The sequence below is a fragment of the Mirounga angustirostris genome, unplaced genomic scaffold, assembly GCF_029215605.1.
Source record: "Mirounga angustirostris isolate CCGP_5_RB_7025 unplaced genomic scaffold, mMirAng1.0.hap1 SCAF_1, whole genome shotgun sequence".
Taxonomy (NCBI): Eukaryota; Metazoa; Chordata; class Mammalia; order Carnivora; family Phocidae; genus Mirounga; species Mirounga angustirostris.
Window position 1 is genome coordinate 204,776,647 of NW_026991709.1, and position 55,568 is coordinate 204,832,214.

A 55,568-nucleotide genomic window follows, 5' to 3' on the forward strand; every position below is an offset into this window, starting at 1 on the left:
TGCTCATTTATCCACTTGGAAGAATATATCCCAATGATTCCCTTGTAAAACTAAGAAAAGATAAATGAACATGGCTTTTCATAACAGCACTATTTAAAATATCAAAAGACTGGAAATAGCCCATAAGCCCATCAGTAGGGACTGGTTGATAAGCTAAGGCACAGCCACATGATGGAGTCCTATGCAGCTGTAAAAAGGAATGAGGAATATCTCTCTATGCTGTCATAGGAAACAGTGTTAAGTGGAAAACAGGGAAGTGGAGATATATATATATATATACTAGTGACAGATATACATATACTAGTATTTTTAAAATGGAACAATAGGGGCGCCTAGGTGGCTCAGTCGGTTAAGCGTCTGCCTTCGGCTCAGGTCATGATCCCAGGGTCCTGGGATCGAGTCCCGCATTGGGCTCCCTGCTCAGTGGGAGTCTGCCTCTCCCTCTCTATCTGCCTCTCCCCCAGCTCATGATCTATCTTGCACTTCTACCTCTCTCTCTCCCTCTCTCTCTCAAAAATAAATAAATAAAATCTTTAAAAAAATGGAACAATAGACCATGAAAAATTATAAATGATTACCTGAGATGGAGGGAAAGAACATGATGAAAGGTAAATGAATAGAAGCTAGATGTTTCTTTATATACCTTGTTTCGCAGATTTGACTTTAGAACCATGCAAATATCTTACATAATTCTAAGGTAATATTAGACTTAAACAAATAATTCCCTCACTTCACACCCATTAGGATGGCTATTATAAAAAAAGAAAATAACAAATGTTGGCAAGAATGTAGAGAAACTGGAACCCTTGTGAACCACTGGTGGGAATGTAAAATGGTGCAGCCACTGTGGAAAACAGTCTGGCAATTTCTTAAAAAATTAAACATACAATTACCACATGATCCAGCAATTCCACTTCTGGATATATATCCAAAAGAAATGAAAGTGGGAACTCCACTCAAACAGATATTTGTACACTCATGTTCACAACAGCACTACTCACAGTAGCCCAAAGTAGAAACAACCCAAATGTCCATCAACGAATGAATGGATAAACAAAATGTGGTCTATCTATACAATGGAATATTGTTCAGCCTTAACAAGGAAAAAACAGGGGCACCTGTGTGGTTCAGTCGGTTAAGCGTCCAACTCTTGATTTTGGCTCAGGTCATGATCTCAGGGTTGTGAGATTGAGCCCAGAGTCAGACTCTGCCCTAGGTGTGGAGCCTGCTTGGGATTCTCTCTCTCCCTCTGCCCCTTCCCCCCATTCATGCTCTCTCTCTAAAAAAAAAAAAAAAAGAAGAAAGTAAAACATCTGACCCAGGCTACAACATGAATAAACCTTGAGGACGTTATGCTAAATGAAAGCAGCCAGTCACAATAGGACGAATACTGTATGATCCCACTTATATAAGATCCCTAGGATAGTCAGATTCATAGAGACAAACTAGAATGCTGGTTGTCAGGGGCCGGGAGAGGGGATGGGGAGGTCGTGTTTAGTGGTTAGGGACAGTTTCTGTTTGGGAAGATGAGAAAGTTCTGGAGATGGATATGGTGATGGTTGTATAACAATGTGAATGCACTTAATGCTTCTGAACCGTACACATAAAATGGTTAAATGATGTTTATATTACGTATATTTTACCACAATAAAAAAAAAGTAATGTGGCATTACCTCATTTGAAAGACCCAGCTACTCTAAATTGAATTTGTTATAATACAATATTTCAGAGATATTTTTAAAGATTTTTTTTTAATTTATTTATTTGACAGAAAGAGACAGAGAGAGAGGGAACACAAGCAGGGGGAGTGGAAGAGGGAGAAGTAGTTCCCCTGTCTGAGCAGGAACCCGATGCAGAGCTCGATCTCAGGACCCTGGGATCATGACCTGAGCCGAAGGCAGCCACTTAACAACTGAGCCACCCAGGCGCCCCTTTCGGAGATATTTTTAAACAGGGGGTGGAATAGTGAGGTGAATTTTTCAATAATTATAACAGATTAATAACAATTACAATATTAATCCTTTTTTTTAGATATTTTCTAATTACATAATGTTTCTTGTTGCACATTAATGCATAATCTTATCATGAGGTGTTGTTTTTCTTGTTGTTATTGTTGTGAGTTAAAACTTTCTGCCCTCAAAAAAAAACTCCCTAAAAATCAGAAGTTTCAGGTTAGTGGTACAAATGTGCAGAAAGAAAATATTTCAAGTGACCCTATAGCACAGTAATTTGATAGCATACCCACAGTGGGATATGCCCAAAGGAGGAAAAGAACCAGAAAGAGGAAGGCTTAAACCAGTTTTCCATAATCATATTGTTTCAGGCACTGTTGGCATGTTACTCTAAGATTGATGTGCATGATTGTGGAATGAAGCAAACTGAGAATATGGATTTTCGGTGTGGGGAAAAAGAAAATACAGGCATAAGATTGATCAGTTTAAGTAAAAGTCATGTAATTCTGAATAGGAATTTGGAAGTATCAGCATAAATTCATAATGTATTTTATTTAAAAAATTGTAGGGAGGGGCGCCTGGGTGGCTCAGTTGGTTAAGCGACTGCCTTCGGCTCAGGTCATGATCCTGGAGTTCCGGGATCGAGTCCTACATCAGGCTCTCTGCTCAGCAGGGAGTCTGCTTCTTCCTCTGACCCTCCTCCCTCTCATGCTCTCTCTCTCATTGTCTCTCTCGCAAATAAATAAAATCTTAAAAAAAAAAAAGTTTAAAAAAAAAATTGTAGGGAGAAGGGCACCTAGGTGACTCAGTCAGTTAAGCATCCAACTCTTGATTTCGGCTCAGGTCATGATCTCAGGAGCAGTGAGATCGAGCCCCACGTCTGGTCTCCCGCAGGGCGAAGGGCGTAGGGCGTGAAGCCTACTTGGGATTCTCTCTTCCCTCTGTCCCTCTCTCCCTCTCACTCTGCCCCTCCCCCACTCACACCCACACCCTCTCTAACTTTCTCAAAAAATTAATAAATCAATAAATACTTAAAAAATTAAAAAGAAAAAAATGGTAGGGGGTTTCCTATTTCTGTCCAGTGAAAAGTCCTAGAAACAACTAACCCAGCAGTTATGAGCACCCTTATCACCTTGATTGCTATCTCTAAGTACCACTTTCCAAACAAAGGAAGAAAGGCTCCCTGGGGAAATGGTTGATTCCCAGGCTTGTGGCGGGAAATGTACAAGATATTCCTGGAACATCTTGTTACGTCATAAAGCAAGAAACAGTCCTGTCAAAAGAACTCAGGAGTCGAAGTGAAGAGGCTCCCACTGGCCAAAGGAGGATAGTAATTTGATTATCAGTAATGATTTTTAAAAAATGCAATGTATTCACACATTTCAATAGTTTAAGTCCATGAATTTGTAAAAATATGGGGGGAGAGGGAAATCTCATTATCTACCTTTGGAGGATGTCAAGGAGCCCAACAATTACTTTGAAAACCAGGGAAGGAAAGATACCAAGCATTGATCTTGTCTTTCCATGTGAAGTCTACCACTGGGTAAACAAATGGCAGATGAGAGGATATTTCTCTCTCCAGACATATTCCAGCTAATAAATGAAGAAGGAATAAATCATCCCAATATCACTCTGTTGTAGCTGCTAATGGATTAACAGGTTTAGGCATTGATCACCAACGGCAGAGAACATCACAGAAGAGAGACCGTGGGTGGCAATTATGGAAGAAATAAGATGGCTAATGAGTTGGCACATGTCAATTGGATGATGGATACATATGGGGATTCATTATACAATTCTCTCCACTTTTGAATATGTTTGAAATGTTCTGTTTAGAAAATAATGGTTAAAGCCCTTTGCCCTGTGTCATTCTCTCGAAGCAGGATGACGACAGATAGGAGCTGTAGGTGCTTGGTAAATATTCCCGAGGGTGTACCAGCATCTGGCCCCATTTACCCGACACTCATTCTTGGCCTCAAGCATACTGCCGAGGGCTGAACTCACAATTTCGCCATTATATCTCATGTCCTCAGTTGCAAAACTCCCTCCTCTCCAGTTCCAGGGCCAGGTGTTGAGAGATTAAATCTCACCTCTATTCTAAGATGCAGCTGAATTCAACTTCTGCCCACCAGGGACGGTGGAATCGCCCCAGCCGGAGGCTGTGGGGTTGTTGGCTCACACCTGCAACTTCCCTTTCCCTTTGGCAAATTGGGTGCAACCAGTTCTGGGGCTGGCCTGCCTGGCTTCAGTGGCCTGGCTGTGGTTCCAGTCTGGCTGAAGGCCCAGCCCTAAGGCCCAGGCCCAGCTGGCTGCTGTGGGGGGCAAGACCAGCGGGGAAGCCTTGGCTTGGAAATAATACATGCCTGTTAGTCCAGACTCATGCAGGAAGAGGGACTCTGGCCATCACAGATTATCCTGTGGGCTGGACCTCTGTTGGGGAGGCTGGGGCCAGTGGGTGGGTGGGCAGAAACAACTCCACTCATTGCATGCTTTCCACGTGCAAGGACGGTCCTCAGCACGTAGGACCACCTCATTTAGCTCCCAAAATAACCCTAGGAGGTTGGTACTATTCTCCCATTTTAGAGATAGACAAAATGAGAGCTAAAGATTAAACCACTTGCTCCAGCTAGTAAGCAGCAGAGCAAGAATTTGAACTTGGGTTAACTGGCTCAGCAGGGGTCAGCAAACTTTATTAAAAGTCTACATATATCTGAGGGAAATGAAATCACTATCCCAAAGAGTACCTGCACCCTCGTATTCGCTGCAGCATGATTCACAATTGCCAAGACATGGAAACAACGTAAGAGTCCCTCAGTGAATGAACAGATTTTTTATTTATTTTTTTTTTAAGATTTTTTATTTACTTTTTTGACAGAGAGAGACACAGCGAGAGAGAGAACACAAGCAAGGGGAGTGTGAGAGGGAGAAGCAGGCTTCCTGCAGAGCAGGAAGCCCGATGCAGGGCTCGATCCCAGGACCCTGGGATCATGACCTGAGCCGAAGGCAGATGCTTAACGACTGAGCCACCCAGGCGCCCCAGCTTTACACAATGTTACATGTCAATTATATCTCAATAAAGCAGGGGGGAGGGGGAGGCCGTGTGGCAAATATTTCAGTTTTGCAGGCCAGATGGTCTCTGCTGCTAATATTCAACTCTGCCATTACAGCCTGAAGACAGTCATAGACAATATGTAAATGAATGGGGGAGGATGTGTTCCAGTAATTTGTTTATTTGTTGTTGTTGTTTTTTTAAGATGTTATTTATTTATTTGAGAGAGAGAATGAGAAAGAGAGAGCACGAGAGGGGGGAAGGTCGGAGGGAGCAGACTCCCCGCTGAGCAGGGAGCCTGATGCGGGACTCGATCCCAGGACTCCAGGATCATGACCTGAGCCGAAGGCAGTCGCTTAACCAACTGAGCCACCCAGGCGCCCAAATTAAACACTTTTAAATGGTTCATTCTATATTAGGTGAATTTCACCTTGAAAAAACCCCAAAAGCAAAAAAATACATCGTCTACAAAACAGACGGCCAGCCCATAGACTGTCGTTTGCGGACTTCTGCTCTACATCCCTTAACAAAACCCAGAGCTGAATAAAAAAACGCAGACATATAAAATCTTAGCTTAAAGCCCCGCACACTGCAGTTTTTATTATTAATAATACTTATTATCAGGGTCTTCATGACTATTCTTCTGCCACCAAAGTGAACATTATTAACTCTGACATGGGCCCCAAGCCCAGTTTTGCCCCAGGTTCCTCTTCCTCTGGCCTCGGGCCATGATCCCACCTTCACTTCAGATCTCAGTGCCCAAGGCTCTGTCTGTCTGTGTCAATGCTGCCTTCATTAGAGCTGTCCCCAGGCCCCGGACAATGACTATTTCCCTGAGACTAGTGGTCTATCTGTAGCCAGGAGGGGCCTTGACCTACCCTGGCAGGTGGTCCTCATGAGGTGTAAGGGAAGCAGGGGTGGAGAGTGGTGATTCATAATGGGAATCCCAGCCTTTCTGCTAACTCCCAGGCCCAGCCCAGACCAGGCGCTTTGCTGTGTGGGTGCATGTGTATGCATGTGTGTGTGTGTGTGTGTGCTTGTGTTTCAGAGCCCAATGTGTTTCAGAGCCCAATCCCCAACTGACCCACATCCTCAATCAGGCCTTTTGTGCACTCAGCAATCCCTCCCTGCCATCCACCTGGTCCCTGGCTTGCGCCAGATAACTTCTGGGCACCCTAAGAGGACTTGGCATCTCCTAGTTTGGGGGAGATAGAACCAGACAGAGAAACTCCTAGCCCTGTATGGATGGGTCTGAGTCAAAGGGAGGCACCCCAGGCTAGAGAGCCAGGATGGAAAAAGGGGGGGAAGCAGGGGTAATCAAGGAGGCTTCCTGGAGGAAGTGTCCTAACCCAGGACACAAATCCCAGACAGACTCTAAGGGAAACGCTAGCCGGCCATGACATGCCCCTAGCTTGAACTCTACTTAGCCTCTGCCACCAGTTCCTAGCTTTGAAAGGGAATCAAGGCTGTCTGGATGGCTGGCCCAGGAATTCTTGGGTGTGAATTCTGCAAACGCTTCACCGCTTCCCCGTGTGAATTACTCTGACCCTGGCCCAGCCACGGGATAGTGGAAACATGTTTTGCCCTTGGAGCACTCCCCAGGTCCCAGCTATGTGACCTTGAGCAAGCTACTTAACCTCCCTGAGCTCACCTTCCTGCTGAGTAAAATGAGCATAAATGGATGATGACATAAACCCGGAAGGGTCCCCTGGGGCTGCAATCAGTGGGAGCCGCAGAGGGACACATCCAGGTCCATAATGCCAAGGCAAGGTCATTCCCAGACCAGGTGGATAGTAGGTGGGGATCTCCTCAGCCACCCCTCCACATTCTGGGGGCACTAGGGGCAAGCAAGCCAGGCATAAAGACAGGATCACAATTCCTGATTTTGACTTTCACCTCTGGTTCCAGTGTGCCTCAGCACAGGGCTGTTCCTGATCCTGTCTTTCTCTTAACAGTCAATATTTTGTTTATCATGGATTTTTTTGCATTCACTTTGGTCTTTTAAAATATCACATTAAAATATGACTCGGGCGCCTGGGTGGCTCAGATGGTTAAGCGTCTGCCTTCGGCTCAGGTCGTGATCCCACGGTCCTGGGATCGAGTCCCGCATCGGGCTCCCTGCTCCTTGGGAGCCTGCTTCTCTCTCTCTCTCTCTCTGTCTCTCATGAATAAATAAATAAAATCTTTAAAAAAAAAATTTAAAATATGACTCGATGACAGATTTTCAGCGCCACCTTAAATTTTGCACCCTAGGCGAATGCCTCCCTCTCCTCACTCGGTCCTCACACCAGATGGACACACCGTACAGGCAGAGCCCTCCTCCCTTCCCCCCCACCCCATCCCCAAATCCTTGGAAACTGGGACTCAGAGGAGATTTTCTTGGAATCCCCTGGGGATTGGTCTCCATTCCCTCCCTCCCCGAGCACCTTACTCCCTGAGCCCCCACTGTGTGAGGCTGGGTCCCCAAAGAGAGGACACTCTGTATCTGCGAAAGCCCCCCCCTGGGGAATCCCAGACCTGGCTCAGCCTGGGCATTCCCGAGCCCGCCCAGGGCCCGCCCCATGCTGAGTCCCCAGCCCGGTGGGTCTCCTGGAAACTCCCCAAGCTGGTTTCGGGGTGGGAGGCCCACAGTGAAGCAATTCACACCACAGCTCCAACAACTTGGAGCCCATCCCACCTGACTCCGGAATAAAGGGGAGGCAGGTTCATTTCTGCAGGACTCAGCCACCTGCACTGCACCGGAAAAGAGGACCCCTCGCTGTCAACCCAGGTGAGCCCAGAAGCCAGCTCCTGGGACAAAGCCAGGGTCTTGAAGGCTCCAGGCCAATCCCTGCTCTCAGCTACCTCTGGTTGCTTGGGACCAGGACCTGGAACTGGGTCAGAGGTGACAGCTCCTGATCCCAGGGGCTCGGAGCAGGCCTCAGCAAACACTCCCCAGCCCCTGCACCCATCCTCTGCCTGAACCTGAGGTGCTGACAGAAAAGAAGGCAGGAGGCAGCACCAACCCCAGGTCTCTCCTTCTCTCCCCTCCCCCAGCACAGCCAGTCTTACCAGTTTGGCGGGCACCTGAGAGTCCTCTCTCCTGGCCAGCTGCAGAACAACTACAGGAAGGGGATAAGGCTTGCTGGACTGGCCTCAGTCTACTTCTCTTGGGAATGGGCAGAGTTTGTTGGAGTCTAAACTACTTGACCTCCAGGCGCCTCCTGGGATGGGCCTGGCTTGCTAACCCTTGACCTCAGCTTGGGAGGGACAGAATAGGATGGGGGAGCCCCTGAGATCCAGATGACCTTGACCCAGGGCACTCTGTCCCCATGCTTCCGCTACCTCCCGCCCACAGCTCCGCAAGGTGCAGCCGTGTCATTCACCGCTGGACTTTGACAGTAACCAAAGGCACCGCTCAGTTCTCCATGCCTATCCCCTTCCAGTTCTGCCAAAGTCTCCACTGAGGTCAGCTGGATATGTCCCTCAGAAGCTGGAACCCCACAATGGTGGCCCAGGCTGTCCTCTGGATCCTGCTCGGATTGCTGCTGCGGCTGGAGCCAGGGACAGGTGGGTCAGGAGGCAGAGATCCGGGGCCAGGACCCAGTTCTGTAAGAATGTGCTGCTGACCCCTCTGTGTCTAGCCCTATACAGGGTGAGGCTGGAGACCCCAGGAGGCCCCAGTCTCAAGGAACCTCTAGTCTCCAGATGCTCCCCATAGGGTCAGGACAATAGCTGGGGAAAGGACTTGGGGCCAGAAAAGCAAAAATCAGGAAAGTTTCCTGGAGGAGGGGACATAGATTTAGGACAGGAAGAAAGAAAAAAAAAAAAATTGACTTGATGCAGAAACAGGAAAGGGCATTTTAGGCCAAGAGAGGAACAAAGCTATAGAGGAATCATAGTGTGGATCGTCTGGAGACGAACCTGGATTCTAGACAGCGTAAGGATTAAAACTTCTTGGGTTCAAATCCTGCCTCTTCCACTTTCTAGCTGTGTGACCCTAGGCAGATGATTCAACCTCTCTGTTCTCATTAGGGTCATTGTGAAGATTAAATGGGTTAAGTTATGTAAGTCACCTAGAATGGTGCCTGGCACATAGTAAATGTTTAATAAATGTTAGCTATCATTCAACATCCCACCCAGCTCTGAGCCCAGCATTTCTGAGTTCCAGGTTCAGCCACTGACATTTCCTTCACTGGGCACAGGCCCACTCTCTCCTCCCTGGCCATCCTTAGGGACACCTATCCCTCTAAAATCCCCCAAACTCCAATCCATCAAGAAAAGCTGTCCATTTTCCCCTCAAAACACCTGGGAACTCTTCTGATTTTTGTCCATCCCACTGCCACCACCCTGGCTTCGGCCACCTTCATCGCTTACCCCCACACTGTCTCTCCTTCCCTACTCTAGCCTCCCCCAAATCTGTTCTCCACATGGTAGCCAAAGGAGCAATTGTAGAATACCAGCCAGGCCATGTCTCTCTCCTGCTCATGAACCTGCCATGGCTCCCCAGTGCTCACTGATCATCTAAGCTCCTTAACCTGTTATCTGTGCCTCAGTCTCCTCATCTATACAAGGACAGTGGTGGGGGTCACAGCATTGTCCGATGAAGAGCTAGGGGCACTGAGAAAATGTGGAAGCAGCAGGGGGAGGAACAGAGGGTGCTGGGCCACTGGGCTAATGTTGTTCCTCCTCCTGCAGCCACCCTGCCCCTGCTCATCGACTCTGTCATCCAGGCCCTGGCGGAGCTCGAGCAGAAGGTACCAGCCACCATGGCCAGCCACACTGCTTCTGCGTGGCTGCTGTTCGCCCAGGACTCTGGCCACCACGATCTCCTCCATCACTTCCTGCTGGAGGGGCAGAATCTCAAGGCCACCAAGCTGGATCCCCAGCAACTGAGCCCAGAGCTTCGAGGCCTGACCAAGGCTGTGGCCCAACATGGTATCCGGGGCAGGCTGGAATACGGAGTGGTGCTGGCACCCGATGGCTCCACGGTGGCTGTGGAGCCTCTTCTGGCAGGGCTGGAGGCAGGGCTACAAGGGAACAGGGTTGTCAACCTGCCCTTGGACAGCACGGCCACCCCTCTGGATGCTGGAGCCACCTTTCCAGACACTGGAGCCGTGGTTCCGGATGTAAGAGCCACATCCCCAAGACTCAGGGATGTCCCCCCAGATGGCGCCTCTGCAGATGTTGGAGCCATACCTCCAAATATTAGAGCCACAGATCTGGATGTCAAACCCACCTCTCCAGGTGTTAGACCTGGCTCTCCAGATGTCCCAGTCACCTCTCCAGATGTCCAAGCCTCCTCGCCAGGTGCCAAAGCCAGGTCCCCGACCACTGTGGACAGCCTTCTGGTGGTCACCCTGGCCAGAGACCTGGGTCTGGCCTTCCTCCAGAGCCCTCAAACCTGGAGCCATTCAGGCCTGGGAACTGAGGGCTGCTGGGACCAGCTCTCTGCCCCCCGGACCTTCACACTCTTAGATTCTGCAGCATCGCCAGTCACCACGGCCTTCCTCAATGGGGCCCTGGATGGGGCCCTCCTTGGAGATTATCTAAGCCGAACTCCTGAGCCTCGGCCACCTCTCAGCGCCCTCCTGAGCCAATACTATGGAGCCGGGGTGGCTGGAGATTCAGGACTTCGCAGCAACTTCCGACGGCAGAACGCAGCAGCTCTGACTTCAGCCCCCACCTTGACACAGCAGGTATGGGGGGCCCTCATCCTGCTACAGAGGCTGGAGCCAGCACACCCTCAGCTGCGGGGCATGAGCCAAGAACGACTGTTCGAGGTAGCCACCAATGCCACCAAGGAATTCACTGAGGCCTTTCTGGGTGAGAAGGCCCCCACCCCCTGTGACCTCCCCCCTCACAGATACACTCTTAGCCTCATGTGGTCAGGGGGATCCAAGACTGGAGGATTCCAGAGGGGGAAATAGGGGCTCAGGCTGGGGAGCCAGGGCAGCTGCACAGGTAAGGAAAGGCTAGGTTTGGGTCTTAAAGGATGAATAAAAGTTCGGGGCGCCTGGGTGGCTCAGTCATTAAGCATCTGCCTTCTGCTCAGGTCATGATCCCAGGGTCCTGGGATCGAGTCCCACGTCAGGCTCCCTGCTTGGTGGGAAGACTGCTTCTCCCTCTCCCACTCCCCCTGCTTGTGTTCCTGCTCTCACTATCTCTCTCTCTGTCAAATAAATAAATCTTAAAAAAAAAAAAAAGGATGAATAAAAGTTCATCCCCCCCAAAAAAAGGAGTGGGGGAAGGTAGAGGGCATTCCAGGAGGTGGGCTCAGCACACGCAAAGGCACAGAGGTTCAAATGGAAGTTCAGCCAGTTACTCCTGTGCACCTTTAGGGAAGTTGCTTCACTTCTCTGAACCTCACCTTCTTCAGTGAAGCCTGGGAAAATCATTGCTTCTTCTTGGAGGTGCTGGGTGGTTTAAGAAAGATGAAACAGGGAAAGCAAGTAGCACACAATTAGAGTATGATAAGTGGGGGCTGAGATTCCTCTTTTCTCACTATGGCTGTCCCTCCCTAGAACTCAGAGCAGAGCCAGCTGGAGAGTGTTGGGTCCTGGATTGTAAAGAGCATTAAATTAAGAGCTAAAATGTTTGGGGTTCATCCTCAAGGTGATGGGAAGCATAGCAGATAAGCCAATAGGACTGAGATGCTGTTAAATTTAGTTAAGTTAGATCCCCATGGGGGCCAGTGTAGTGCGAGATGGAAATGTCCTCAAATCTGGAGGGAGTCCGGAGTGATGGTCCGTATGTGCGCTCTGATGGGGGAGCAGGCGGCAGGCAGAGAAACGCTGGCTGACCCCAGCCCTGGACTCCCTTCTCCACAGGGTGCCCGGCCATCCACCCACGTTGCCGCTGGGGCGCCGCGCCCTATCGGGGTAGCCCCAGGCCGCTGCAGCTGCCACTCGGGTTCTTGTATGTGCATCACACATACGTGCCCGCGCCACCCTGCACGGATTTCGCGCGCTGCGCCGCCGACATGCGCTCTATGCAGCGCTTCCACCAAGATACTCGGGGTTGGGACGACATTGGCTACAGGTAAACTGAACCCGCAGGCTCGCGAACCTTTTAGAGTGTAGTCTGGATGGGCGTGGCCAGACCCGGGGGCGGGGCTTGGACCGGAGCCAACGGGGAGAGACGGAGGAGGAGCTTGGAGGTGGGTGGGGCCAAAGTGGCGAGGGGGCGTGGCCTTGACTTGGGTCCCGGCTTTAGCAGTGGGATTCTTGGGTTTAGGGTAGGAACTAGAAAAGGCGGAAGGACCTGAGAAAGGAGCAGAACCTGTGTTAAGAGCTGGGTCTGGGACAGAGCATCGATGGAATATGACCTAAGACAGAAAAGGTCTCTGAACTGGGCAGGAGCTGTACCTGAGACAGTGTGGAAGGGGCTGGGTAGAAAGGGGAGTGGCCAATGCTGACGGACAGATCCGGAAAAACGGGATAGTTTCTGCGGTGGCACTTGGGGAGTGGGAAGAGGATGGGCGGGGCAGAGCCAGAGAGACCAGGCGGGACGTGGGTCGGAGGTGGCCCTTGGCTCCGGTGCAGAACTGGGTAGGGGCCCAGATGAAAGGCGGGACCTCCCTCACGCCGCGTGGTGCCTGCTTCCCCCTCCCGTCTACAGTTTCGTGATCGGCTCAGACGGCTATGTGTACGAGGGCCGCGGCTGGCACTGGGTGGGCGCGCACACGCTCGGCCACAACTCTCGCGGCTTCGGCGTGGCCTTCGTGGGCAACTACACTGCGGAGCTGCCTGCGGAGGCTGCGCTTCACATCGTGCAGGACGTGCTCCCTGGCTGCGCAGTGCGCGCTGGCCTCCTGCGGCCCGACTATGCGCTGCTGGGCCACCGCCAGCTGGTGCGCACTGACTGCCCCGGGGACGCGCTCTTCAACCTGCTGCGCACCTGGCCGCGCTTCGCTGCTGTGAGTACCAGACCCCGCATCTTTCCGCACCCGTTCAGAGCGCAGCCCTGACCCCTGTCTACCTGCCCAACCTGGACAGGCCCCTGACCCCTTACTGTAATTCCCTAGGCCCACACAACGTCAACCAGGCTCCTGGTCCCCCTTGCAGTCCATCTATTCAGGCAACCAAGGCCCAGACTTCACTCGTTCTACTTGCAACAGCCCCTACCCACTGTCCTCCGCCCCTACAGCCTCGGCTCAGCCCTGACCCGGCCAGCTTGTCCTTTACCCAGCCCCGACACCTCTGTCCTCCCAACCAAAGCATGGACCCCGACCCTACAGCAGCCCTTCTGCCTACACAGCCTCACCCAGACTAGCCAAACTTGGCCTCACTTCTGTCTCCTACCCAAAGGGCCCTCTGTCCACACAACACTAACTTAGCCTGTGACCCTCTACAGAAAACCCCTTTGCCTGTGCAACCTCTGTCTAGCCCCTACCCCCGTGCTGCAGTCCTCTGCCCAATCTCAGCCCTGAGGATGCTTGCTCAGCCCCAGCTTCCCTGACCCCTGATGACAGCTCTTATGGTGGAGCAATCTATGTCCAGCCAGCACAAACTTGGCCTGATGAGCCCACCCAGCCCCTGACCCCGATTACCAAAACATCTCTATATTCACACCTGCACAATCTCACGTTACCTGCACACTGGCCAGCAGTCAGCATTGTACCCACCCCCTCACTTTGGGCCCCCGTCCTCTTCCCTTTCCATGACAGGGGCAGACCCCCACTCCCCAAGCCTCACACTCCCCTGTCCTTTTTTTTTTTTTTAAAGATTTTATTTATTTATTTGACAGAGAGAGTGAGAGAACACAAGCAGGGGGAACAGTAGAGGGAGAGGGAGAAGCAGGCTCCCCACTGAGCAGGGAGCCCAATGTGGGACTCAATCCCAGGACCCTGGGATCGTGATCTGAGCCGAAGGCAGACGCTTAACCGACTGAGCCACCCAGGAGCCCCTCCCCTGTCTTTTCTAGAATGTGAAACCAAGAACAGCCAGGACGGCCTCCAGGAGATCCAAAAGGGAGCCACCTCCAACGATCGTGCCAGCCACAGGCCTCCAATAAAGAGACAGTGGAAAGAGAGCCTGTATCTATGCATCATCTGTGTTTGCACACGTTGTCTTTTTCTTTTTTAAGATTTTATTTATTTATTTGAGAGAGAGAGAGAACAAGTAGGGGGGAGGGGCAGAGGAAGAGGGAGAAGCAGACTCCCCACTGAGCAGGGAGCCTGATGCCGGACTCGATCCCAGGACCCTGGGATCGTGACCTGAGCCAAAGCCGGACACTTAACCTACTGAGCCACCCAGGTGCCCTGCACAAGTTGTCTTAATTTGTGTTTGCCCAGAAGCAGACCGGAGACAAGAATTTCAGTGCAAGTAGTTTGTTTGGGAGGTGAAGGTGCTCCCAGATCATATCAGTTGGGGAATGAGGGAGAGAGGTAGGGAAGAGAAGGCAGCCGAGAAAGGGTACTTTATCAAGTAAGTTGGCACTGTGGGGACATGGAGCTCAATCCCACTGGGGACCTCTAGGGGACTGTGTAAGACACACACCTCAGAGTCATATTGATCCAAGGGAGCTGGGGTATTGATCCTCCAACCCTCATCATCATTGGTTAAGGGCTGATCTCAGGGAAGGTATTAATTCTCTGGCACTTTTGGGTTGCTTATTGTATGGGGAAAGTGGACTCCAGCGTCAGAGAAAGACCTCCAGCAAAAATGCAGGGAAGTGGGAGTGGATCAGTATTCAGTGAAGCGGGAAAGCCTCAGGGATACATCGGAACATGGGGAAACTCTGTATGTGTGTGCTGTGAATGGACTGAGTGCAGTATGAAAGAGGTGGGCATATCTAAGGTGTGTGCATCTGTGTGAACATGTCCAGCTCCAGGAGAAGGGTCTTTGGCCCTCATGGAAGATCCTACTCCTTGGGACAGGTTATAGAATTTGTAAGGCACAGGGCAAAATGAAAATGCAGGGCCCCTTGTTCAAAAAGCAGAAGCTTCGAGACAGCAACAGCAAAGCATTAAATCAAATGCAGTGCAGTGCCCTTCTAAGCATGGGGGTCCTGGATGACTGCCCAGGCCACATGCCCATGAAAGTGATCCTACCCACCCTATCCTGTGAATTCTGGTCACCCTTGCCTTTGCACAAATTGTTCCTTCTATCTGGCATGCTCATCCCATGGTCCTCTCCTTATGCTTTGGGCCACAAGTGTCACCTCTTCAGGGAGGCCCTCCTGGATTTTCCCACTTGTGCTTAGCCTCTATTGCAGTCTATTTTCTTCCAAGTCTTCCTCACCAGCTAGAAATGTCCTGCATTGATGTTCAGGATCTGTTTCCCTCACTGGACTCTGAGCTCCAGGAGGGCAAGAACCAGGTTTGTTTAGTTCCCTGTGGCTTCTCCAGCACCCAGTACATAGTAGGCACTCGGGAAACATTTATTGAGTAAACAAAGGCTCCCATTATGAACCTTCTGGAGCTAATACTATCATCTTGTTGTACAAATAAGGACACCGAGGCTCAGAGAGAGGAAGTGACTTGCCTGAGGTCACACAGTGAGAGAAGGACCAGCTGGCTCTGGAACCCACTTCTGGGCCAGGATTCGAGTGACTCTCATGCTGACTCATTCACTTCTTAGAACAGCATTTGCCCACCTCTTTTTACAAGTAAACACTTACTGAGGTACAACAAAGATAGAGGAAGACACAGGAAAGTGCACTGAACTGTATAGCTCAATAAATTTTCACAACAGAACACACCCTTGTAATCAGCACTCACCCAGTTCAAGAAACGGGACGTGTTAAATTTGTTATGTGACTTTCACCACCATTAGGGGAAAAAAAAAAAAAGATCAATTCCGAGAAGCTTCCTTCATGCTCCCCTACCTTCTTCCAAAGGAACCTAACATCCTGATTTGTTCCACACAGTTTTGCCTCCTTTGCGACTTTATATAAAAGGGACCACATGGTATTGACTCTTCACTGTTTGTGATTCATCCACGTTCAATCATCCAGTGGTTTGCTCATTTCGTTGCTGCATGGTATTCCACGGAGGAAGATATCACAATTGATCCATTCCACAGTACATGGACACGTGGGTTGCCTTCAGTTTGGTGCTATTACAAAGAGCGCTAGTGGGCATGTCTATTGGGTGTATACCTAGCACTGTAATCGCTGGGCCAGAGGTGAGGTGTATGGGCAACGTTAGGAGATCATGTCAGTTTTCCAACTTAGGTGAATTGCTGCTCTACACTCTGACCAGCAGTGGAGGAGAGCTCCAGGTGCCCTGTATTCTCACCAGCACTTGGTCAGTCTACCCATTCTGCAGAGATGGCATCTGAGGCTCAGAGAGCGGCATTGCGGCTTCCCGGTCAATGAGAGATTCTGGGTCCTGCTCTGTCACCTCCTCTGCCTCCCGCATCCTGCCCCCACTGTGCCCTCCCAGCCTGGCTGTGGGGTGGGGTGGGACAGACAGTGTCACGTGGAGTTGCATTCAGTGGGAGGAAGCCAGGCAGGGTGCAGACGGCTGCTGATTTTGGGGCTGGTCGGGAAATCAAGGTAAGGGAGGGAGGGCATGGTGGCCACTGAGGGGGTTACCTGGGGGTGGAGCTGTGAGTGGGAAGGGGGCAAAGATGAGGACAGCATGTGGGAACACACTGGGCAGAACTGTCACCCTCTTGTCCCTCAGGAGAACCCCCGCCATGGACCCACCATCACCGTGCAAGGCCTCCCAAACCCAGCCTGCAGCAGCCTCGTCCCTGCTAACCTCCTACCGTTGGCACACAGGGGGCGATGGGGAGAAAGTAGCCGGAGGGTCCCGCTGGGGCCGACTTGCAGGCTGGGGAAGGGCGCTAAGCCACCAGGAGCCAGGGGTCAGCAGCCAGCCAGCCTCTCGCTCGCTGTTCCGTCGTGTCCTCTCTGCGCCCCCCAAGGAGTCACGCACAAGTCGCCTGCGGCTATCCAAGACCCTCTGGGGAAGGCATAAGACCCCGCCGCTGGAGCCAGGACCAGAGCCGGAGGCCCCAGGTACATGGTGTCCCCCCCCCCCACCAGGCTGGGAGGCCGGATGCTTGGGTTTTGTCTGCCTCCGAAGCATCAGCCCTACAGACACAGGAAGTTGTGGGGAGTGCAAAAGCCCAACAGGAAGTGGCTGGGGCCCAGCTGCCCTCTTCCCTCTTCCCCCTCACACAGGGACTGGGGGGTAGGGGGAGTGGCCAGGGGCCTATGGGCTGGGGGGTCCATCCTGGGGAAGGGAGAGGGAAGAGACTGAGGGTGGTACTGTCCAGATGCCAAATGGCTCTTGGCCCCAGTGGGTCTCTCCTCATATCCAATAGCCCAGGCTCATTCTCTCCTGCCTGGATATCCACCTTAGCCCTCTGGCCTCCATATGTTCAGTTTCTCCACTTCTTTGAACCTCAGCTTCTCCATCAGTTAAATGGGGATCATAATGCCTACCTTGAAGCATATATAATTTCATTCACTCATATTCATTCATTCATTCATTCATTCATTCAAACAGAGGTCTATTGAGCATTTACGACATGCCAGGCCTTGATTTAGGCACTAAGGACAAAGCAGTAAACAAAACAGATGGAATTGCCTACCCCATGTAGCTCACAGTGTAGTGGGTATGACAGACAGTAAACAAGTAAACCAAAAACGACAGATGGGGCTGTTCCACAGAGGGATCTAGAAGAGTAAGGGATGCCATGAAGACTGTAGTTCAGGAATGCAGTACTAGCCCAGGGCCCAGCATGATTTAAGTGATCTATTAAGAAGTGGAGTATTTATTCCCCTGATGGGAAAACAATAGGACAGACAGGTGATCTGGGAGGGTTGATTCAACCTATCTATTCTGAGAACCTCATTTCTCACTGTTCATATTCCCATTTTGCAGAGGCATCCCTTTAACTCCCTTCAGGGTATCAGGTATTGCTCACTCCATAGGATCCAGACAGAGAGTTCTCCAAGAAGCAGGACTGCTCCTCCTCTGCTCAAACACCTCCCATGGTTCCCCATTACCCCCAGGATAAAACCTCCAGTTCTCTAACTGGCACCCAAGATTCTGTACCAGTCTCATCCTGGATCTTCTCCCTCTAGCCTCTGAGCCCTCTGGGCCCTTCTTGCTTTTCCTGGGCCTTGCCATCTCTGAACCTTTGCCCAAGCTGTTACTGCCCTTGTCCCCTCCATCTCTGTCAAAATCCAACCTGCTGTTCAAGACCTAGTGCAAACCTACCATCTCTGGAGGCTTTCCCTGTCCCACTGCACCACCACCTCTCCCTACCCTGATCTTCTTTCTATTCCTTTCTCAAAATTTGAATACTTTCCACCTTAGATTAGTTATTTATGTAAGGAACCAAGGATGCTGTCTTGTTTAACCTCTTGGACCTGCCTATCTACTGTCTTGGTTAAGAGAAGAATGCTTGTGTCTGAACCTGGCTCAACCACTCACAAGCTGTATGACCCTGGGCAAGTCCCTCAACCTCTCTGGTTTTCAGTTTCCTCCTTGGCAAAATGGGGGTGATAATAGCCCTTGAATAGCTTTTGGAGGATTAAATGAGAGAAGGTGGATTAGTAAACACAGTACAGGGCACATGTGTCCACTACCCATGGCCTGTGGGGACAAGGACAAGAGGGGTGGAAACTTGTCCAACAACAGCCTGACATGGCTGCTGGGTGGGCTGGGGTTGGGGGGAGTGGAGACACCTGGGAAGGAATGCCTGATGAGCCTCTCTGAATGGAGATGGTCCACTGAGGGAGAGGAAAGGACTCCCAGGTCCCCAGCACCTACTCCTCTGCCCAGAGCCTGAACCAGAGCCAGAGACCCCTGCCCCACAGATCCCTGAGGCCCCCACACCTGACGTACCCATCTGGAACATTGGGGCCTTCACCCTGCTCGATGGGAAGCTGGTGCTGCTTGGGGGTGAGGAGGAGGTGAGAAGGGGCACAGGGGCGAGGGGAGGGAAGAACACGGTGGGAAGGAGACAGAAGAGTGGGCGGGGGGAGGATAATGGAAAGTGTCTGCCTCTCCTTCTGTCTGCCTGCCTACCTCCCCTTTATGACTACCCACTCTTATGGACAGCAGGGTCCTCGCCGGCCCCGAGTGGGGAGCGCTAGCTCTGAGGGCAGCCTCCAGGTAGCCATGGGGAGCCTCAGAGATCCAGGTAAGTTTCAGAGGTGCGGAGGGCTGGGGCATTTGGTAGCATGTCAAGGTGGGGCAGAATTCAAGATGATCCCATCCCCCAACATTCCACCCCTGACCACCTACAGATCGGATCCCCGGAAAGATTGACGCAGAGGCTGCTGGCCCCAACCAGGTCCACAACGTTCGGGTGAGCCATCCAGTGGGAGGTGGAGGGGAGAGCAAAGACTCCCAGACCCTCAGAGATGAAAGGGGACTCTTACTGGGTGCTCTTGGGCAGGTCACTTTTTTGGCCTCAGTGTCCCTATCAGTCAAATGGAGCTAATGAGAGAACCCCCCCCCCCAGGGCTGTTTATGAGAAGTCAAAAGAGAAAGCATAGGATTGGTGCTTTAGAAAAGGAAAAAAAAACCCCAAATTTTGGTTGCCTTTATTATTACTGCTAAAACAGCCTGAGGTTGCGGTCTCCCCAAACCAGCAGACGACCCAGGACACCCTGGGTGGAAAGAAGTTGAGGAAGGAGAACAGGGTTCTGTCCAGCTGATATCCCCGTTCCCACAGGGATTGCTCAAGCGGCTGAAAGAGAAGAAAAAGGCCAGGTCGGAGCTCGGAGCCAGTGCCTGCCGGGATGGGTAAGAGTCTCTGAGGGGCAGAAAGGGCTGGAATTCAACATGGCCCCCTCCACCCCCACCTGCCTATCATTCCCACCTCCACCAAATACCTCCCATGGCCCCCTCTGTGTCCTGCCCCAGAGCAATGCTGGAGCCACCCCTCGGCTGAAGGGTGGGGACAGAGTCTAACACACTAACTCTAAATCAGGAACTAAGTCAACGCCCTGGGCTGGGAGTGTCAGCGAAGGGACCACTGAGCTGAGATCTGAAGGACGGATGATAGTTCGCCAGGCCAAGAGGGACAGGAAAAGCATTCCAGGCTACGAAACAGGGAGTGCAAAGGCCAAGAGGCCAGATGAAGCGACAAAAACAAGGCCAGGATGACTGGAGTTCAGAGAAAGGGACTAAGTGGAGGGAAATGTGGTCAAAAGGTGACAAAGACTGTACTATGTAAGGTAACACAGGCCACCATAAGGAGTTGAGTTTTTATCCTGAAAGCGATGGGTTCAAGTCCAATTTAGGTTCAAGTTCATCCTGGCCTCCCTCCACCCTTCAGGCTCTAGGGGGTGGGTTTGTGCGGAGGAGGGAAGAATGACCACTTGTTCAACCGCCCGCTCCCCAGATCCCCCAGTGCTCTGGGATCTCGGGAATCGCTGGCCACGCTCTCCGAGCTGGACCTGGGTGCTGAGCGGGATGTAAGGGTCTGGCCATTGCACCCCAGCCTCCTGGAGGAGCCCCACTGCTTCCAGGTAAATGCAGAGAACTCTCCACCTCACCCAGATTCTTTGGTTCTACCCTTGGCCTCAACCGCACCCTTGGATCCCCATCTCCAACAGGTAACGTGGACGGGCGGGAGCCGCTGCTTCTCTTGTCGCTCCGCCGCTGAGAGAGACCGCTGGATCGAGGACCTTCGCCGCCACTTCCAGCCCAACCAGGTCAGTACAGCGGCAAAGTTGGACGTGCAGGCCCCGCCCACAGCCCGGGCCCCGCCCTTTCCCCCACCCAAACCCCCGCCCCCCGCCCTAACCCTGCCTCTAGACACACCTGCCGGCTAACACCTTTGCAAAAACTCCGAGACCCTCCTCAGCTTCCGTCTGTTACCAGCCCCTGGTAAAACAACCCGGTCCCAGAAGTTCAATCCGGGAACTATTTGCACCCAAAGCCCCGCCTACCAGGCAATGGCCAAGTCCCCATCCCGCGGCTACTCCTCCGTACCCTGGAGCCCGGATCTCTCTGCGAGAGCCCAGAAAAGCTAGAGGGCTTTCGCAGAACCACCTTGAGACCGCCGTGGCCCCTGTCTTCCCCCAAGGGCCCAGCGATCTCCCTGGGGGCACGGTGCCCCACGTCGAGCACCGACGCCTCCCCCAACCCACTCCGGTCCGCAGGACAACTTGGAGCGGGAAGAGACGTGGTTGAGCGTGTGGGTGCACGAGGCAAAGGGACTGCCCCGAGCGGCGACGGGGTCCGCAGGCGTGCGCGCCGAGCTGTGGCTGGACGGCGCTCTCCTGGCGCGCACAGCGCCGCGGGCTGGCCCGGGCCCGCTCTTCTGGGCCGAGCGCTTCCACTTCGAGGCGCTGCCGCCGGCGCGTCGCCTGTCGTTGAGGCTGCGCGGAGCTGGCCTGGGGGGAGCGGCGCTGGGCCGCGTGGCACTGGCCCTGGAAGAGCTGGGCGTCCCCCACGCGCCCGCCGCGGGCCTGGAGCGCTGGTTCCCGCTGCTCGGGGCACCAGCAGGCGCGGCGCTGCGGGCGCGGATCCGGGCGCGGCGCCTGCGCGTGCTGCCGTCCGAGCGCTACAAGGAGCTGGCGGAGTTCCTCACCTTCCACTACGCGCGCCTCTGCGGGGCGCTGGAGCCCGCGCTGTCTGCCCAGGCCAAGGAGGAGCTGGCGGCTGCCATGGTGCGAGTGCTGCAGGCCACCGGCCGGGCGCAGGTGCGGCGCTGCGACGGGGCGGACCCGAGTGACCAGAGGCTGCCTGATCGCGCGCTCCGGGGAGCAGTGTGGGTGTTGGGGGGTACCGGTGGCTCAGGACCCCGGCGGCACAGGCGGGGCGGGGCACCACGAGGGGCGGGGCCTGAGCTTCAGCTGTGAGGGGCGGGGCCTGAACTGAGCCTCTAAACTGAAAGATTTAAATTTCTGCTGTGAGGGCTAGAGGATCCGACCTTGTGAGCCCTAGCAGTGAAGACTCTAGCAGCTAGGAGGGTCCGGGCTTGTGTCCCAGGTGTGAGTGATTGGCCAAGGGCTCGTATGCCCCCTAGCTCCGTCCGCTCCCCCGCGCAACGTGAACCCCACTGTCCCCAGGCACTGGTGACAGACCTGGGCACCGCAGAGCTGGCACGCAGTGGAGGCCGTGAGGCGCTGCTATTCCGGGAAAACACATTGGCCACCAAGGCCATTGATGAGTACATGAAGCTGGTGGCACAGGATTACCTCCAAGAGACGCTGGGTGAGCCAGAGGGTGGATGTCAGAGGCCATCTAGGCGGGCTAGGAACCCCCTCCCCGGGGGAGATCTGGGAGATCCTAGGTAACCTGGATGCTGGTAGTGGGTAGTACCTTTGGGGGTGCTGGAATCCTGGAGGCAACTGGGGGCTCCCCCAGAGATGTTAGGTGTCTCCGGAGGAAGGTGGAGACAGAGTTGGAGGCTGAGTGTGGTGGGTTGTGGTGGTCACGGCCCTGGCCTCTTGTCTGGCTGTGCTGAACTGCAGGGCAGGTCGTGCAGCGTCTCTGTGCCTCCAGTGAGGACTGTGAGGTGGACCCCAGCAAGTGCCCGGCCCCAGAGCTGCCGCAGCACCAGACCAGACTGCGAAACAGTTGTGAGGAAGTCTTCCAAAACATCATCCACTCCTACAAGTGAGAATCAGGGCCCCAGCACCTGAGCCTAGCCCTACTTCTCAGCCACTGTGCTAATAGCCCTGACCCCCAATTGGGGTTGCCAAATAAAAACAGGATGCCCAGTTAAATGACGCATGCAACATTTGGGACATACTTATACTAAAAAAGTATTCATTTTTATCTGAAATTCAAGTTTAACTGTTTGTCCTGAAGTTTTGTTTGCTAAGTCTGGTAACCCATTCCCCATATCAGGTCAACTTGGGGTTACTGACCCCAAGGAACCTGGGACCCAATTCCTTGTCCTCTAACTACAGGGGACCCCATACCCTAATTCCATGCTAGCTGACCCCAGTTAATATAGGACCTCAATAAAGACCTCTGATTCCAGGTGATACTAAAACCCCCAATCCCATGACCCTTGATCTTAAATGACCCTGTACCCCAAATTCCATGCAACTGATCACAAGAAACCAGGGATTCCAATTCCTTAAACTCTGACCATAGGTTAACCTATATGTTGAGTCCCACATCACTTGGAACATCAATACCATAATTTCTGAACCTAGGTGACTCTGTAACCTCAAGCCCATCCTACCTCATCTTATATAATCTAGCACCCCAATCTCATGTTCCTTTATAGCTACCTCCCAAGCTCATGGATTGTATCCCCATGTGAACCTGTATCCCCACCTCCCAGGTTACTGACTCCAGAGGTCACCACAATAACTACCCCATAAATCCTGACCCCAAGCATTATTATCCTCAATGTCTCCAATCCTGGAACCCATAGTGCCGGTGATTCCTGACTTCTGACCTTAGGACCTTGACATGAATATGACCTTTATGTCCATACCCTCCCCCTTTGACCATTGCCTCTTCTGCCCCAGCTGGTTTCCAGCAGAGCTGGGCACCGTGTTCTCAGGCTGGCGAGAAGCATGCAAGGCACGTGGCTCTGAGGCACTGGGCCCCCGACTGGTGTGTGCCTCTCTCTTCTTACGACTCCTGTGTCCTGCCATCCTGGCACCCAGCCTCTTTGGTCTGGCACCAGAGCACCCTGCACCTGGCCCAGCCCGCACCCTCACACTGATCGCCAAGGTCATCCAGAACCTCGCCAACAGTGCCCCGTAGGTGCTGGGAGGCTGGGGGAGGGGAGGGGTGCGTGCCAGGGCAGTGGGGTGGCAGATGCCTGGTCTGACCCACCCAGTCCGACTTTTGCCCAGGTTTGGTGAGAAGGAGGCCTACATGGGCTTCATGAATAGCTTTCTGGAGGATCATGGACCAGCCATGAAACACTTCCTGGACCAAGTGGCCATGGTGGATGTGGATGCAGCACCCAGTGGCTACCAGGGCAGCAGTGACTTAGCCCTCCAGCTGGCAGTCCTGCACGCCCAGCTCTGCACCATCTTTGCTGAACTTGACCAGGTATGGCCAGAGTGCAGAGGCCAGAGCCTAGGGTGTGGGGTAGGGAGGCAAGAGGGCAGGGAGCCTATGGTCCTAGAGAGCTTGTTTACCATCCTCCCTACATGCCTCATCAGGCAACCCGTGACAGCCTGGAACCGCTGCCCACCATCCTGAGAGCCATTGAGGAGGGCCGGCCTGTACCTGTGACTGTGCCGATGCGGCTCCCACCACCCCCAGCCCAAGTTCACTCCAGGTAACCAGCCTGCCTCAGGTCTGGCCCAGTTCTGATGGGTGAGAGCAGGGGCCAGACCAAAGGCAAGGACAGGGTCAGACCGGGGCCAGGGGTGAAGATAAGATCACGTCAGGGGTCAGGAACAGCAGTCGCCTTGGGATTCACTGTCAGAAACTGTTGCATAAAGGTAAGAGGCTGGAGACGGGGTCATCCATGGGGTCAGAGAGAGGTTCACAGTATGGTCAGAAGACAGGTACTACTGGATCAGATTGGAGTCCAAGGTGGGAATAGGTCATCGCAGAGGTCAGGGAGAGGTCACTTTTGGGGTCAGAGAAAGTGACATTGTGGTCAGTGATGAGGGTCAGTGATGAGGTTGTGGATGGAGTCAAATCAGGGTCAGATGTTAAGATGCACCATCAAGGGTCAGGGACAGGTTCATATGGTAAGCAGAGGTCAGGCCCATGGCCAAACGGGGTCAAGGGTTATAGGTAAAGTCATATGGTCAGAGATCAGGGACCATGGTCTGTGAGGAGGCAGAGACAGGATCAGCTTAAGGTCAGAGGTCAGGGACAAAGGAGGGGTCAGACAGGGAAGGAAAAGGGTATCCCTGTGAGCAGAGGTCAAGCCCAGGGTCAGACTGGAATCAGAGGTTACAGAGATGGTCGTGTCAAGGGTCATAGAGAAGACTGTATTGTCAGAAGTCCAGGGTCAGAGATCCAAATGTGATTCCATCAGTGACAAAGTCACATAGAAGTAAAAGATCAGAGGTGGAGTCATTTCTGGTCAGAGGTAGGTTTGGGGGTCAGCTCAGGGGCTGATCTGAGCTCTCCCATTCCACCCCCAGCTTCTCTGCAGGGGACAAGCCCGGCTTCCTGGCTCCTCGGGATCTCCCCAAGCACACCCCTCTCATCTCCAAGAGCCAGTCTCTACGCAGCGTTCATGGCGCAGGGAGTTGGGCACGACCGCCGCCAGACCAAGAGCCGCCCCCGCGGCTGTCCCGGCCCGTGCAGCGCACGCAGAGCGTCCCGGCTGGCCGCCCCGCTCGTCGCCGCCCCTCTGCAGGGCCCCGGCCACGGCCCAAAAGCTCGCTTCGCACGGGGCCCGCTCCCCGAGGCCGGCCCTGGACCGGGGCCTCAGCATCGTTGCCTCGGAAGCCGTCGGTGCCGTGGCAGCGCCAGCTGGACCAGCCGCGGGACAGAGACCAGGCTCTGGGCGTGCACCGACCCGTGGGCAAGGTGAGGTCCAGCTCAGGTCTGCACACAGAGGGGAATGACGGGACTGGAAAGACAGAAAGCCAGGCAGGTCTGGGTTCAAATGCCGAGCTCTCTGCGCTGTGTGACCCCAGGCCTAGTGCAAACCTCTCCGAGCCTCAGTTTGCTCCTCTGTAAGACGGGAGCGAGGTTTCCTAACGGGGCAGGGCAGTGAGATGGCAGAGCGCAGGGGACAAGGAGGTCAGGGTTTTTCGGGGAGAAGAAGGGGCGGGACGACGGGTCAGGTTACATCTGCTCCCTCCCCACAGTTGGCAGAGCTGCAGTGTGAGGTGGCCGCCCTGCGCGAGGAACAGAAGGCTCTGTCCAGCCTCGTGGAGTCGCTAGGCACCCACCTCCGGGCCTTGACGGAGAAGCAGGAGCAGCTTCAGGGCCAGCTGCAAGACCTGGACTCCAGGCTCCGTGAAGGGTGAGCCCCGCCTCCTCCATTAGCTCTGCCTCTGGGTGAGCCCGCTGTAATCAGATCTGCCCCACTTTCATTCAGGCCTCTCAATCACACCCAAATCACTCCCGGCAGGCCACGCCCCCTTCCAGGCCCGCCCCAACACCCCTGTTTCGCCCCGCCCCTTGGTCAGCTCCGCCCACCCCAGGTCGCTGGCGAGTCCTACCTTCCAGGCCCCACTCCTCAATCAGGCCCTCCCAAACAGGTTGGTCCCGCGTCTCTCAGTCTGGGCACATCTTCGTCCCTGTCACCACCTCACCCAGGACTGTCCAAGCCCCACCCTTAAGAGTTGGTTGGTCCTTTCATCCCAGCTATTCAAGGCTCTGATTCAGTCCGGGCTCCAAGTTTATCTAGGCCCCGCCCCCTAGCGTGGACAAACCCCGCCTCCACGCCAAGCCCCGCCCCCGAACTCCTGGCTGTCCAACCAGGAGCTGGAGGGGAGTTTCTCCGCCTCTGACCCTCCCCTCTTGCCCCTGCTCCCCACAGGACTCCGCAGTCGGATCCAGGGCGTGGTGCTCCAAGCAGTGAAGATCACAGGCTTAAAAGTCTGGTGAGACCCCTGCCGTAGCCCTGGGGAAGATCTGGGCGGTGAGGGAACCAGGGTTGGGATGCAACCCTCCCCTGGCTCCGAGCCCATTGCCACTGCCTCTCCAGGAGAGCCGTCTGGCTGAGATGGAGAGTACTCAGGCCCAGCTGAGGAATGTGGTCCAGAGCCTGCAGCTTCCCAGAACGTCGGGATCCCGGAACCAGCCCCTACCCCTCAAACCACCCTGCCTCAACGGAGATACCACTTGAGCTGCCCACCCTGTCCCACGTGGTCTGGGAGCAGATACCGTCTTAAAGGCCTGTCCGACCCCTGCCTCAGCCCTACGTGGCCTACAGTGGGGAGTGGAGCCCTAAGCCAACCAGTCTGGCACTGTGAGGTTACCCAGTAAAATTTTGATTTCAGTAAAATGGATGGCCTTTTTTTGCCCCTACGTGTGGCCAATCAGAAAGCATCCCCCTCCCACCATTCAAGTCTCCCAATTTCTCTCCTAATTGGAGTTCTCATGGAAGGGACAATATAAGGAGAGTCTCACCAGCTGTGTGACCTTAGACCTTTACTCTCTTAGTTCCTCAATTTTCTCATCTGTAAAATGGATCTAAAGTTTCTTACACAGTAGAAGACCCATTGTTTAAGGTGTTCAATAAAAGGAATTTGTCATTGTTAGGGGCAGCACCTGCTTCTGATTGAAGCCCAGGCCTCAGATGAGAGCATCTTCCTAGGCCCCCAAATCCCACACCAGCTCCCTCATGGCAGGGAGAGCATGGGTCTGGAGGCAGATGAAGGAAGGGGTGAGTAGGTGTGGAGACCGTTGAACTCTGTGAGTGTTGGTTAGGTAAATGAGTGGGCATTTGAGTCATGGGTGGATGGATGGGTGAGGGGTAGTGTGTATGGGACATTTGGCAGATAAATAGGTTAGCATTTGGTGGAAACTTGCCCTGGTAGGTGAGTAAATAAGCAGTTAGCTGGGATAGGTACGTCTACCTAGAAAAGCCTGGATCACAGTAGGAAATAAATATTTGAGTTAATTGAGTAGGTGGTTATATACATTGTATGAATATTTGTTGGGGTTTCCTGAGACTTGAGCTAGGCAGTGAGGAAACAATAATGAGCTAGGCAGACAGGACTCCTGTCCTCATGGAGCTTACACTCTAGTGGACAAACAAGTAAATGTGCAGTTGAAGGATGGATGTCTGCATGGCTGGGTGAAAGGATGTGTGTAGGGATGGGTGGATGCTTGCTTGGTTGTTTGGATATGTAAGTATTTACTTGGGTGGTGGGGTGGATGGGCAGGTAGATGGGATGTGGATGAGTGGGTTGAGTGGGTGGATGGGAATTTGGGTGCGTGGTAGCTGGCTGACAGGACCAGATGTTGGTTGATTGGTGGATGGATGAGTGGGAAGACAGGAAGTGGATGGGTGGTTTGAGTGGGTGTTTGGATGGATGGGTGGATAGTTGGTTAGTTGATTGAATGGATAAATGAATGTGGATGAATGGGTAGGGAGATGAGTGGGTGGTTGGACATATGGATGAGTGGTGGATGGAAGAAGGCAGCAGACCTGTTATGTATTCACGATGGGGTAGTTCTGGAGGCTGTGATCCTTGGGGTTGGGTGGAGAAGGGGGGCTTAGCATTGGGGACCTAGGGCAGCTCTAGGGGCCTGTAGATGCTGAAGTCCAGTGTGGATAATGGGAAAGGAGGGAGAAGACTTGTGGTTGGAAGGTAGCTGATTGGGGGCAGGGGACTGAAGGATAAGGATTGGCTGAGTGGAGTTTTCAATGACCTATAAATGACCCATGGGGGAACTTCTCTGCCCCCTCCCCACTCTTCTGGTGCTATTAGCAGGCCTAGCATTGGAAGAACCAGTAGGGTGATGAGGAGCTATTGGGGGCAGGGGGACAAGTGTGTTGTCATGGAAACAGACCCTCTCCCTGGACTCTCAGGCCGCGCGGCCCCTTTAAGGGTGACCCGCCTGGCCACTCCCAATATGGCGGCGCGCCCGCTGACCGCCCCCTCCCCGGGCGGCGCGGGGGGGGGAGGGGGGCCTGGACCTCCCCATCATGGCGGCGCGGCGGGGCTGTCGCGCTGAGGTCACGGCGGCGCGCCGGGGGGGCGGGGCGGCGGGGGGAGCGATTTAAAGGGACAATGTCCCCCGAGCGGTGGAGGCGGCGGCGGCTGCGGAGGCCGCGGCACCGGCACCGGGAGCGGCAGCGGCGGTAGCGGCAGCGACGGCCGCACCGAGGAGGGGAGCTTCGAACCCCGGCGCCTGGCCGGCGGCACCGCCTCCCCGGTGAGGCCCGGCCCGGCCTGGGGAGCCCGCGGGCGGGGCGGAGCCGGCGCGGGGAGGGGGAGGCCGGGGCCGGGCCGGGCCAGGCGGGACCCCCCGGGGCGGGGGGCGGGGGCGGGGCCTGCAGGGGCGGGGCCTGGTCGGGGGCGGGGCCGTTCCGGTGGGGGGGAGGAGCGGGGGTCTTGGGGCAGGTGTCCCCCCACCTCGGCGCGTCCCACGGGGTCTCCCGCCCCGAAGTGCACGGGCGGAGGGAGCGTCTCCCGGACCCTGGCCCAACGAGGGGTGCGCTGGCGCGGCGCCGCCCCCACCCCTGCGACCCCCGGGGGGCGTCCAGGCGGGAGGCCCCTTCCCACGCTGCCAAAGTGCTCCGAAGTTGCGGTCCCGCCTGTTCCCCGCGGGCAGTGCCCACCCGGTGGGCACCTGCAGGTGCTTCCTCTGGGCCTGGGCAGGGACCCCCGCCACGACTGCCAGGCCACGGACTGGCCCCCTGGGAGCCCCCAGGCCCCCGAGGGCAGCGCCTTCAGCCAGGCCTGGAGCCCGGGCCCCGCCCCGGTTGCCTGGGCCCGGCCTCCCCACCATCTCCCTGGGGAGGGCGCCTCATTCCTGCCCTTCACTTTCTGCCGTTACCTTGAAGGTATTTATAGGTGGAGAGGACAGCACCCACCCCCCACACACACACGGCCTCCCCAGGGTCCTCATTTCTGGACCAGGAGCCCCATCCGTCGTTTTTGTCCGCAGACTAGAGAAATCTTGGGAGGGAGGGATGGAAGAGCCCAGGCTGGGTATGCATGAGGGGTGATGTTGGGGAGAGGAAGGGTTAAAGCTGGGGTCACTTGAGGCTGTGTGTGAGGGTGAAAGGGTTAATGAGAACCCTAAGGTCCTGAGGGGATGGGGGTTGGAGTGTGGGAAAAGTGCAGAGGTAATGATGGGGGCACTTGGGATAGTGTCTAGGATCCGAGTGCAGAAGTGGCTGGGATGCCTGCTGAGGCATGGGCATAGGAGATGCATGTGCATGGATGCGAGGGCACAGTTGGGAAAAGTGCAGCAGTGTGTGAATGAAGGGAGGCACCTGGGAGAAGTGATAGGATTAATGTTGGAAGAAAACAAAGTGCATGAGTTTGCATGTGTAAAAATGGGGTAAACTGAGGCAGTACAGTACAGGAGCTGTGTAAAGAGGAGTTACCGGTGGGGAGACTGGGGCATACTGAGGATAGAGGCCATCTGGGATATGATGCATATGGATAAGGCCTCAGCACCCTTTACTCAGCTCTCCTGGGCTGGGAGGTAAACTGAGGCACTGAGCAGCAAGGGTGAGGATTGGGGCTTCAAGGGAGAAGAAACTGAGGCACCATCCCTTTCCTACCTCCCCTAAGCACCTATCTCTCTGCCCCCAGACCTACAATGCTTTGCTGAGCCAGCCTAGCAATTGAGTGGAGCCAGGCAGAGAGCATCCATGGATGGGCCCCTGGCAGGCGGCCTGGCCGCCCCAGATCGTCCTCGTGGCCCTGAGAGACTGCCTGGCCCAGCACCGAGGGAAGACATCGAAGGTGGGGCCGAGGCTGCTGAAGGGGAAGGTGGCATCTTCCGGTCCACCCATTACCTGCCTGTCACCAAGGAGGGACCCCGAGACATTCTGGATGGCAGAGGTGGCATTTCTGGTAAGAGGATGGGCCCTGTGGCCCTGGGGGAGCATCCAGCCTGGTCCCTGAGGTTCCAAGAGGGCTAGGTCACCCAGCCAAGCAGGGTTTGAGATGGGATTCTGATTCTGCTTGGGTCTAGAGCCTTCTCTTTGTACTCTGCTTATTTTCCCATTTTACGGATGTGAAAACAGAGGCCCTGGGAGCCAAAGACCTGATAAATGCCCCCCCACCCCATGGGTGGCTAGGAGCTGGGACTCGAACTCAGTTTTGCCCCGTTCCCTCCTTTGAGCACACTCATTGGGTCCAGGTGCCCAGCTTAGCACCCTGAACATACTGCCCTGAGAGCCCACTTGTTCCTCAGGCATACCCCATTCCCATCAGTCTATCCCAGCTCCCTCTTGCTGCACTGTCTTGGTGAGTCCTGCTCCTGAGCCATGGGCCAAAACAGCATGTGCCCTCTAGTGGCTGGGGAGGGACTGGGTAGTCAGGGACACCAGCTACCCCTTTGTGCCTTGGTTTACTCAGCAAAAGGGGATCTCACACTGTCCCCACCTCAAGATTTGTTATTCATTCATTAAATACTCGGCAACTACTATGTGTCAGGCTGTGTTCTAGGTGCTGGGGATACAGCCGTAAACAAAAGAGGCAAAACTCCCTTCCCACAGAGGCCTGACATTATGGTAGGAGGGACAGAAAACAACCAACTATATAAATAACGTAAGGACAGGTAGTGACAGGTGCCGTGAAGGTATTAAACAGAGGGCCAGGATCATGCCTGGAGGACCTGGGAAACCTCCCTGAGTGGGTGGAATTTGAGTGGAGCATTGAATGAATGGTGGGAAAGATAAGCCAGGTGGTGGGAACAGCAGGCGCAAAGGTCCTGTGGTGAGGAGGAGGACCAGGCGGGAGGAGCAGAGTGGTGGGGGCAGTGCAGGCTGATGCACCAGATGTCTCCCTTCATCTGCTTGGCCTGCCCTATAGGCCTTGGTTTCCAGGAACTTCCATGTACCTCATCAGGAATTTCCTACGTGCCAAGCCTTCTATGTGATCATCTCATGTCATTCTTAAAAGATCCCTGTAGGGTAGCTTCAGTTATAATCATCCTGTGCTAGAGATGGGAAAATTCAGGCCCTGAGGGGTTAAGTAAGTTGCCCATGGTCCCACAGCTGGCACTAACCTGGCTTGACAGCCCTCGTCTTTAACCACCACCCTGGGTCAAGGCATCCTTGACCTGCCCCAACTCACCCTTAGCAACATGCATAATATTAGTTCACATATTTTCAGAGCACCTTCTTGGGGCCACACACACACTCCATCCTCACCCTCATGGACCCTGCCATCTGGTGCTAGGGAGACTAACCAGCCACCAGGTGTTAGGACATAGTCACTGGGGCTGCAGTGGGTGAAGCCCAGCTGGGCCCAGCCTGGGGGCCTTCTGGAGTCCTGGATGAGGAACAGTGAGTCAGACACAGAGGGCAGGAGGAGTATAGGCATCAGGTTCCACATAAGCAATGGCATGGAGGTGATGGGTAGCACCCAAAGGTGTTACACAGGGGGATGACAGGGTGAGGCCACTGAGGGTGAGAGTATCCATGCTCAGGGAACCTTAGCAACCCCCTCCTCCAAACCGTTAGTAACCGAGGCCCGGAGGTTGGCAGGACCATGTTCCAGGTCATGCAGCTGGCCAGCCCTGGCAGGCCTGAGACCTTGATTTTGTGAGAACCCCAGGGAAGCAGGGTCTGGGGCCCCGAGTCCTCTCTGGGTCTGATTCTGAGGAATTGGTCACTTCTTCTCTACCGGGCAGAAGCCCCAGGTCTGGCAAGAGAGGGGGAAGGTAAGTAGGGAGGTAGGTAGGTGCCTCCTCACTTGCTCCAGGGAATCAACCAGGCTCCAGTGCATGTGCCTAGGGAGGGGGGGAATGTGGCTGCCAAAAGGGGGCCAGACCCACCCTTAATGATGTCCTTGAGCAAATGGGGGCATGCAACAGGGGTGGCTTGACCTGGGTGGGGTCACAGCCTGGAGGTTAGAGGAGGGCCTAGGCTTGGGACACGGCGCCTCCCCTGCTGCCCTCTCGGCCTGCTCGACCCCCCTTCCTGGCTCAGGCACCTGCCCTAGGAGTCTTGTGATGCCTATAAAATAGGAACAGCCTCTGGGGCTGCTGTTCCACCCCGAAGCCTGGGCCCTCCCTCACCCCAACCCTGCCCTTGGAGATCCCCAAAGGTACCCCTGGAGCAGCTACTTCTGAACTTCTCCATCTGGACACGGATGATTCCACTGCCTTCTCTCTCCTCTACTATGGCTATTGGCTTGGAGACCTCACAGCCTCCTTATAGTCCCCGCCTGACGTTTGGCCTCTCTCTCTTTGGCCTACTGGATGCCGCCAAGGCTTGGGGGGCTGAGACGGTCCACATGGATTGATGGAGTCTGGTGCGTGCTTGGCATTGGGACCAGGGGGCCAGGGGACAAACGACACATTATTTCTGCCCTTGCGTTGGGCCCCAGGCTGGGGAGGAAATCAGAGCATGGAGTGAGCTGACCCTGAGGCTCTCGGTCCAGCCTCCAGCTTCCAACCTGGCACACCTCTGGGCCAGCCCCGACCCCCGTCCCAGGCACCCTCACAGCCCTTTCTTCCCCCCTACCGCTGCGTCTCTGGATGGAGCATGTACTGTGTGATCTCCTTGGCATCCGCCGCTAGCCCTGAAAGATGGGTGGTAGCTGTCTCCTTTATACAGAGAAGGAAACAGGTGGGAAAGGTGTGCCTTTCGGTCACTGCTGGGCCTTGAACTTGGATCTGTCTGCCTCCAAAGTCTAGATTCTTGGCCATGCTGCCAAGCTGCCTGGCTTGGGGTTCCAGATGCTCGTGGATACCCTTCTCATTTTCCTTCTCTCATTTTCAAACCCTCCCGGGGACCCACAGATAGCAGGAATCCATGAGGGCCCTTTGACATGGCCACTGCCAAGGGCTGCATCCAGATACTTCGTCTGACCTGCAGTGACTTCTGGATCCCTGCCAGTCATGGAGGCCCCTGGGCAAGCCCCCCAGCCCCCAGGTGTCTTGGACACGGGGCCCTGCTTGGCCTGCTTCCTCCAAAATGCTGCCACTAAAAATAGGAGCCTCGCTGGAGCTGCTCAAAGAGGCCAACACAGCCCCCTGGCTCGTGGAATCCTTAGACAACGCCAATTGCAGAATCAACGAATCTGGGACGCCCAGAATCTCAGCAGCTGGGGTCCCAGAATCTCAGAAGCAGGACGCCCACACCCTCAGACTGCACCTTTAGGCTGTGCAGGGGCTTGATGCCACTGAATGACTTGCCCTCCCCCGAGTAGCTCACATTTATGATCTTGTGTTCTCAAGAGACCACATTTTTTTGAGGTCTCTCTCCCTTGGCTGGTCCAGGCCTTGCTTTCCTAACCCTCACGCCGTCTCCAACATCCACTTTGTCCTCCCACCCTGATACCCACCCTTGCATTTGAGCATACCCTTAGTCTGGCTCTGCTCCCCATCAGTCTACCCCAGGGGGCCTCGAATGGGGGGCCACTCTGCCTGCAAGGGACGCTTTGGCCATGTCTATAGACACCTTTTGTTGTCATGACTGCAGGGCCAGGGGCCAGGGGGCTACCAGCATCTAGTGGGGAGGGGCCAGGGATAATGTGCAACATCCCGCAGTGCACAGAAAATCATCCAACCCTACACGCCATAGTGCTGAGGCTGAGAAACAGCTCGAGACAGAGCAGATGTGTGTACCCCCATCGCCACCCTCACCTTCCAGAGGCCATGTGACGGTCACAGCCCTTCTCTCAGGCTCTGTAGAAAGACCCACAGACAGTGACCACAACTTTCTGATCCCCCCACGCCGCCCCTGATGGCACTTTTGATGCTTTGGCTCCTGAGAGTCAGCTCTCAATTTCCTGGGCAAATTGAACCATGGGGGATCGGAAAAAGAACTAGCCCTGGCCCTAGCCCTCTTTCTGGACCATCCTCTGGTTGAAGCTAATCCAGCAATTGCCTGTCAGGCTCTGGATGGGGCGCAAGTTCCCCCCGTGTGTTAACCTTGGCCCAGGCAGTTGGCCTGCACCCCAGCTGGCACATTCACCCATGTCGGGCGAGTGCGGCGGGCAGAAGAGGCACAGGCCAGGATTCCTGCGGTCGCTCCAGGCGTTGGCTCCACAGGCGGATAATGGAGAGTTGGCTCTATCTGTGTGAGAGGTCCCAGGAGGGGATTTGATTCTAGGACTTAGGCCTGGAAGGGGGCCTGGGAGGCAGGGACAGGCCCTCTGCAGCTCAGGCTTAGAGCTCCTCACTCATCATCTGGCAAGTGTTGGTTGAGCACCAGCTGTGTGCCAGGCACTGGGATGCTACAGTGAATTAGGCTGAAAAAGTCCCCGCCCTCAGCGGGTGCTTCATATGCTAGCAGGGACGCAGGCAGGCAGGCATCCGTAAGAGGAACCCGGTGATTTCAGAGAGTGTGAAGAAAGAAATGAAACAGGTGACAAGAGAGAAAGTCCTAGGGGATCCCTTTGGTGAGTGGCCAGGGAAGGACTCTCCAGACGGAAGGAATAGCCAATGCAGAGGCTCCGGCGTGGCCAGAAAAAGTTGGGTGCGCTTGAGGCGTCAAGAGGAGTCAGGGCAGAGTGAGTGAGGGGCAAGGAGAGGGAATGAGGCTGGAGAGACCTGGCGACATCCCACCTTGCAGGGCTTTGTAGCTAGTGGTTGGGAACCTAGCTTTTATCAGAGGTAGGATGAGAAGTCAGGTGAGTTTTTACCAGGGTGTGATTTTAAAAAATCACCTTGGCTGCTGGGTGGGGGCAGAGAGGAGGGTTGAAGGCAGGAAGCCCCAGGGGTCCCCCAGGAGACTCCTCCGAAGAGACCCCTTTCAAGGCTCAGGAGCACAGAGGCCAAAGGCCTCTCAGAGAGGGGTGGGGAGCCGGCTGGGCCCTTCCGAGGTGCCCGGCAGGGCTCCCGGAGCTGGGGTGTTGTGAAGGACCCCGGCCAGGGGGACCCCAGCCCCTCAGGGTCTCCCCTCTCTGTTGCAGACGGGCAGCCCCATCCCGGCCTCAGCGAAGCCCTCCCCCGTGCCACCTCCGCCACCCATCGGATCAGCAGCTGGTGAGTGCCACGCTGGCCCTGACCTCAGGGAGGGCAGGGGGGCAAGCAGGATGTGCCTAGGCCCAAAGGAAGCCCCCGGGGAGCGAGAAGGGGAAAGGAGGGAATCAGGAGGCCAGGCAGGAGGAGGTGGCTCCCAGCAGGCAAGCCCCTGGGCATGTGTAGGGGGTGGGGAAGACTGGGATGAACACAGACAGTCAACTCTCATTATCCCTGCCAGGAGCAGGGCCAGAGGGACAGGAGCCTGAAGGTTAGACCCTTGGAGTCCTGTCTCTGCCAGGTGACCCTTAGAATGATGCCAGGCCTCTCTAAGCCTCAGTTTCCCCATCTGTAAAATAGAGTCCCTAAGGCGCATCTCACAAACTGGCCTTGAGGACCCCAGGGAGGTTGGACAGGAGCAGGAACTGACAGCAATGGTGATAGCAGCGACCCTTTATTAAGTCTTGGTGGGTGCTCATATGTAATAAGCGTTACAATGGGTTAATGATAGCTCCCATTTGTTGAGCGCTTACTGTGGACTAGCCTCTTGGCAGAGGTTTACCCCACTGGATCTTTGCCATGGCCCTGGAGGGGGGGGGTGGTCCTGTTGGTGTCACATGTCACCGATGGGGCTGAGAGAGGTGATCCCGTGATTTCTGCTCGGCCTCTCGGTGGAACCCATTTCTATACCTGTTGGGTAGGCATGATCGATAACCCCTCCTGGAGGCAGGGTCCTGAAAATGAAAGGAGATTTATCAGCAACAGTCATGATAAGAACCCACGTTGGTTGTGGGCTTACCAGGAGCCAGGCATCTGGGGAAGTGAAGCATTTCCCCAGCACGGAGTTGTGTCCTCCTCTCCCTACACTTCCCGGGATCGGGGCCAAGGTCCTCATTTGAAGGCTTGTAGTTGCGACCATTTAAATGAGCACATACCTCATGTGAACTTTTCTTTGACTGTGGATATGAGAAAACTCCTTAGATGTTGTGTAAGGACACAGGGGCTCCTGGTTTTGGGGACTCGTTCCCATTTTTAGGATTGGAAAACTGAGGCTCAGTGAGGTTGTTTTGCCTTCCCCCTTTCCCCCAAAGGAGGTCAGGGTCCTTGGGGCCAGAGGCTGAGCAGGGTCCTTCAACCACTCTTGACTCTGCCCTTGCAAGAGGGGAGCTGCAGGGGAAAGGGCATTCCCCTGAGTTGTTTATGCCACTGAGTTGCACGAAATTTGCTGGAAGGTGAGACTAAATGAACTAAATCACCCCAGTTGGGGGAAAACCTCTTGGTCTTACGCAGCTGGGGGCACAGATCAGAGCCTTGGGTCCTCCTGGGAGACAGATGAGAGTTGACTGTGCCGCCAGACTCGAGGACATGCCTTGTGACCCTGGTATGACCCCTGGTGGACCCTGCATACTCTCCCACAAAGCAACGGGGCTGGGCTACATGGACAGGTGTGTCCTGGGAGCTGAATGTGGTTTTTGGTCCAACAGCTCTGGAAGGGCCACATCCACTCCCCCTACCTCCCCGCCCTCACCTCCACACTCCCGGCCCCTCTGAGGTCACCCTCAGGCTGGGTCTCTGGGGCTTGTCTCAGACTGCCTACAAGGACCCCCTCCCCTGCCCAAGGAAGGGAAACTGAGGCCTGTGGCTAACCTGTCCCCATTGGCACTTCCTTGCAGTTGCTGGGATGGAGGCAGCCTGGACTTCCAGCCGGGCTCCTCACCACCCCACCTCCTGGGCCACTTCCCTGGCCCCCCTGATGGCCAGGGGACCTGGGAGCACCCCCTGGTCCAGGAAGCCAGGGAGGGCATCCCATCTGAGCAGAGGTTCGAGGACTCGGTCATTGTGAGAACTCTGAAGCCCCACATTGAGCTTGAGGGATCTAGAAGGTTCTTGCACCATCAGGGTGAAGCGAAGCTCTTGGAGAAGGTCCCCCGGGGCCACCCCAGGTTCGACTGGCTCCGAGACACAGATGAGCAGGCCCCATCCCAGGATGCAGAGCTGCACCTGGACCTGCCGCCCCAGCCCCTGCCCCTCACCTCCTTCAGGACAGTGCTCGTCCCGGTGGAAGATACCACTAAGACGTTGGATGTGACGGTGGTGGACACCAGAGAGCACCTGGCAGACCTCGAAGGGCTGGCTCAGCCATCGGAGTGGGGCCTCCCCAGGTCGGCCTCGGAGGTGGCCACGCAGACCTGGACGGTGAACTCAGAGGCATCTGTGGAGCGGCTGCAGCCATTGCTGCCCCCGATCCGGACGGGGCCCTACCTGTGTGAGCTGCTGGAGGAGGTGGCCAAGGGAGTGGCCAGCCCAGATGAGGATGAGGACGAGGAGCCGGCCGTGTTCCCGTGCATCGAGTGCAGCATCTACTTCAAGCAGAAGGAGCACCTTCTGGAGCACATGAGCCAGCACCGCCGAGCCCCGGGCCAGGAGCCCCCCGCTGACTTGGCCCCACTGCTGGCCTGCGGAGAGTGCGGCTGGGCCTTCGCCGACCCCGGTGCCCTGGAGCAGCACCGGCAGTTGCACCAGGCCTCCCGGGAGAAGATCATCGAAGAGATCCAGAAACTGAAGCAGGTCCCCCCAGGCGACGAGGGCCGGGAGGCACGGCTGCAGTGCCCCAAGTGCATCTTTGGCACCAATTCCTCCAAGGCCTTTGTGCAGCATGCCAAACTGCACGTGCGCGAGCCTCCTGGCCAGCCTGCCAGGGAGCCCTTCAGGAGCGGCAGCGGGGCTGGCAGTCCAGGCCCTGATGCCACCACCCTCACCTACCGATCCTACCGAGCCTCCTCAAGGCTCAGGGGCTGCGTTTTCTGTGGCTTCCCTGCGCCCAGTGAGAGCCTGCTCAGGGAGCACATGAGGCTTGCACACGCCCAGCCGCACTGGGAGGACGATGCCGAGGCTTTTGAGGAGGACCCTGCCAGCCAGCCGGGCACTAGCCAGGATGCATATGCCCGCTTCCCTGATGCTGCTGAGGACTACTTTGGTAAAGCTGAACTGCTCTTGGCCCCCTCGTGGCAGGAGAACCCCGCTGGATATGACCCCAGCCTGGCCTTTGGCCCAGGCTGCCAACAGCTGGGCATGAGGGATTTCCCACTGTCAAAGCCCCTTCTGCACGGCTCAGACCAGAGGCCCCCCGGAAGGCCAGCCTTTCCCTCACCTCTAGCATCCACCCCCTACTCCTTACAGCCCAGTAGAAACAAGAGTGTGGTCCCCCCGCAGGGGCTCCCGGCCCAGCTGAGGGACCAGAGACACCCTTGGAGCGAAGAGGAGGAAGACATACCACTGGCCTCGGAAATGGACTTTTCCCCCGAAAATGGGGTTTTTCCACCCCTAGCTGCCCCTGGCCTCATCCCGCAGCTGGCCCTGGACCTGAAGCAGACCTTCCGGAAGGCTCTGAGGGCAGCTGAGGCCTCGCGGGCACAGCAGCAGCAGCTCCGAGGGATGGTGCCGCTTGTGCTGGTGGCAAAGCTGGGGCCACAGGTCATGGCTGCGGCGACCAGGGTGCCCCCAAGGCTGCAGCCTGAGGAGCTGGGGCTGGGGGGCGCCCATCCCCTGGACTTCTTGCTCCTGGAGGCGCCGCTGGGCGGCCCGCTGGGGCTGGATGCCCTCCTGGACGGGGACGCAGCGGTGGCCCTAAAGCACGAGGAGCGCAAGTGTCCCTACTGCCCCGATCGCTTCCACAACGGCATCGGCTTGGCCAACCATGTCCGGGGCCACCTGAACCGCGTGGGCGTCAGCTACAATGTGCGACATTTCATCTCTGCCGAGGAGGTGAAGGCCATTGAGCGCAGGTTCTCCTTCCAGAAGAAGAAGAAAAAAGGTAGGGCGGCTTCGCTCCGGCACCCACCTCCCTCCGAGGCCCAAGAGACGCACAGCCCGGCAGCTGAGTTCTGAACCGAGCAACCCTCACTCTAAATCCTCCCATAGTGCCAAGCAGGGGGAAGTCAGGGCCTCCCCTTCTGGAAGACTGGGAGCCGCGGCAGAGGCCACCACATCGGTGGAGGTGCGGGGACGCCCCAATGCCCTGGCCCTTCCGGCCGCTGGAGGAAGGAGTGTGGGTAGAGGAGGCAGCCCCAGGCAGGGAATGTCACTGATGTCTTCATTCGACAAATATTTATTGAGAGAGGTCCCCTCTGTTCTGGGCACCTGGGGACACAGCAGAGAACGAAACAGCAGTCCCTCCTCTCCTGGAGTTCATGGCCCAGTAATAGGAGGGTGGGACCCTGGCCGGCTTCAGAACCCCTGGGGCAGCCTGTGAGGTATGCAGATTCCCAGGCACTAGGGTTCTGATTCTGGAGGTCTGTCTCCAACACGAGTGCCCTGGGTGGTTCTGATGCTGGCAGACATGGATCCCACTTGAGGGAGGTGCTAGTGTGGTGTTTGAGTGTGTGTGTGAGCGTGCGTGTGTGCATGTGTTTGTGTGTGTATGCATGCACGCACATATGCATGCACTGAGGGTAAGGGGCAGGGGGCAGACAGCCACAAAATTAGGCATTTACAATGGTGAGTGACCAGGGCTGTGATGGAGGAAGCTGGGGGCTGGGGAAGCCCATAGGAGGTCCCTGACTCCACCTGGGGGCATCCAAGTGGGCTCCCAGAGGAGAACATCCCTTCCATTTGGCCATTTCTTCATTCAACAAAGATTTAATTGACAGCACTGGAGTGATAGTGAGCAAAAATAGGCATGCGCTCTAGACACGAGAAGGATATTAATCGAACACTCAGCCAAAGGATTGCAAATCCACAACTGGAGAAGGATTTCTGAGGGTGGAGTCCCTGATGCCAAGAACTATGTGAGGAGAAACCTAGAAGGTCAGGCAGAGGAGGCTTCTTGGAGTGGGAGGATGGGAGGACATGTGAGCACACAGGAGCTGATACAGACAGGAGGGTGAATGGCGAAGGGAAAGGGAGGTGTCCAGGGTCACAGGTGGCACTGGCTGTGTGATCTGTGTGGGAGAAAAGCCCCGGGAACAGGGAGGGCTGGGGCCAGAGAGTCACCCCTCCAGGCAGTCCATGTCTTCTCTCCCTCCACAGTGGCTAACTTTGACCCAGGCACCTTTAGCCTGATGCGCTGTGACTTCTGTGGGGCTGGCTTCGACACCCGGGCCGGCCTCTCCAGCCACGCCCGGGCCCACCTACGCGACTTCGGCATCACTAACTGGGAGCTCACCGTGTCGCCCATCAACATCCTGCAAGAGCTGCTGGCCACCTCTGCTGCTGAGCGGCCCCCCAGCCCCCTGGGCTGTGAACCTGGGGGGTCACCTAGCGGCTTCTTGACCTCGCGTCGGCCCCGCTTACCTCTCGCAGTGCCCTTTCCACCCACCTGGGCTGAGGACCCTGGGCCAGCCTACGGAGATGGTAAGGGGAGAGGGTGCGGATTGGGTTGGGGCCCTGACCCTTCTCAGGGGCCCAGAGAGATGCGACGGTGGGTGGGGGGGAGGGACAGCCACTTCGCTTTCCTGGTAGTGTTCCAAGTCACTTTACAAAGTATGCTGACAACTGTCCTTACAACTGCCCTGCCATTTAGAGGTTATTTTTGTTTTACTCAGGGGCTGGGCCAGGGCTACTTCTGGATCCAGTTCATCCCTGCCTTGCCTGACAGTGATTTTAACACACGCTTATTCAGCTCTTACTAGAAGCCAAATATGTTCTAAGCACTTTACAAACACAAACTTATTTACATCCTCACAATGACGCTATAAGGCAGGTGTTATTATTATCCCCATTTTACAGATGAGGAAACTGAGGTACAATGAAATTAATTAACTTGCCCAAGGACACACAGCCAGAAGGGGTGGGGCTGGGATTTGAAACCCCAAACAGGTCAGGCTCCAGTGTCCTTGCTCTTAGAAACATCTTCTGTCTAGAGCAGCGCTGTCTGATAGAACTTTCTGAGATGGAAAGGTTCTTTAGATACGTCTTCTGTAGGTCACTAATGGCCACATATGGCTATGGAGCACTTGAAATGTGGCTAGTGCAAGGTTAGTTGTAATTCTGTCAGACATTGCAGAGCTGGGGTCTACATTCCGGATTTTCCTTGGTGCCTACTTTGTCCAGCAGCATTGATAACCCTTCCCATAACTGAGTGCTCGTTGTATACTAAGGTTTCATCCCATTTATGCCTCAAAACCATTCCGTGGGGCTAAGGATTGTTGTGTTCTTGTTTTGTGGATAAGGAAACTGTAGGTCATCTGCTTTGCCACACAGCCACAAAGCAGCAGAGCTAGACTTCTGAACACCATGTTCGGTGGTCTCTCCATGGAGGACAGCTTGGGAAATTCAGAAGTAACATTTTGGTGAAGGAGCCTAGGGCTGGGCACCACTGAGGGAGTGGAAAGGTGAAGTACCCAGCCTTGAAAAGCCTGACTTTGTAGGAGCCTTAACTGAATCTCAAAGCAGAGAACTTGGCAGTGAGGAGTAGGTGGGCTCTGGGGAATGGAGAAGTTCCTGAACAGGGGGAACTGTCCAGGGGCTGCTTGGGGCTAAGGTTTCCTTCTGTTTCTCCTTCCTGTAGCTTCCAGGGTCCTACCTAGATCTGTACTCTGAACTCCGCTGGACCCATCTGCAAGCCCCCTTACCAGTGAAAGGCACCTGAGGGTCTGCAAAGTGGAGAGTGGTGCTATCAAAGCCCCCTCTCCTCCTTGGACAAGGAGACCGAGACACAGAAAGGACATAGTGGCTGGTTGAAGTCACAGTTTGGAAAGAGGCAGAGTAGGGACATGACCTCAGGCTTCTTGCCTCTGCTGAAGGCTGTCGCCAGGGCATTCAGCTCACATACCTGGCTAGGTTTGTGGTGTCTCAGGGCTGGCTGAGAAGTGGAGCTGGCTCTGAGGATGGCTGGGGGCACAGGAGGTAGTTGGTAAGCTACAGCCTTGCCCTCGTCTTTTGTCACTCTGGTAGAGGCCTGAAGGTCAGGCTCAAACTCCTTACTTGGCACTGGGTCAGGCCCCCCAGGGATGGCAGCCTGTGTCCAGCAGTCAGGTTCAGCTCTGGTCAACCTGTTTCCACCAGAAGACCTATGTGGCAGCCCTTAGTCAGTGTTGACAGAGATGGCCAAGCCATTGGGGTGTCAGGATTCAGTCTGGTACTGCCCTGGCCTTGTCCATAGGGTGGGGGATGGGGGGCTCTGATCAGGCTTTCGGTTATCACCTGGTGGGCGGGGGGGCCGTTAAGGAGTGGTTCAGAAGATCCTGGAAGCCTTGCCTTAAGGAAGGATGTCCAAGATTAAGGCTAGGTCTGGGCACCCGCCCGCACCGTTGTTTTTAGAAGCATCTCCCACATCACTAAGTGGGCCGTAGGGGGCGGGTGCCCGGTTGGGGGCGGGGCAACGGTCAGATTCTGGCCCCACTCAGCTGTCAAGGAACAGCTGGGGGCAATCGGTTTGGTGTTGGGGAGAAACAGGTTGTGCCTGAAATGGGGTGCTGGCGGTCGTGTGGGGAGTTCCGTAGGACTGCGGGACAGCGCCGGCGGGGGCGGGGGGACATTTGGCTACCAGGATGGTGTGGGATCCTCATAGCTGGGATCTGGTGTCTTCCAAGATCTCCAACACGGACGGAAGAATTCCAGGATAGGGAATGGAACAGGATTCCGGGGCAGGTCCTAGCTCCTCCCGTCGGGGCTCCAGGAGCCTGGATGCTGTTAAGACAAATGCGTGTGGTCGGAGGATTCCCATTTTAGCCTTAGGGGTGTTCGGGGTGGGGGGAAGAGCGTCCCGTCCTGTCCAGGCCAGGGGTGGGAGTGCAGTTGGCCGCCGTACTCCGCGCGGCGTACGTGCTTCCGCGAACCCGGGTGCGGGCGGCTCCCTGAGGCTCCAGCCCCATCCCCCAACCCCCGGCCCGCAGGGCCGGACAAGTGTTTCGCTCTGTCGCGGCGCTCGGCGCTCGGCCGGCCGCCCTGGGCGCGCCCCGAGGGGCGGGGCGGAACGGAGCGGGCTCGGCGGCGGCGCTCGGCGCTCGGCTGCTCCCGCCTGGGGCGGCCGCCCCGCGTGCGCCGGAGCCAAGATGGCCGCCTCCACCGCCCAGTGCCGAGTGACAAAAGCGGAGAGCAAGGCGGCGGCGGGGCCGCGCGCGGGGGGCGCCCGGGAGCGCGCGCCCGCTGGGGCGCCCCCGCCCAGCCCCCCGAGCCCGGGCCCCGCGGCCCTCCCCGCGCCGCCGCCGCCGCCACCGCCCCCGCCGCCACCGCCGCCGCCGCGGGACGGGCCCAAGGCCGAGCCGGAGCCGGGGCCCGGGCCGGCGCCCGCGCCGGGTAAGAGCCCGCGCCGGGGAGGGTGCGGGGAGGGCAAAGTCGGCATTCCGCCCGCCCCCTGCCGCCGTCCCCGACGCCCGCCGTCCAGTCTCCGGGACTCCCCCTCCCCCCCAGGCCCTCCAGTCGCGCGGGCCCCGGGCCTCCTGTCGCAGTTCGTAGGGTCCCGGGCTTCAGAAACACTCTCCGCCGCTGCTCCGTGGGACCCTCACCCCGTCTGACAGATGTTCCCTGTTCCCCTTGGAGCCCCGGGAGCGTCCCTCGCCACAGTCTCGGTCCCTCCGGCGCGGAAACCCACTCCAGGTCACTTCAGACACGGTCCCTACACCATCTGACAGACGCGCCCACTCCACCCGGCGACTTTGACAAAGTCCTCGGTGTCCCGGGCCCCGGTGGCCCCCCCTACCTGCCTTCTCCTTGCCTCCGTAGGACTCAAACTGAGCATAGGACCTGCATGGCTTCCTGCTCGTAGCACTGAACGACTCCAAAACCTCAACTAACACACAGTTTCTTCAGCCTCAGAGCTGTTTCCGTACCCTGAACGCTAAACCTGGGGATCAGCAGGCCACTCAGGCCCCCTTCTCTGAAAAATTAGACCATGAAAGCATACCTTCGACTCCCTGTTCTCATACACACCTCATTCAGGGAAGCTTCCTGACCTGACGGATGCCTCAGAAACTTCTGCAAAGTTCTGTGATTCCCACTCTTCCTGTCCCCATTCAGGATCCCGGCTGATCCAGGCTCCCAGTTCTCACCTTACCCCACTTAGGACTCAGCTTGTGATAAGCAGGCTACTGCGGAACCCCGAGTTCTCTCTGCAGCCCCAGCTGTCTTGTCTGGTGGAGGTTCCCCACAAGTCCTGTGGAGCCTCCTTCCTGTCCTTGCCTCCTCGTCTCTGCATTGCTTCTCTGGCCTCTGACTCTGGCCATCTCTTACTGGATTCCCCTTCTGACTGCCACCTACCTGCTTCCAAGACTGACATGCTTCGCTGCACAAGTTCTGCCCAGAAAGATATTTTGTCAGACCTAGAATAGGAGTCACTGTCCCAACCAGTGTGTGTTCTGGGTGGGTGGAAGCTGCTCCTAGTCCCCCCTGTCAGTATGCAGCCTTGACATCCTGGTGCTTGGGGTTTGGATGGAGCCTCTGCTCTCATAGGGTGAGTTGCCTCCCAGAGTGAGAGCAGATGCCAAAGATGAGGAAGAAGGCTCCATGCCCCCACTCTCAGTCTTTGTGGGGGTAGACAGCTCATGCCCAGCCTGGGCTGAGCTTGTTTTCCTAACCTCACAGGCCTGGGTTCTGAGGAAAACACAATGGTGGCCATGGACTTGGGCTCCCCCCCGCTCCCCAAGAAGAGCCTGCCTGTCCCTGGGCCCTTGGAGCAGGTGGCCAATCGGCTGAGTAGCAAAGTGGCTGCAGAGGTTCCTCATGGCAGCAAGCAGGAGCTGCCAGATCTCAAGGGTGAGTGACCCAGGTGGCAAGGTGGGGGTGCTGGCCAGGCTGGTCACACTCACGGGAACTCTTGGGCCTGGGGTTAGTGTGAGGTCAACAGCTTTCTCTTCACCCCAAGGCACTAAGGAGACATCTGGTTGTCTTCTGTCCAGCTTCTGCTGCCCTGGGCGAGCATGGTCTTGAGCTGTACCCTCACTGGGTGGGGGAGGGGCATCCAGGGAAACAGCATGGTTTTCAAGAGCTCACACTTAGACTCAGTTCATTTGCTGACTTTGGCCCTCATTAGCTGTGTGATCTTCTGTGTGATACTGTCTTGTCTGTATGTTGATATTGAGATCATTATTGAGTAGTTGACAGGCACTGCGCTGGACTCCAGGGATGTGAGAGAGCGGAACAGACCTGGCACTTGTCCTTGGAGTCATTGAAATTGGGGAGCAGGATGGCAGAGAAGGAGACAGGCAGTGATAAGGGCTCTGCAGAATAGGGTGTAGGGCACCACAGGGACTGTGGCTGGGCCATCCAACCCAGTGTTTGGGGCTTGAGTTGAGCTGCAGAGGCTGGCTAGGACAGTTCTGGGAAGCGTGTGACTGGCAGGTCAGTGTTTTTGTGAACACCTCTTGCCGGTACACCCTGGTATGTTGGATATCCGAAAGGCGTTCTACTGACTGGACCACAGAAGGACTCTGCCTCCTGCTGTGTGCCCTTGGGCACAACTCTTCCCTCTCTGAGACTCAGTTTCCTTATTTGCAAACTGGACAGGCTGATTTCTGCCTTATTAGGGTCATTTTAAGGATCAGGGAGGCTTGCAGGGAGCCTGGGTGAGTGGGGTCCTGGGAGGAGGAGAAGTGGGGAGGGCAGGGCTCAAAGAGCCTCACAGCCAGCTCTCTTGGCCTCCATCTCGCCCTCCAGCCCAGAGCCTGACCACCTGCGAGGTCTGCGGTGCCTGCTTTGAGACACGCAAGGGCCTGTCCAGCCACGCACGCTCCCACCTGCGGCAGCTGGGGGTGGCCGAGTCGGAGAGCAGCGGTGCCCCCATTGACCTCCTCTACGAGCTCGTGAAGCAGAAGGGCTTGCCCGACACACCCCTCGGGCTGCCCCCGGGCCTGTCTAAGAAGTCCAACTCACCGAAGGAGGTGGTCGCTGGGGCCCCCCGGCCTGGCCTGCTTGCCTTGGCCAAGCCCTTGGATGCCCCTGCTGTCAACAAGGCCATCAAGTCACCTCCTGGCTTCTCGACCAAGGGCTTGGCCCACCCACCCAGCTCCCCACTCCTCAAGAAGGCACCACTGGCCCTGGCGGGCTCCCCTACCCCCAAGAATCCTGAGGACAAGAGCCCCCAGCTGTCCCTGAGCCCCCGGCCAGCCTCCCCAAAGGCACAGTGGCCCCAGTCTGAGGACGAAGGGCCCCTGAACCTCAGTGAGTGCGGGTCCCGGGAGCTGAGGGAGGTCCTGGCACAGGGAGGGCTGCAGAGCCCAGGGTGGGGACAATGGGGACTACAGCTCCTATGTCCTGGGTCCGCTGGGTCAGAATGTTGGTCAGAGCACTGTGTCTCCTGTTGGGCTGGCCATGCAGCATATTATCATCTGCCTCCCACTGTACTTTGCTGTTCTTCCCCCTGGAGGCCTGGCTGTGGCTGCTGAGCCTGCCAGGGTCATCCTCACCACTTAGGGGCACTCTTGGCCTTCTCTGAGCCTAAGGGTTGGGGCAGTGAAGGTAATCAGAACTCCTGTGGGCCTGGCTTCTCCAGAGGGGCATCTTGGGTCCTATAGGCAGGCAGATGGCCCACCTGGCAGGAGGTCCTGTAGTTGGCCCTGTCTTCACATCTTCCTGGCCGTCTGTGCAGAGGCACCTCTCATGTGCCTATGGGTGGAGCCATACCTCCTGGGCTGCCTGTGGGCATGACAAAGAAGGGTTTGGGAAGAACCACTCCCCTCCCTCCCCGGTGCAGTGAGCAGGTTTAGCATGGTGTCCCTTAGGAAGTCAGGCCTTCCCACACATTTGTGGGTGTTAGCCTGGGGTGAGCCCAGGGTCTGGCCCCCTGCCCAACGGGGCACCCCAGTTGGCACCTCATGTTCCCATGAAGCTGCTTCCACTGTCTGCTCTGCTTTCAGGAGCAAGGCCTTGAGCAGGTCTGCCCTTGGCTGTATGATGCTTGGCAGCTGGGTGAGGCCCCTGCTTTGCACCCACACAGCTCCCACAGCTGGGGTCCCAGGGAAGAGTGCCTGGGAGCATCAGATTGTGCCACTGGAATTTGGCCACCACCTCTCCACCCCACATCCTTAAGTTCTCCACACTCACCTTGATGCGAAAGGGCTAGGCAGGGAACAGGACTTTTGTTTCCCAAAATCTCTTAAAATAAATCTGCGGCATGAGTCTTGATCCCCAAACGGCCTGGGCAGCCTTGAATCATATCAGGTCTTCTTGCCTCAGTCCCCCAGGGCCGGCCAAGGTGGCGGCCGTGAACCCCCCCCCTGTGTTTTGTCTCCGCAGCTTTAGATAGTGACGGGGGCAGAGAGCTGGACTGCCAGCTGTGCGGTGCCTGGTTTGAGACCCGCAAGGGCCTGTCCAGCCACGCCCGCGCCCACCTGCGCCACCTGGGCGTCAGCGACCCGGACGCCAAGGGATCCCCCATAGACGTGCTCCACGGGCTCATCAGGAGGGACGGCGTCCAGATCCGCCTCCCACCCGGGCGCGGCACCCTGGCCCAGCTGGGGCGGCCTCCTCCCACCTCTGCGGCCCTCTCCTTGCTCCCCCCCCCACCGCCGGCCAAGAAGGCCAAGCTGAAGGCCGCGGGTACGGCCAGCCCCTGGGGGAAGCAGGACCTCTCGGCCGCCGCAGCCGCCGGCATTTTCTGGGCCTCTGATGTGGAGCCGTCTCCTCTCAACCTCTGTAGGTTCTCGCTTCAGCCGCTCCCTCCTCCCTGCGGGCCCTGGAGCCCCTCCCGGGGGGGGTCGCAGCCCCCTCCCTACTCCTTTCCTGCTGGGGCAGGGAGTAGACAGGGGCCCTTGGCAGTGGGCTGGTTCTGCCCAGAGATCTTGTTGGCAGTTGGCTACTAGGCCCTCTCTCTTGGCCTTTGACCTCCATGACTGTGACCTTCCCTGAGAATAAAGGCCAAGGGTGGGGTGCTGCCTTTTGGTGTGGAAAGTGTCCATGGTTGCCCCTGGTCTGGATGGTATTTGGCACTTAGGCTACTACTTCCTGCCCTCTTGCCCCCATCCTTGTCGGGACCTGGGACCCGCAGAGCTGTGGAGTCTTGGTTCCATCCTCTGCCAGGACCAAGGGCCCATGCGCTCCCTGGAGCCTCCCCTCAATCCTGCTGAGTGTCTGGCCCTTGCCCCACTCCTCAGTTCCCTCGCTTGCACCTGCCCTCCACCACTACCCCAGCCTGTGGGCATGCTGCTGCCCATGCCCAGCCGACCAGGAGACCCACAGACAAGAATGCTAATGATACCCACGATGCTAATTACTCCTTTCTCCTGCTGCAGCCTCGGGCCCAGAGCCAGCTCGAGATATCCGCTGTGAGTTCTGTGGTGAGTTCTTCGAGAACCGCAAGGGCCTATCAAGTCACGCACGCTCGCACCTGCGGCAGATGGGCGTGACCGAGTGGTATGTCAACGGCTCACCCATTGACACACTACGGGAGATCCTCAAGAGACGGACCCAGTCCCGGCCTGGTGGCCCCGCTAACCCACCAGGGCCGAGCCCAAAAGCCCTGGCCAAGGTGGTGGGCAGCGGAGGTCCTGGCAGCTCACTGGAAGCCCGTAGCCCCGCAGACCTTCACCTCTCACCCCTGGCCAAGAAGTTGCCACCGCCACCAGGCAGCCCCCTGGGCCACTCACCAACTGCCTCTCCTCCTCCCACGGCCCGGAAGATGTTCCCAGGCCTGGCCGCACCCTCCCTGCCCAAGAAGCTGAAGCCTGAACAAATGCGGGTGGAGATCAAACGGGAGATGCTGCCAGGGGCCCTTCATGGGGAGCCACACCCATCCGAGGGTCCCTGGGTGGCGCCACGGGAAGACATGGCCCCCCTGAACCTGTGTAAGTGTGACCCCGGGGGCAGGGCAGTGAGAGCAGGTAGAGGGTTCTCCCTCCGCCCACACCCACACTTCATGGGTACCCAGAGCACCCAGGGTAGAAATAGAAGGGAGGATACACAGGTCCAGAGAACAAGGGGTTAGCTATGCATTCTTGCTATGCAGACCCTCAGCTGAGCTGCTGCTTTATTCTCCATCCACACTGGGGAGGCAGAATTGTGCCATTCAATTATGCCCAGAAGATTTTACCTCTTGGGCCACCATCAGTCAATTGGTAGTGTCTACCAACCAGGTTCCTAGGGAGAAAGATTGCAGGGGTCAATTAGTGATGTCTGCCATGGGCGGGAGTATAGGGACTGGAAGTGGGAGGCTGCACCTTCTTTCTGACATTCCTGGTCGCTAAGTTGTTTAACATTTGAAGCTGGGTTTAGGTTAAGTGCTCAGCTCTTCCACTCCAGCAATATGTGACCTTGGGCGAGTTTCCTCTTTCTGGAAGTAGAAGATAAGCATGGTCCGAGCTCTGTATAGTTCCAGAGTGGTGTAAAGCACTTAGGACGGTGCCTGCTTAAACGAAGCCATGTGTATGCAGGAGTCAGTAGTCGTACTGTCCCTGTCACTGTTCTTTCTGCTCAGCTGGCTGAGTTGTATGCTGAGCAGGTGAGGATGGCCCAGGCCTCTGCCTCAGTGCTCAGGTGTATTTCATACCAGCTGTGTGCCACATGCTTGGAGCTGCTCCCTCCAGGTGGAGGTTTTCATCTGCATTTTGTAGAGGAGGAAACTGAGGCTCAGAGGGGAAGTGGTTTGCCCAGTGTAACATAGGGGGGTCACAGCCAAGCTGGTGTCTGAGCCCAGGATCGAGGAAGTGCTTGCTCCTCACTGCTTCTCGATGTCACAGGGAATCATCTTGAAGCCAGCTAGAATTTGAGGTGACAGAACAAACAGAAGGGCTGAATGTACACAAGGGCCCCTGGAAGCGGATGAGGGAGCGGGTCATTTGGGTCTGGGGCTGCATGGACGGGACAGCCAGGCACTTAACATAAGCCTTGAGCTTGGAGGCTTACCGCCGCAGCAGCCGCCTCCTTCTCCTCCCCCTCCCTCCACCCTGGACCCCCTGCAGCGTCCCGGGCAGAGCCTGTGCGTGACATCCGCTGTGAGTTCTGCGGTGAGTTCTTCGAGAACCGCAAGGGCCTGTCGAGCCATGCGCGCTCCCACCTGCGGCAGATGGGCGTGACCGAGTGGTCTGTCAACGGCTCGCCCATCGACACGCTGCGGGAGATCCTCAAGAAGAAGTCCAAACCGTGCCTCATCAAGAAAGAGCCGCCAGCCGGAGACCTGGCCCCTGCCTTGGCTGAGGATGGGGCTCCCACGGCTGCTCCTGGGCCTGTGCAGGCCCCCCTGCCACTGGCGCCAATGGCGGGCCGCCCAGGCAAACCAGGAGCTGGGCCGGCCCAGGTTCCTCGAGAGCTCAGCCTGGCACCCATCACCGGTGCCAAGCCCGCAGCCACTGGCTACCTGGGCTCAGTGGCAGCCAAGCGGCCCCTGCAGGAGGACCGCCTCCTCCCAGCAGAGGTCAAGGCCAAGACCTACATCCAGACCGAACTGCCCTTCAAGGCAAAGACCCTTCACGAGAAGACCTCCCACTCCTGTAAGCAGTGGGTGGCAGGGTCCTGGGAGGGCATCTGCTGGGGCCTGCAGGGCCTGGCAGTGCCACGCACACACTGACACCCAGCAGGGGCCCATGGCAAGGCCCCAGTGGGAGGCGGGACTGACTCCTGACCTGGGCAGGGCCTTCTGGGTACTCTTGTTCCCTTTGGGCTGGGACTCAGCAGCACCCCCTCTGCCTGCAGCCACTGAGGCCTGCTGTGAGCTGTGTGGCCTTTACTTCGAAAACCGCAAGGCCCTGGCCAGCCACGCGCGGGCGCACCTGCGGCAATTTGGCGTGACCGAGTGGTGTGTGAACGGCTCACCCATTGAGACACTGAGCGAGTGGATCAAGCACCGGCCCCAGAAGGTGGGGGCCTACCGCAGCTACATCCAGGGCGGCCGCCCCTTCACCAAGAAGTTCCGCAGTGCCGGCCATGGCCGTGACAGCGACAAGCGGCCGCCCCTAGGGCTGGCACCTGGGGGCCTGGCTGTGGTGGGCCGCAGTGCTGGGGGTGAGCCAGGGCCTGAGGCTGGCCGGGCAGCTGACAGTGGTGAGCGGCCTCTGGCAGCCAGCCCGCCAGGCACTGTGAAGGCCGAGGAGCACCAGCGGCAGAACATCAACAGTGAGTGCTGGTGGAAGGTGGTTTTGAGGGTGGGGGACACCTGCCACCGGGGTTCTCCACTGTGCATCTGCCCTTAGTCACTTCCCCAGTGGCTCACCCATTCTCCCCTCTGGGCACCATCCCACCTGTCCTGAGGCCCAGGCAGCGTCCAGTCACCAGCTGTCCTGTCTTACAGTTCCCCAGAGCCTCCACCCTTTGCTTGCTAAAGGCAGGAACTTTCCCAGGAGTCTTGCCCCCTGGCTTATCTCCTGTCCCTCCCTTCACCTTTCCCCACCTCAGAATTTGAGCGCCGACAAGCCCGCCCTCCAGAGGCCTCTGCGGTCCGGGGAGGCGAAGAGGCCAATGATCTACAGCAGAAGCTGGAGGAGGTGCGGCAGCCCCCGCCCCGGGTCCGGCCAGTCCCCTCCCTGGTACCCCGGCCCCCCCAGACATCACTGGTCAAATTTGTTGGCAACATCTACACCCTCAAGTGCAGGTATGCAGCCCCCTGGGGCAGTGGGGAGAAAGTCCACCCACCTGGGGCTTGGTCACCCAGAGCCTCTGAACAAGATGGGTTGGTGGGGGTCAGGAGATACAGCCTCAAGGACTGCCTTAAAGTGTGGCTGGACCCAGGCTAAGGACTTCTCAACAGACAGCGGCACCTCAGAGCATTAAGCTGGGACCCTGAGGGTTGACCTTGAGCAAGGACTTCCTGCCCCATGCCTCAATATTCCCACCTATAAAATGGGGTTAATAACAGATTTGCTGTGAGGATTAAAAAAATTGAATATTTATAAAGCACTCGAACTATGTCTAACATAGGGTAAGCACTCAGTGAGTGTTTGCCTGATTAAGGAAAATCTAGGTCTTAGTTCATTTTTACCAAAGTCCAGGCGTACATCCCAGGCCAGGAAACTGGGTCTGAGACTTAAGGTGGCCTGCCTCAGGCCACATAGGCCAAGTCAGAAGCAAGATTTGAACTCAAGTCTTCAGAGCCACGAGCTCAGGTCCTGGGCCCCTGTTCACTGAGGCCTCCCTCAAGCGCAGGGAGTTGGTGAGTTGGGTGCATGAGCAGGGTGGGTGTGAGTTAGTGCCCAACCCCTTTTCCCCAGCTGCTGTCCTTCTGTCCTGGAGCCTGGCGGGGTAGGGCCTGCCTCTCTGGGCTCTCTCCCCTTTCAGATCACATCCTTCAGTCAGATGGCAGAGGGACTTGGGAAGCCCGATGGCACTTCCCCAGCATCAGAGCCAGCAGACTGCCCTGAGCGTAGAGATGGGGGTCATTAGGGGACCCTACCGTGATCCTGGGATGGGTACAGGTACCTGTCTGTGAGGAAACATGTGGCGTCTGGGTCCCCGTCCCTGAACTTCTTGGCTGGCTCTCTCCACGCTGAGTAGTGGCAGGAGTGCCCGATGCTCAGGGACAGGGGCAGGCCTACACATCTGCCTCTCCTCATGCAGTGGCCATTCTTCTCTCTTTTTCTGTTCCTCCACACAGGTTCTGTGAGGTGGAATTCCAGGGGCCCCTCTCTATCCAGGAGGAGTGGGTGCGGCACTTACAGCGGCACATCCTGGAGATGAATTTCTCCAAAGCGGACCCCCCGCCTGAGGAGCCCCGGGCCCTGCAGGCACAGACAGCGGCGGCAGACGCGCCCTAACACAGAAGCATTCCAAATTCCCTCTCGTGCCACCTCCGTCTCTTTCTCCTCCGTCTCTTCCACCCTCTCCTCCCTCTTTCTTTTCCGTTTCCAAAGGAGCAAGCCAAAACCTCAAACCGGTACCCCTTGGGGGCCGGGCACACTACAGCCGGGGCACCAGGAGCCAGCTAGCGGCCCTTCCCCCAGCCCGAGGGCTCTGGGGCCACACACAGCGCATCTTCCTTCAGCGTGTGCCCACCTGGTCCAGCAGGGGGAGAGGCCAGGTCTCTTGTGGTGGCAGCTGATCTGGTCAAGGGGAGGAAGGCCAGCGCTCCCCCCGCATCTAGCAGCCAGGCGGGGCTGTTTGCCATCCGTGGCCATTTGCAAAGACCCCAAAGACCCCTGTCTTGGTTCCCTCTTGCCCCTGTGAATATCCTCGCACACATGTACACAGACACGCACATACACACATGCACACACGCACCTCGTGAGACCCGGGATCTGCCCCAGCCCCCCAGTTCCTGAGTCAAACGACCACATCATGCCACGGTGCTTGCTCAGGGGAAGGCACGCTCCCTCTGAGGGCCTGCTGGGGCCTGGGAGCCCCCCACTGAGCCCATGATGCCACGGAAATCCTTATTGGCCGCCCCCCCCCAACCAGAGGGGCCTTCCCAGCCTGGAAGAGCTCAGAGCTGACAGCTGCCTCCTGCCATGTCAAGGCCCCCCCACAGCCTTGGGGGACTCCGGGGCCCAGGAGGGGGTGGGGATGGGACTCTCCTCCCCCACCCCCACTCCCCTCCCTCTTTTCACTGTTGCTTTCTATGTATAGCTCCCTAGACCTTTCACTTTTTTAAAAACGCGTTTTGTGTAGAGAATAAGGAACGTGGATCTTTTTATTTTGCAATCCTGGGCCAGCTAGAGACCGGGAGCTGATTGACCTTTTAACTTTTTTCAGTGGCCACATTTTGGTTATCGATGTACCTAGAAGTATGTAAATTAGATTAAATTTCTCTTCTGGAAACACCCCAGGGCAGGCGGCCAGCGTGTGTTTCTCTGTCGAGTGGACAGGCTGGCATCGCCTGGCAGCCGGGGCTGGGATCGAGCCGCCTCCTCCCAGAGCCCCTGGAGGCCCTGGGTTTTCCTGTTGGCTGCCAAGCTGACCAGACCCAGCTGGGGATAAGCCCAAGTCCCCAGCTGTTGGCCCTCAATGGCATGGTTTGTGGGGGGCTCTGGCTGGCTGGCTAGCTGGCTGGCTGGCGAAGCAGCTCCCGTGAGCAGTGGAGAGGAACCAAGACTCTGGGCAGCTGGTCTAGGAAGGGAGCCAGGATGAAGTGATGAAGCTGGAAGGGCTCTCCAAGGGCAGGAGCTGTCCAGTGAGGGTGTGGGGGACCTGCCGGGTGGGGGGAGGGCGCACAGTTGCTGGCAGCCTTCAGAGAACTGGGGCCAGCCTGCCTTCAAGACATGTGACTTGTCTGGAGACACAGGCACCCTGAACCCGAATCACACGAGGGGAAAACGGAGCTGTTGGCTCCTTCGCAATGTTATTTATTTTCTCGCTCTGCAAATGTTTATTGAACATTTCTGAGATTTTAAGAGATTTTGTTGGCTGCTCCTTCTTGTTTATTGCATGTGGTTTTTCAGCTCATCATTTTCACTTCGATGGCCAAGGGCTGGAAAGTGGAAATAACCTCATGGAGTGTAGAGGCCTCCTCTACCCCCAATGCTATTGCCCCAGGCCTCCCACCATGCCCCTGCCTGGGAGGGACAGGCTAACAAGCTGCGATAACATGCCCATGAGAGTGGTCTTGGCCTGCACTCTTGGCTTTTCTGGTCCAGTGAGGTTGGGGCACACATCTCACCTGGTGGAAGGACTCAACCACTTCTGTCCGTCCCACGCTGTGAGTGGGCATGTCCAAGACTTTGAAGGCAGGGAGGGCATCTCTTGGGATGAGAGCTGGCCCATAGGCACTTCCCCTTTCAGCTTTTTATAAATTATTTTAAAAACATAAAAGTGATGGAAGCTGGATTTAAAAAAAAGTTCAAATGGCACAAGACCTTATAAAGTAACATGGGAAGTTCCTCCCCACCCACACATGCAGTGATAGCTGTGTAGGTCCTTGAAAGGGTGGCATACTGTTCTTAGCTCAGAGGGATCTTTTCCTAAAATTTTGAGCATACCCCTTCCCTTCTCAGGCCATTCTGTCTCAGAGGCAGAGCATAGGATGTTAACAAAATCACCCAAATGAAGGTAAAACGGCTGTGGTATGCGCCATGAAGGAAGCTGTAGGATCCACGAGAGGTGTCTGGGGGCTCAGCTTTAATTTGGAGAACAGGCAGGCATCTGAGCATGACACTTCAGTGAGCCCCAAGGCTGGTGTGCACGTTAATCAGTTTTATGTGCTTCATATTTGGAGTTTCTCAACGCATCATTAGCCTTGTCCCATGTGGCAGCAAGTTCTGCATAAACCATTTTTAGGGGAGGGGTTGTTTTATTAAAATATTTTATGGAGAATCCCAACCATACAAAAATAGTAAAATGAACCCTCATCTACTTAATCAATTACCAACTCAAG

At 56.3% G+C, this 55,568-nt stretch overlaps 3 protein-coding genes across 11 annotated transcripts; all 3 read left to right on the forward strand.

The window, feature by feature from the left end:
* Nucleotides 1–8,359: 8,359 nt before the first annotated feature.
* Nucleotides 8,360–14,152, forward strand: PGLYRP2 (peptidoglycan recognition protein 2). The gene is made up of 5 exons (XM_045863855.2): nt 8,360–8,550; nt 9,679–10,806; nt 11,811–12,021; nt 12,601–12,898; nt 13,906–14,152. Exons 1-5 carry the CDS (start codon nt 8,460–8,462, stop codon nt 13,993–13,995), a joined length of 1,818 nt encoding a protein of 605 aa, XP_045719811.1. The 5' UTR covers nt 8,360–8,459; the 3' UTR covers nt 13,996–14,152.
* A 2,283-nt stretch (nt 14,153–16,435) lies between these two features.
* Nucleotides 16,436–27,176, forward strand: RASAL3 (RAS protein activator like 3). Its single transcript, XM_054504868.2, has 18 exons — nt 16,436–16,482; nt 16,613–16,950; nt 18,728–18,858; nt 19,007–19,088; nt 19,195–19,256; nt 19,626–19,696; nt 20,298–20,424; nt 20,512–20,610; nt 21,061–21,603; nt 21,973–22,117; nt 22,378–22,522; nt 23,392–23,628; nt 23,725–23,926; nt 24,040–24,158; nt 24,982–25,372; nt 25,657–25,814; nt 26,334–26,397; nt 26,502–27,176. Exons 2-18 carry the CDS (start codon nt 16,626–16,628, stop codon nt 26,640–26,642), a joined length of 3,042 nt encoding a protein of 1,013 aa, XP_054360843.2. The 5' UTR covers nt 16,436–16,482; nt 16,613–16,625; the 3' UTR covers nt 26,643–27,176.
* Nucleotides 27,177–28,521: 1,345 nt separating this feature from the next.
* On the forward strand, nt 28,522–54,593 carry WIZ (WIZ zinc finger). 9 transcript variants are annotated; one of them, XM_045862800.3, is made up of 13 exons: nt 28,523–28,681; nt 30,073–30,336; nt 35,353–35,425; nt 37,075–39,215; nt 40,430–40,753; nt 44,924–45,094; nt 45,995–46,498; nt 47,573–47,971; nt 48,568–49,119; nt 50,233–50,760; nt 50,963–51,382; nt 51,662–51,857; nt 52,857–54,593. In XM_045862800.3, exons 2-13 carry the CDS (start codon nt 30,132–30,134, stop codon nt 53,014–53,016), a joined length of 5,673 nt encoding a protein of 1,890 aa, XP_045718756.2. In that variant the 5' UTR covers nt 28,523–28,681; nt 30,073–30,131; the 3' UTR covers nt 53,017–54,593. The 9 variants fall into 9 exon arrangements, with proteins under 9 accessions (XP_064454565.1, XP_045718756.2, XP_064454564.1 ...); XM_064598494.1 differs by having other exon boundaries at nt 37,444–39,215; XM_064598495.1 differs by lacking the exon at nt 50,233–50,760 and having other exon boundaries at nt 28,522–28,681.
* Nucleotides 54,594–55,568: the final 975 nt, after the last annotated feature.

Bases quoted from the DNA above. Each gene is read 5' to 3' on its own strand.
- PGLYRP2 (XM_045863855.2), top strand. From the start codon at position 8,460: ATGTCCCTCAGAAGCTGGAACCCCACAATGGTGGCCCAGGCTGTCCTC. The intron at 8,551-9,678 runs GTGGGTCAGGAG...CTCCTCCTGCAG, and splicing joins GCGGCTGGAGCCAGGGACAG to CCACCCTGCCCCTGCTCATC. The intron at 12,899-13,905 runs GTGAGTACCAGA...TGTCTTTTCTAG, and splicing joins CCTGGCCGCGCTTCGCTGCT to AATGTGAAACCAAGAACAGC.
- RASAL3 (XM_054504868.2), top strand. From the start codon at position 16,626: ATGGACCCACCATCACCGTGCAAGGCCTCCCAAACCCAGCCTGCAGCA. The intron at 22,118-22,377 runs GTGAGCCAGAGG...GCTGAACTGCAG, and splicing joins TTACCTCCAAGAGACGCTGG to GGCAGGTCGTGCAGCGTCTC. The intron at 25,815-26,333 runs GTGAGCCCCGCC...TGCTCCCCACAG, and splicing joins GACTCCAGGCTCCGTGAAGG to GACTCCGCAGTCGGATCCAG.
- WIZ (XM_045862800.3), top strand. From the start codon at position 30,132: ATGGATGGGCCCCTGGCAGGCGGCCTGGCCGCCCCAGATCGTCCTCGT. The intron at 35,426-37,074 runs GTGAGTGCCACG...ACTTCCTTGCAG, and splicing joins ACCCATCGGATCAGCAGCTG to TTGCTGGGATGGAGGCAGCC. The intron at 49,120-50,232 runs GTAAGTGTGACC...GACCCCCTGCAG, and splicing joins CATGGCCCCCCTGAACCTGT to CGTCCCGGGCAGAGCCTGTG.